Below are 72,089 nucleotides of genomic sequence, written 5' to 3'. Positions count from 1 at the left end.
CCCAGGCTAACCCACCACCCCAACAACAACAGGGACCTGGGGGCAGTGTAGTGGGCACACGGTCCAGGGGACGGAGGCCCAGGGAAACAGGGGAACTGGGAGGGCTGCTGTGCGACAGGGGGGGGACAGGCCAAGGGAACCCACTCTCCACGAGGCCCTCTCCTCCATCATGGGAGCATACCACCGCTCCCAGGAGACGATGGCGACGGTCCTGGCCAGGTTTCAGGAAATCCAGCTTCTGCAGGAGCAACAGTATATGGGGTTCAGGGAGGAACTAAGAAACATCAGTTCCGCCATGGGTACCATCGTAGTGGCCCTGAATGAGTTAATCACCGCATTGCGGACCACTGTGGCACCTCAAAGGGCCCCTGACACTAGCATGGACCAAGAACTGGCTACCACCTCCGCCGGCGCTAGTGGACAGGAGGCCCCAACACAAGACCAACAGGCCACCAGAACCCCACCCCCTGCAGAAGGAGAACCACCCGCAAGCGGGACCTGAGATCCAGGAAGAAGACAGAGTAACATGTCAAGACCCCCGCCAGCAAAGGATACCGCCCTGATTGTCATCCCACTGTCCCACATTGTCACCCTGTCCAACCTTAAACTGCCCCTGCTCCACTTCCCACAGGCATTTGGACAATGCACCTGTGAAACTGATAGTCTGGACTCTGCCATGGACAATCCTCCACCATCACCCCTCATCGATTTGCAACCACCCATCCAAATTAGAGCACTTGAATAAACACACTTATTGCACATAAACAATCTGGAGTCTGTCTGTGATTTTAACAAATGTATTAGACATGACAGTGCCAAAATTGTTATTCACATTGTGATGCCAACAAACCGCTGTCACACAGCTGTAGTCCATGGGGAAACAAAGCAGATGTCACGCAGTGGGGCCCACAGCTCTGAAAACGGAAGGGAAAGTCACAACACAGTTACCATACACTGGGGGAAAAAGTCAGACAGTAGAGAGGTAGGAATCTTTAAGTAAATGTAATATGCCGGTGTGTACTCTTACCTGTGTGTCACTGAAAATATTGCTCTATTACTGTGTTCCTGTTGTCTATGTCGTCCTCTCCGGCTTCCTCTTCTTCACTCTCCACAGGCTCCACAGCTGCTACAACACCACCATCTGGACCATCCTCCTGCAGAAAAGGCACCTGGCAGCGCAAAGCCAGGTTGTGAAGCATACAGCAGGCCACGATGATCTGGCACACCTTCTTTGGTGAGTACATTAGGGATCCACCTGTCATATGGAGGCATCTGAACCTGGCCTTCAGGAGGCCAAAGGTGTGTTCGATCACCCTCCTAGTCCGCCCATGGGCCTCATTGTAGCGTTCCTCTGCCCTGGTCCTGGGATTCCTCACTGGGGTCAGTAGCCAGGACAGGTTGGGGTAACCAGAGTCCCCTAATAGCCACATCCGGTGCCTCTGGAGTTGACCCATCACATACGGGATGCTGCTATTCCGCAGGATGTAGTCGTCATGCACTGAGCCAGGGAACTTGGCATTAACATGGGAGATGTACTAGTCTGCCAAACAGACCATCTGTACATTCATCGAATTATAACTTTTCCTGTTCCTGTACACCTGTTCACTCCTGATGGGGGGTACCAAAGTCACATGTGTCCCATCAATGGCACCTATGATGTTGGGGATATGTCCAGGGGCATAGAAATCACCCTTCACTGTAGGCAAATCCCCCACCTCAGGGAAAACGATGTAGCTCCGCATGTGTTTCAGCAGGCCAGACAACACTCTGGACAACACCTTGGAAAACATAGGTTGAGACATCCCTGATGATATGGCCACTGTTGTTTGAAATGACCCACTTGCTAAGAAATGGAGTACTGACAGCACCTGCACTAGAGGGGGAATCCCTGTGGGTTGGCGGATGGGTGACATCAGGTCTGCCTCCAGCTGGGCACACAGTTCATGAATAGTGGCTCGGTCAAGCCTGTATGTCAGTATGACATGTCTTTCCTCCATTGTCGACAGGTCCACCAGCGGTCTGTACACGGGAAGATTCCTCCATCTCCTCACATTGCCCAGCGGACGGTGCCTAGGAAGGACAACAGCGAGCACAGAGTCAATCAACCCACAGGTACGTTCCCACAGCTTGCACACAACACGATTCACTATGCATTGAATGGTTTGTATGAGTGTTGAGGAAAGGCCTAGGTATGTGTGACGCAGTAGAAATTAAGCCATGTAGGCCCTTGAAATGACGGCTGCCTGACCTGTGAAGTGTGACAATGGGATGTGAGGTCAATGCGCTGGCGTGGCACACCGTGGCGGTAGGCGGTCGAAGACCGCGGCGCAAAGCCGCATTGGTTAACTTAGAACCCTATGGGTTTCACGAGCCAATGACGATGTGCGCCGCGGTACGCACTGCCGCGGGCGTGACCGCCATTTTCTATCTACTTAATCACTCAATACCTGATCTTCCACAGGAGAGGACCTACACTGCAAGTGCTGCTGTGACCTCGGTCTGGAAGAGACAATGGCTGCTGCGACTGGGGAAAGGGCCCCTGCCTTCACTTCTGAAGAATTGGAGAAACTCGTGGATGGGGTCCTCCCCCAGTATGCGCTACTCTACGGTCCTCCAGACCAACAGGTAAGTACACTGGGACCATGCTTTGTGGGCAATGCCTGGGTTGAGTCGGGTGGATGAAAGATGGTGGGGAGGGGAGCGATTGAGGCATGCATCAGACGACAGAGGAGAGCATTGGCCACATGGCAAGGGTGGGGATGGGGTGCCACTCACATCAAGCATGCAGAAGGTGATGATTTTTTTTCTCCCCCTGTACATGTCACATAGGTCAGCGTCCACCAGAAAATCGCTATTTGGCGTGCCATTGCCAAGGACGTCCGGACCCTGGGGGTCCACAACAGACGGGGCACCCACTGCCGGAAGAGGTGGGAGGACATCCGACGTGGGAGCAGGAAGCCGGCGGAGGCTCTGCTGGGGATGGCCTCCCAACGTAGGAGGGGTGCCAGTCGTCAATTGACCCCCCCTGATGTCCCGGATCCTGGCGGTGGCCTACCCCGATTTGGATGGGCGCGTGAGGACATCACAGCAGACACAAGGGGGTGAGTACACTCTCATTCTGGTGACTTTGCGCGCAGTGGAGGTGTCTGGGTGGGGGAGGTGGGCTGTGGTATCTCTAGGCCAGGGCGATTTCTGTAGGCTAGGCCCCTCCGTAAGGCATGGCCCTGTGCCCCCGCCCCCCCACCTCTGTAGGGTGCCAAGTACAGCTATTCATGGCCCTGTGTCATCTATGTGTGCAGTTGTCATCCATAGGCTTGCAGGCCATGTCCCACTGATTGAGTAGTGGACCCCAAGTGTGCAGCGTAGTGCAGGGGGCTTCTGTGTCTGTCCTCTCCGCCAACGGTAGCGGTAATCCATGCACTCAACATGTTTTTCTTTCTCCCCCCCCTTTTTTGTGGTCTTCCTGTTCATGTGTGCATTAGCATCATCAGGCGGAGGAGAAGTGGCATCGGAGCACGAGGGAGCTGCATCCCACATGGCCCTGGAGGGCCAGGCAACGGACTCTGAGTACACCAGTGGGACGGAGGGCGAGGGGAGCTCCACAGCGGGGACTCGTGCTGATGTCAGTGGCAGCGACTCGTCCTCTGAAGGGAGCTCCCTTGTGGTGGCGGCAACATCCGTGCCCCCCGCAACAACAGGTACAGCCGCCACCCAGCGCACCAGCACTGCCCTCCCAGCAGCCCCTCAGCGTTTGCCCCGTGCCCGCTCACCCAGGAAGGGGGGCATCTCCTTCGCCCCAGGCACCTCAGGCCCTGCCCCTGTCACCCCTGCTGCCCTCAGTGAGGAGGTCATTGACCTCCTGAGGACCATCATTGTTGGGCAGTCTACCCTTTTGAATGCCATCCAGGGTGTAGAAAGGGAGGTGCACCGGAGTAATGCATACCTGGAGGGCATTCATTCGGGTCAGGCTGCCCATCAGCGATCGTTCAACGCTCTGGCCTCAGCACTGACGGCAGCAATTGTCCCTGTCTCTAGCCTCCCCCCTCCAACTTCCTCCATCCAGACCCAATCCCCTGTACCTCTGCCTATCCCAGACACACCTACAGACCAGCCTGCACACACCTCAACACCCAAGGGAAGCTCATCCAGACATAAGCACCACACATCACACAAGCATTCACACAAGCAACATCCACATGCAGACACACCAACACCCACTGCCTCCACTGTGTCCCCCTCCTCCTCGTCTCCCTCCTCCCTCCCTGTGACGTCTCCACTCACACTTGCATGCACAACATCTTCAGCCACTACGTCCATCACCAGCACACCCACCAGAACACTCCGCACACGTGCAGTCACCACCCCCACTACCATTTACACGTCCCCGGTGTCCTCTCCCAGTGTGTCTGTCACCCCCTCTTCCAAACCACACAAACGCAGGCAGCCACCCACCCAACAGCCATCCACCTCACGACAGCCTCCAGCCCAAGCACCTGCACCCAAAGACACCAGACTTCACACTCCTACAACCACATCCTCTTCCTCCACTCCCATACCCACTACACCTAGCCGTCCCTCTCTTTCCAAATTGATTTTCCTTTCCAAACTTGACCTCTTTCCAACAACTCCCCCACCCCATCCATCTCATAAGACTGCAATCAGCACCTCAGCCACCACCAAACCAGGACCTATCAAGACTGTTCTCCAAGGACTGTGTAGTCCCCCACCCTCAAGGGCAACTAGTTCTGCTAGGAGCCAAGGCACAGCCAGCCCACCCCCGGAAAAACACCCAAAGATTACCAGTGCCCGGCGCGAGAGGCCAAGGACACCAGGGACCAAAATCCCTACCCTGGCTGGAAGTGGGGTGCCACCTGGCACACCGCCAAAGGTGGGAAAGAGACACAGACGACCAGGGAAGGGTGGTAAGGGCAGCACGCCCGACAAGTCCGGCAGCAGGCCAGCTGCCCAGGAGGGCCCCACCAGCCCCATCCCAGGTGTGCAGGAGGACACCCATAAGCCCGGTATGGCAGCCCAGGAGGGCCCCGCCAGCCACAGCCCAGCTGCCCAGGAGAGCCCCGCCAGCCACAGCCCAGCTGGGCAATGAAGGAGCGCCGGCCACAGCCCAGCTGGGCAATGAAGGAGCGCCAACTCAAGCACCGCTGAACATGGCAAGGACCGCCAAGGCAAGCACCGCTGAGCAGGGCAAGCACCGCTGAACAGGGCAAGGACCACTGAACAGGGCAAGGACCGTCAAGGCAAGCACCGCTGAACAGGGCAAGCGCCGCTGAACAGGGCAAGGACCACCAAGGCAAGCACCGCTGAACAGGGCAAGGACCGCCAAGGCAAGCACCAATGAACATGGCAAGGACCGCCAAAGCAAGCACCGCTGAACAGGGCAAGCACCGCTGAACAGGGCAAGGACCGCCAAGGCAAGCACCGCTGAACAGGGCAAGGACTGCCAAGGCAAACACCGCTGAACAGGGCAAGGACCGCCAAGGCAAGCACCGCTGAACAGGGCAAGCACCGCTGAACTGGGCCCTTCATCTCAAGCACCGCTCCGCTGGGCACCGCCGTCTCATGCACCGCTGAACAGGGCACCGCCATCTCAAGCACCGCTGCACTGGGCCCTTCATCTCAAGCACCGCTGAACAGGGCCCTTCATCTCAAGCACCGCTCCACTGGACCCTTCATCTCAAGCACCGCTGAACAGGGCCCTTCATCTCATGCACCGCTGAACAGGGCACTGCCGTCTCAAGCACCGCTGAACTGGGCCCTTCATCTCAAGCACCGCTGAACTGGGCCCTTCATCTCAAGCACCGCTCCGCTGGGCACCGCCGTCTCATGCACCGCTGAACGGGGCACCGCCGTCTCAAGCACCGCTGAACAGGGCACCGCCGTCTCAAGCACCGCTGAACTGGGCCCTTCATCTCAAGCACCGCTGAACAGGGCCCTTCATCTCAAGCACCGCTCCGCTGGGCACCGCCGTCTCAAGCACCGCTGAACTGGGCCCTTCATTTCAAGCACCGCTGCACTGGGCCCTTCATCTCAAGCACCGCTGCACTGGGCCCTTCATCTCAAGCACCGCTCCGCTGGGCACCGCCGTCTCAAGCACCGTTGAACTGGGCCCTTCATCTCAAACACTGCTGCACTGGGCCCTTCATCTCAAGCACCGCTCCGCTGTGCACCACCGTCTCAAGCACTGCTGAACTGGGCCCTTCATCTCAAGCACCGCTCCACTGGGCACCGCCGTCTCAAGCACCGCTGAACAGGGCACCGCCGTCTCAAGCACCGCTGAACTGGGCCCTTCATCTCAAGCACCGCTGAACAGGGCCCTTCATCTCAAGCACCGCTACCCTGGGCACCGCCGTCTCAAGCACCGCTGAACTGGGCCCTTCATCTCAAGCACCGCTGCACTGAGCCCTTCATTTCAAGCACCGCTGCACTGGGCCCTTCATCTCAAGCACCGCTCCGCTGGGCACCGCCGTCTCAAGCACCGCTGAACTGGGCCCTTCATCTCAAGCACCGCTCCGCTGGGCACCGCCGTCTCAAGCACCACTGAACAGGGCACCGTCGTCTCAAGCACCGCTGAACTGGGCCCTTCATCTCAAGCACCGCTGAACAGGGCCCTTCATCTCAAGCACCGCTCCGCTGGGCACCGCCGTCTCAAGCACAGCTGAACTGGGCCCTTCATCTCAAGCACCGCTGCACTGGGCCCTTCATCTCAAGCACCGCTGCACTGGGCCCTTCATCTCAAGCACCGCTCCGCTGGGCACCGCCGTCTCAAGCAGCGCTGAACAGGGCACCGCCGTCTCAAGCACCGCTGAACTGGGCCCTTCATCTCAAGCACCGCTGAACAGGGCACCGACGTCTCAAGCACCGCTGAACTGGGCCCTTCATCTCAAGCACCGCTGGCCCATTGGCGGAAGGGGCAGTGCCGCATCTGTGACGGGCAGGGCTGCACGAAGCACTCTGGGCACCAGTCCCCCTCCAGAACCAGTGGACACTGTCATCCACTTGAGAGACTGTGGCTTTGCACTCCCCAGGATGTAACAGTGGGCAAACCACCCACTGTAGAGACTTGAGAGACTGTGGCTTTGCACTCCCCAGGATGGTACAGTGGGCAAGCCACCCACTGTATGGACTTGAGAGACTGTGGCTTTGCACTCCCCAGGATGGTACAGTGGGCAAGCCACCCACTGTATGCACTTGAGAGACTGTGGCTTTGCACTCCCCAGGATGGTACAGTGGGCAAGCCACCCACTGTATGGACTTGAGAGACTGTGGCTTTGCACTCCCCAGGATGGTACAGTGGGCAAACCACCCACTGTATGGACTTGAGAGACTGTGGCTTTGCACTCCCCAGGATGGTACAGTGGGCAAACCACCCACTGTATGGACTTGAGAGACTGTGGCTTTGCACTCCCCAGGATGGGACAGTGGGCAAACCACCCACTGTATGGACTTGAGAGACTGTGGCTTTGCACTCCCCAGGATGGGACAGTGGCCATGGAGGCCCCTCGTGGATCTGGCGTTGTGTACTCATGTGGCTGAGGTGCCCCCCCTTCCCTTCCCCCTGAGGTGCCTGTAGTTTTTCTATCTGATGCCCCTGCAGTGTTCTCTCTGTTGGTGTCAGGTATCCTGTGTGGGCCTTGCCCATGTGATTTGGGCCCAGTGGTCCACGGACAATGACTGCTAAGATTATCGGACTTTTAATATTTATGTATATATTAGTTTTAAATGTGTGATATTTTTATATGCCGATAATACAATATATTCGACTGTTTATGATCATTTCATTTTGTCTTTGCATTCTTCCGGGGGGTTTGGGGGTTGTAACAGTGATGTATTGCTATGCATTGATGTGTGTGTTGTAGTGGGTGAGGGTGGTGGTGGGTGTGTAGCGTATGTGTGCCCGTAATATTTTCTCCTCCCCCCTCCCCTGTGTCCTAGGTGCAGTACTCACCATAGTCTTCTGCGCCAGCGTTCGTGCTCCTGGTAGAGGAGCAGGAATACAATAGCTGGTAGGATGTGTAGTTCGGGTTCAATGCTGTCCAGATTCCTCGTGGGGTGTATGGAGGTGAGCGTTTTCCGTTTGAAATGTCTGTTTCCGCCGTGTTTTTATCGGCGGGGCTACCGCCCCGGAAAAGGTGGCGGATTGGTGGGTTGTGATAGGGTGGGCGGTACATTGACTCCCGCCTGTCTGTTGGCGGTGACCGCTGCGCTGTTTGTTTGTCCCGCCGTGGCGGTGGGAGTGTTAATGTGGCGGTCTCTGTTGGCGGTTTCCGCCAGGGTCAGAATTCAATTTTTTAAACCGCCAGCCTGTTGGCGGGTTAGCCGCCGCTTTAACACCGACCGCCAGGGTTGGAATGACCCCCTCTGATTCTTCTTGTGAATCACTGTTTTCTGCTACTTTTTGAAAAATGGTTTCCAGGCTTTTTACCATTGTATATGACTTGTAGCACCTGTTGTTACAATAATAAAATATTTGATTCTCTTCACCCATCATTTTCAATCTTTTATGAACTTCGTCTTGCTGTATTTCTGCAGCATCTCAAACTCTCTTATGTCCAGCCGCAGTTGATATCAGCTTTTCTTTCAGATTAGTTTGGCACATGACACATTTTTCTTTGTTGAAGAAGTCCTCAGATGTTGTAGTTAGCAAAACTGTCAGGAGGTAAAGATCCTCTGCTACCACCTGCTTCACTCAAGTTTACGAATTTGAATCAATGAAAAACCTGAAACAAACAGAATATTAAAATACATTTCTAATATGATGGCCAAAACATATCATTATAGAGCCTTCATTTTGGAAAATGGTGGAAGGGTTGCTCTGAGAAGTTATTTTCTGTCTCTACAAGACTACTTGACCCCCAAAACCTATGTTTTGACAGCAAAAAGGAAATATATAGGTCTAATTTGTTCCTAAAATATTACACCATCACTGCAACACATCTACCATTTTTAAAATGTTATCCAGAAAAAATCAGCCCGGATTAGCAATGTCTACCCAAGCTAAATTATTTCTCTAATGACACAAAACACAAATCAAAAATGAAAATCTCTGGACAACAATTTTTTTACTGAGGTTTATCAAGGGGCCAGGATTACCCATCCCGCTAAAGAATTAAAGGAGCAGTAAGAGAGAAGGAGAGCACCCAATAACGCTTTGGTTTAGGTAGATCGGGAGCAAAATGACCTCCCCATTTATAAATAAATTAAACATAAAAAAAATAAAAAATAATTTTGTCATGCGGTTTGCAATGTCTGGGAGTGGATTATACCTTGCAGTGTGGCCCCCAGCGTGGCTCAGCAATATGGTGTACTTTTGATGGTTCACATGTCTGGTGTGCGAGTTAGACTCTATGCTCCTTGTGGTGAGTTATATCATGTGGTATTTGAATTCAAAACCATAGCTGGCAACTGTAGTTTTACATGTTTGGGCCAGGGCCATAATTCAGTTTTCAATTGTATTTTTTCTATATAAAAGTCTGTGTGTGTGTGTGTGTGTGTGTAAATGTGTATGTCTGTGGATTTATAAAATCAGGAAAAACAAGAAGCATGCAAAATTTTCAATTGTATGAATGAGAACCATGGTTTTATACAGTTTTATATAGCATTTATTACCTATAAATAAGAAGAATCTAAAAAGTGAATGGGAGAATGAATAAACAATGGATTTGAATGAGCATTAACAAACTTTCTTTAAGAAAAAACATTTATTGACTCAGAAAATAAATTGTACTCCAGATTTCACTGATGTGTTTCTCTAAAAATCTTTAAATAACCAACATCATTTAAAGTGAGGTGTCGTAATTAGAGACTTTCACATTTCTTAGTGACATGTTCTACAAAGGTATGAACACTATATTGGTAGAAGAACTATTTCTGAGCTTTACATAACCCTTTTCTGATGACCTAGATGTGAAATGATCTGAAAAGTTGTCTTGGAAGAAAATGTTAAAATCAAAGTACAGACTCACATAGTCAAAACACTAGATGCTGGTTTACAGATTGTATTGGTGTCACTGCCATTTGTGTGCCAGCCTGTCTGTACAAATGGTGTTTGTACTTGAACTAGGCACTGCAAAAGGTGGTGCAAAGTTTCACAATTGCAATCTGTGTGATTTAGCCCCTTTCATACAAAGCTAGAGATCCATAAACCTAGGTTATGTGATGAAAAAGCTGGGGAAATCTGGAGTGTATGGGGTATCTTTTTCATTGTGTTGCATTTCCCTGGTGCACACACAAGTGCGTGCAATGGCAACACAACAACAAAGTCACTTTTATCAAGCCACGCTACCTTGCCTAGCCCTGAGTGGCTTGATAAATCTGGAGTAACAGAACGCAGCGCAAATCGCTGCCTTGCATTGCTCTGCCCCAAGGAGGAATTCATGGGTGGAGCGTGGGTGTTCCCGTGCATCCACCCATGGATTTTAATGCATTTCCCAGATTTACTAACACTGGTAAATCTGGAAATGTGTCAAAATGCTACACCTTCCCAGGTGAGGTGCAACAAGGACTGCCCCTGCCTGCACAAATACAACCCTACCTGCAATGCAAGTACTCTTGCACCATGTATGGAAAGGAAAGGACAGGAATGTCCTGTATCATGTTAAATACACCGCCTGCATGCCCTTTCCCTTTTATGCAGTGCAGCAAGGTGGGTTCCTGTGGCAAGCTGCATGAAATAATGTTACATCTTCCCCACACTGTCCAGTGCAAATGCAAAAAAAAGTACAATCTAGCACTTCAGACTGAGAATAGTAAGGGCAGAGACAAGTAGTGCATTCTGAAGAATATTGTCCAAAATATATGACTAAAGTATTGTGTTGGAGGATACTGCCATTTAGAAAAAACAAATTTTCCATTGAAATGGCCATTAAGTTTACATCAGACATGCAAATTTACTGCTAAACCAGGTTACTGCACATATTTATCATTTGTACATTAAGCATGAAAAGTGTTTTGGTTCAGTAGTGGGAGAAGGAGTGGCAGGTACACTCTAAGGATGTATGTCTGCTTGGCCAGCCATCTTAGGCCAGCCAAACTGACATGCGCACTTAGAACTGTCCACCGAGCTGTGTTTCATAGCCCGGTGGAAAACCAGTGCAGGCTCTCACCCCCTAACTGAGTGACATTTCAGCCCACTCAGGCCAATCCCGGCCCTTCTCTCATGCTGGGTAACAGCATGAGAGAAGTGTCTGGATTGGGTGGGAGGGGAGCAAGAAGAGAAGAAACTGAGTCAATGTGAACAGAGGAACACGGATGACTGGCAGCGGTAGGTAAGTCATTTTTATTTTTGTTAGTATTCCCTCCCTGCTCCACACCCTCCCCCTCCAAGCCTTACTGGAATAAGCTGCCACTGGGATTATTATGCCCTTTTGAGGAGGTGACTACTGGCACTGTGCAACGAAGGTGAGGAAGCAAACAATGTATTGTGATTCTGCTAGTCAAAACATCTGTCGTTCATTTGCACTGTGAAGGTTATGAACCTCAGTGATTCATTTCTGAGCAGAACAGCTATTGAAAAGGCCAATTACTAAGTCAGACATGAGAGTTGATTGTCATTATCATGTCTTTGACTTGTTGTGAGGTCTGTATCCTTGTGATGATCAGCTCAGAGAAGATGCATGCTCTAGGAGTATTGCTAGTGACAGGTTACTTTGTGACTGGTTAGTGATAGGGGGTTGGTTAGGTTGATCTTAATGCAACAGTAGCCTGTCTGAGTTAACTGGTGTTGGCAGTCCTGGTTGTGGGATGAGTATCTTTTTTAAGTAGTTCCTAGGCCAAAGGTATATTTGTTCAAGCAATTTTCAGGGTGATTCTATTTTGTGTTTTGAGGTTACATATGTTCAGGGGTGTTGTTGATCTTTTTCTTTAGCTTGATCTTTAGCAACTGTATTTCACATATCAGGCACCAGAACCCAGGAGCCAGGCACATCTGAACAAATTAACAAATTGCAGTTTTTTGTAATGCTGTCTGATTACACACTGTACTATGTGCCTGTCTGTGAGCCACCTATAGAGCAGCACCTTGTAGGTCCCCAGCTAGCCCTAAGTACTGGCACCTTGAAATATTGTACTTGTTTAGCTGGGAATCAGACCACTTGTCTGGCATCTCCTGCGCATATATGTCTGTCAACTCAAACCACTCATTTCAGCCAGCACAAAAGGACCTCTATACTGGAATATTGAAAGCAAAGATTACTTCCGACACAACTTACTTAACTTCAGAGATGACAGTGTTGACTCGTCATGCTTCACTTGTGACCTCTGCACAGAATCTTCTAAGGCCTGAATATCACCCTTCTCCTTACCGGCCTTTGCCTCTGTCCTTATCTATTGGACTTTCTGATACCAGATTCCCATCACTGCTTTGAGATTCATGGACCACTGCGACTGATATCTACTTGCATTTTAAAGGGTTGAGTTTGTGCCTTCTCCATCATTGGCTGTCCATTGGCACCAGGGTATGGCTGCCAGTGGTTCAATGTCAGGGGAAGCTACTGAAAAGCCGCTGCTATTTTTCGTCGTTATTCATAATTCATGGGATTGGGACACAGCAACTCACATGATGCAGTGTTCGTTCCACAATGAGAAATGGAACTGAAACCTTCCCATTAGTGCCTTTACGATACTCTATATTTCTGTGTACAATCCATAGAGAAAATATATATCTCACAATGTAATTTTCAGGTATGCTAGAAGACCTGGAACTGAGAACCTGTACATTCTGCCCTTGCTGACACTATGATAACGCGTACCATGCATGTGGAAACTACACCTCATGACTCCTGTCCCACAAGCTCCCCATGGATGAGGGGTACATATATTCACTGACATTCACAAATTCAGCCATATCCAAGTACACCCTGCAAGATTATTTTAATGATAATGGGCCAGATGTAGGTAGAAACCAATTTGCGAGTTGCAAATTGCGAGTCCTTCCAACTCGCAATTTGCAACTCGCAAATTGGTATGCAGAAAGGTGTCTCAGACACCTTCTGCGACTCGCTATGGGGTCGCAAAGACCCACCTCATAAATATTTATGAGGTGGGTCGCAGTTTGCGACCCCATAGCGAGTCTAGGCACTCACGGGGATGGTGGCCTGCTGGAGACAGCAGACCACCATATCCGTGACTGCTTTTAAATAAAGCAGGTTTTTTTTTCTCTGTGCAGCCCGTTTTCCTTAAAGGAAAACGAGCTGCAAATAGAAAATAAATACCGAAACCTTTTTGTTTCGTTTTTTTTCAGAGCAGGCAGTGGTCCATAGGACCACTGCCTGCTCTGAAAAAACATTATTGTGATCATTCACAAAGGGGAAGGGGTCCCATAGGGACCCCTTCCCATTTGCGAATGAGTTACCATCCACTTCAAGTGGATGGTAACTGCGGGTTGATTTGCGACCGCTTTCGCGGTCACAAATCAACCCTATATCGCGGTGCAACTCGCAAATAGGTAGGGTACGCCCCTTCCTATTTGCGAGTCTGAAACACATTTTGCGAGTCGGTACTGACTCGCAATATGTGTTTCAGCATCGCGTGAAGTCATTAGCACCTCGCAAACTGCGTTTTTCGCTGTTTGCGAGGCGCTAATGCCTTCCTACATCTGGCCCAATGTTCGTAAGAGTGAGATTTAGAGTCGTAATTCAGGAAATTCAGCAAGTCGCCATTTTAGTTTATATTCTTATAAAATATGCATCCACAACAGATGCATGCACCTAAATATTGGGTTGTACTATGGTGCTGTGTGTGGTGATTTAAATTAATTGTCACAACAAATGGACATTACACACACCCAGTGAGATACTGTTGTTCATGTGAGATCTATTTTAGATTAGGGCCCTGTTGTTTTAGAGATGTGACCAATGAAGGTGAAAAAGTCCCTTAAAATTGTTTAATTGGAGACCATCTTCAGAGAGACAATTTTTATTTATACAGAGGATATGCCATTTTGTGCAGCTGAGGCTATATTTTGGGAACCTGAAAAATCAAGATTCATACTTCGGCCAGTTTCTCATTTAATGAGAAGTTGAATTATCAACAGCTTCGTCTATCTTTTTAGAGCAAATAAGACCAGGTCACGTATGGTCCATAAAGTCATAAGAAACAGTGTTTCCTTAAAGTGTGTGGTCTACAGGTCAGCTCTGGGAGGGTCTCTGTGGATGATGGTTTTTCATTGAATTCATGTAAGATGATACTGAAGTTGTACTCACACTACTTAAGGTAATACACAACTGATATGATAAATAGGCAAAGATAATTGTTGTAAAATATTTAAGATTCATACACTTTTAGCACCACAGCAATTGAAAAAGATAGCTGTTTTGTTTAGAAAGTGCTGCTAATTGCCACACTAGGAACCGAGGGGCCTATTTACAAGAAATGATGCATCGCTGAATTGTGGCAAAGATGCGTCAAAATAACTTGCACTTTGGTGCAACCGTTTCTTACTCCATGGATGCATCGTATTTACAACACACACCATATCGTAAGGTCCCAGGCTGAGTCAAATAAATTATGCATCCGTGGGAGGGAGGTCGCAAGGAAAACTGATGCATGTGCTGCAAAAGTGATACAGGCTGATTTGTGGCACATAAAGCAAGGCAATTCAGCCATGCATCACTTTTGAGTGCGTAATGAGTCAGAAATCCTTCAAAAAGTGCCGTATCTCAAGAAGAAAGTATTCCCATTTTACAGAAAGGAAAATTTGGAGCAGGCAGCAGCAGCCAAGATAACAACCCCAACAATCCCAGCACCAGCCAGGATGTTCAGGTAGAGTCACAGAAGAAGATGAATTTTAGTGAGGAGGAGAATCAAATACTCAAAGCAGAAGTGACAAAGCATGAACATCAACTCTTTGTCACCTCAAAATTGCCATTAGGGAAGAAAGAGGCCATATGGTAGTCAATAATGGATAAAATCAACAGTGTAGGGTAAATCACAAGGACAGTGACACACTGCAAGAAGTGCTGGCATGAATACAAGCGCAGGAGAAACTAGCTAGCAACTTGAAGGTTGCCATGAGCACCAGAGGAGGAGGACCTGTGTTGCAGGAGGAGATGTAGTCCTTGGAGGAGCAGATGGTATCAGTCATTCCAGCTGAGGTGGTTGCAGGAGTGGAAAGACATGACTGTGCAGCCTATGAGGATCAACGAGACACACAGGTTAACTGGCAATGAGGGACAATATCAACAAATATGTCAGGTTCAGCAGTGCAGCATGCTACGTTTCTGCGCTGCACTGTGTGGAATGTAAGGGAAAGGGATGGAAATGGCAACATGTCCATTCACACTTCATAGAAATGCAACTTAAGAAAAAAAACACTCACATGTTGCACAGCCCAGTCCACATACATCATGTGTGTTCAGTCCATCTGTGATGTGCTACACCAATCCAGCTTCACAGTTGGATTTTGGGAATTTGTGGGCAATGTATAACATCAATGTCAGGACTACAAGTTCCACAATACCAAACAAAAGATCTGTATTGGAACCCCACAACATGGCAGGACACAGGAACCCTGACCACTCTAACTTGTATAATTCATGCCCCCTTGCACCATGAGGCAAGTGGGTTTCTCATGGGGCCATGAAGCCAAATCTGGACTGCAAAGCAATAGAATGGAAATTAGGTGTCAGAGGATCAATTTCTCACCCGAGAGGAGAGTCAGGTGTTGGGCATGTGAAGTTCCGCCAAATAGGACCATGTGCAGAGTCATGCCCAGAGGTGCTTAAGTACAAGAATAGTAGCCTAGGGCAGCACAGCACGTGACCATGCTGTGCTGCCCTGCACCACATGGAAAGGGCAGAAATGCTATGTATTTAAAAAAAATTATGCATTCTTGTTCCTTCCCAGAGTGCTGGCACCCTTATGGCTGCCTAGCGTCAATGAAGGCACACTTGCAACATGTTACAAAGCTGCCTGCATTGCATGCAGGAATGTCTTTGTGCAGGATAGCATACCTTCCCACAAAATAACAATTCATGGAGGCATTTACCTCTTCCCATCTCTGCAGCAGAATGCAGCACACATGGAAAGAGGCAAAAAGGAGGAGAAATAAAGTTAAGTCCGCTTGTTATTCCTGCCCAGGTAGGCATATGTTTTTTACGCATGTCCAGGTGTGCCTGTTTTGGAAAATTTGGGGGATGAGTCAAACACCATGGGGATTGCATTGAAAAACCTACCACAATGCCCATGAAATGACCCCCTGATGCAGACTAACGCAAAGCAGCCATTTTTCAATACCTTGCCTTACTCCATATCCAGGTGGCTATCCAAAGGCCTTTGCGTGCCCTCATACACATGGGTCGGCCATCGGCATGGCTGGTGGGTCAACCCAAGTGTTGCACTGGTGGAGCATGCATCTCGTAAATATGCCCCTTTTGTCCCTAGTATTAAACTACATTGCATACTGCTGCACTGATGTGTGGGGTGTAAGCACACAGGTGTAGCCTGCCATGATAGACAACACCCTAAATCCTGCTAGGTAAAAATATCAGAGGGGTGAAGCAAGTGATGCATAAAATAGTGAGCCTTGTGTTTTGTCAAAAAAAGATGGTGTGTGAGACAGGTTGGTAGTTCTGTTTATTGTCAGTGTGGCTGAGCAAATTGAACTGTCACTGTGTTTCAATGGGGGCCCATTACATAGCAAGGAGGTGAGAAGCGGTGTGTGTACTGCAAGGTAGCCTGAGCCATACACAAGCATTGCTGCATTTGATAGTGTCACACCTGTTGCAGCTGGAAAGGGATGACATAGAAGAGGGCATAGGTGTACTACATCCAACATGTGATGTTCACCAGAGGGGAGATGTAGCACAAGCCAGGAGTAAGATGGTAGAAGAAAAATTGTACCACAATACATATATCAAAGCAGGAGGCTGACAGTGAATTCAGAAGTGCAGGGATGAGCTAGGATGCCAAACTATGGGCATGAATACTTGATAGTTTCAGGCTGTGAAGTACTGATAAAGTTGTGCGTCAAATTAGGGTGGGTAATTGTCATACATTGTCAAAATCACTTGCATGTGTGTGTCCATCCTAATACATAGCTCACAAATACAGGGAGCCATGTTAGGCAATTGGAAGTGGTGAATGTAAATGAAGGTTTTGGTGTCACATGTGAGTCAATGTACAATCAGGCTCCCATCTGTGTGTGACAGTAAGTGGAGTCACTGAGCCTAAATAAGGATTGCCAGGGGAGTCATGTACACATTCAATTGAGGGGGGATGAGTCTAACAATATGCGATACTCAGCAGATAATCAACTCAGGCAATGATGAAATGGGGTGAGCATAAGTGCTAGCTATCTACCTGGTGCTACTATGTATATCCCCTCACGGTTCGCACACACTGACCGCAGATTAGAAAGATAGCACACCCATGGTAGGTACATGCACTTACACATTCCTGCAGTGTAGCAGGTTGCTTGCTGTGTAAGTAGTGTGGATTCATGACCAATATGAACCTTGGCCACATGAATGCACAATGTGCATGCCAGACAGCACAACAAGGCAGACTGCCATGCTGTAGCGTGTGTAAGGTTGACAGAAGGATCAAATTGAACACATCAATAAACACTGATCACTTTCACAGGGGTTGTGGCCTGGGTAGTGGCCACAGGGAATGCTAGGCACACTGGTGACTTGGGACAATGTTGGTGCAAGGTGCACGGTAGTGCTGTGAATACATGAAAAAATGATAGACTTAGACATCATGAAAAGAAGTCCCAATTACCAAGCTGGATGTGTACCTCAACCCCATGAGTGCTGAGGATGGACCATTCCATCCTCAGCTGCAGTGGACTTGTGCTGAGGGTGAAACCATTCCATCCTCATACTTGCCCATGGGGAAAGCACTGAAGTTCCCCCCGTAGGCCACTCATTTCAAACCCCCCACCACTGGGGATGCAGCGGAAGTGCTCTCGCTGCCATCTCCAACTCCCTGTTGGAGATCCGTTGACATTGGCATGCTCACGGCAAGCGAACATCTTCTAATGCAGCCAGGGACTTGCTGTAAGCCATTTTCTTCCAGCGTGTCCAGTGAAGAATGCATATTAGGTGAGTCCAGAAAGCCACCAGTCCCCAGGAATTTTATTTATATGTTGTGGAACGGCTCTTTTGGAAAGGATCGCTCCCCTTTTTTAAGGCATATATTTTGGCCATTTCTGCCCCCTTGTGGGCAGACCATATTTTTAGGCCCAAGGGTAGAAAACCACTAGACACCAGGGAAAGTTCCTGTGTGTGTGGGAACAGGAGTTCAGCTGATGGTCTGCGTGTACTTGGTGTGTGTAAACTAGCGATTGGCTGTCAGTGTGTGTAGACCAGTGCTTGGCTGGTGGTGTGTGTGGACTGCCTCTTGACTGGCTGTGTGCATGGACTGGCACTTGGCTGTCAGTGCGCATGGACTGATGCTTGGCTTGCAGTGTGTGTGGGCTGGTGGTGTGTGTGGGCTGGCACTTGGCTGGTGGTGTGCCTGAAGTGGTACTTGGCTGGTGGTGTGCATGGACCAGTGCTTGGCTGGTGGTGTACGTATATTGGCACATTGCCAGCAGTGTGTGTGGACTGGTGCTTGGCAAGCAGTGTGTATGAAGTGGTGCTTGGCTGACAGTGTGTGAGCAGTGGCACTTGGCTGGTGGTGTGCGTTGACTGGTACTTAGCTTGCAGTGTGCATGGCCGGCAGTTTGTGTGAAGTGGCGCTTGGTTAGCAGTGTGCATGAAGTGGCGCTTAGCTGGTGGTGTGCATGGACTGGTGCTTGGCTGGCGGGGAGCGTGGACTGGCTTTTGGCTGATGATGCATGTGGCTGGCATTTGAATGGTGATGGGCAGACTTCATAGTATTTTATAATGTTAACTGTTTTGTTTCTTGTTATCATTCGTGGTTGTAATGTTTTATTTTTTCTGTTTATTCTACTGAAAAGCTTTTGTCTTCCTTTTGCTGTGACTCCTTTTGTGGTTTTGGCACTGGTTGATCTGCAGTTTGTGTAGTTGCGTGTATTTGTTAAGAAAAACTATTTTGTACTGTTTACTACAAATTAGGATCATTGCCTTGCCTGAAATATGTTTTTCACAAATGCTCTAGTAATAGCAGCATATTTGCCTTTCGTTTGTGTGTGAAATTCTCCATGGATTTGTGCACAATGTGTAATGTGTTGTCTTGTGTGTAATTTTAATTTTTTTTTCCTTTATAGTGGGGTATTGTGGGTGCTAGCTGTGTCTCTACAGATTTGGAGCCGGTGAGTGTAGCTGTCCCTGGTAAGTGAGTGGTAAAGGTTTGCCATACATAGGTCTTAGTGTGCTTTGTATTGATTGACTTTACCTTGCAATTGTCAGTATTTTTACTTTTTGTTTGTGAAAGCTCCATTGTATTACTTTGTTTACACAGTGTTGGATAATGTTGACTTATTTGTCTTTACTTGTCTTAGTAAGGATTATGGCTAGTGGCAGGATTACCACTCAGCATGTTGTTGGCATGCTTTTTGAGTCTTCCTCTGATCATGATTATGAGGCTGACTCTACATCTGAGGCTGAGGAGGTAGTCCAGGATTCTGGCAGTGTATTTTCTGTCTGAGCAATCATCTGATGATGAAGCCACTCAGTGCAGGGGAAGAGCCTCTTTTAGAGGAGGACACTGATGTACCAATAGCGAAGCAAGAAACATCTGGATTGCAGCCTGGGGCTGAAAGGATTCCCATTGGAAGAGCTGAACTCCTGGTTCCCCAAACATTGTGCAGCTGGCATTGCCTGCCTTTAGTGGTATCCCAGGGTGTAGTGTAAATACTGAAAACTGTTTTTCTATACATTTCTTTCAGTTGTTTATGGACAATGTATTTTTGGATGAGATTATTGACTAGACTATTTTGTATGCAGAACAGTATTTGAGGGCCATCAGTCCCTTGATGGCAACGGCTATATTTCCTGCGTGATCAGTATTTGCTTCTTCTCGGATGCTGCCTTTTGTTGATAACACATCAGCATTGCCATGAGATCACCCTGATTCTGACTGTCTTTTTAAGATTTGGCCTGTCCTTGATCACTTTGTGGATCGATTTTCAGACATCTATGTCCCCAGGAAAGAAATAGCTGTGGATGTGTTTCTGTTCGGGGCCATTTAATTTTTAGGAAGTACATTCCTAGCAAGAGGGCACATTATGGAATTAAGATGCATATGATGCCAGAGAGAAGTGCTGGGTATATCTATCATTTTAGAGTATACACAGGTAGGGATTCAACTATTGACCTCCCTGGTTGTCTCTCCACTTTCAGAGTTAGTGAGAAAATTGTGTGGGAGCTTGGTAGAGGACTTTTTAACAAAGGTCACCATTTACACATAGATGACTTCTATATTGGTGTGTAATTGTTCAGGGAATAGTTCAAAGTGGACACTGTTGCTTGTGACACAATCCACTCTAACAGTAAAGGTTACCTCAAAGAGCTTGTTTATAAAAAAACGTCAGTGGGGACAGTGCAATGTCTTGCGTAGTGATGAACTGCTAGCTGTGAAAGTTTAAGACAGGAGAGATGTGTACCTGCTGACTACCATTCACAATGAAAGTACTTCATCTGTGACTGATTATGGTCAGGTTGCTGAAGTGCGCAAACCTGTGTGCATTTTAGACTACAATAAGCACATGGGTGGCGTAGATAGAATAGATCAAAGATTGAAACCTTACACTGCTGTTTGTAAGGCTTACATTTGATATAAGAAGTTATCTATCCATTTAGCAACCTTCAATGCTTTTGCTGTATTCAAAGATTGTTCTCCAGAGTCAAAGATGACATGTGTTCAGTTTCAGCAGTTTGTGATAGGAATCCTTGTTGTAGTGGAACACACAAGTGTTCCTAGAGTTGGAATGGTGGAGGATGGAGCTAGATTGAACATTCCTCACAAGACCAAAAAAGACTTCCCAAGTAGGAGATGTAGAGTCTGTATGTTAAACTGTGTGTGAAAGGAGAGTCATATGTACTGCCCGAGTGTCCTTCTAATCCTGGGCTGTGAGTTTCGACAGGTTTTAAATTGTACCACATGCAACAGAGTTATTGGGAGCAACCATGAGCGTAAAAGTAAACTGACTAGTCTGTATTGTTTCATATTTTTTGTTCAGATTTCATGGTTGGCACTAGTGTGATATATTTAGTTAGAGCTGTGTTTGTAGTTCGTTTTGCATTTACTTCCAATTGGTTTGTGTTTTCTTTCTTGTTAAAAAAACGTGATGGCGATGTGCTCGGATTGGCACTTGGATGGCAGTGTGCATGGATTGGCGCTTAGCTGGCGGTGTGCGTGGACAGGCATTTGACTGGCGGTGTATGTGGACTGGCGTTTGGCTGGCAGTACGGGAGGACTGGTGCTTGTCTGGTGGTGTGTGTGAGCTGGCATTTGGCTGGGGGATGTGAGTATTGACTTGCTTTTAATCACTACACACACTGCTAGCACACTGCCAGTTCATACACTGCGGCAGCTGCGAGCCAGTGTTATTGCTGTGTCAGTAAGGGGGCAAATGAAAGTAATGGGCCCTTGAACTGCAGTGACTGTTGATATGAGTGTTGTAATGTGCTGGACCCATGGCTGGTGGTGTGTGTGAATGGCCTTTAAAGCAGTTGGGGCCATATGTACGAAAGCTTTTTCCCATAGACACAGAATGGGTAAAATCCTTTCGTACATCTAGCCCTAGGTGCCTTGTCATGGCTTTACAGCTTACAAGCTGTGAGTCATTGGCTTTGTTTTTTGACCTTTCAGTTGTTTACAGTGCATTTCATTTTTGTGATTCTTTTGTTGATAAAACTTTACTTTCTGAACTCTCACTCACCCTCATGGCAAATCCAACCAGTATGTGTGTGTACTTGAGGTATAGCTGGTTGTGAAGTATTATTTGTCTTTTCTGTCATTCTCTCCCAGGGTGTACATGGTCTCTACATTGTCTGTTGATGTGAACGTTGTAATGTACTGGGCCCGCGGTTGGTGGTGTGAATGGTCTTGTGTGTAACATGTATGAAAGGTGTGTAAATGGCCTGTAAAGTGGTTGGTGCCTTGTCATGGCTTTACAGCTCATGAGCTGTGAGTCATTGGTTCAGTTTTTGGACCTTTCATTTATTAGCAGTGCATTTCATTTTTGTGAAATCTCTTGTTAATAAAAGTTCAGATTCTAAACCTTCACTTACCCCTGTGCCAAGTCCAACCAGTATGTGTGTGTACTTGAGAAATAGATGGTTGTGCAGTAATATTTGTCTTTTCTGTCTTTCTCTGCGAAGGTGTACATAGTCTCTAGGGAAAATCTGCCAACTCTAGATTTGTTCGTAAACTAGACACCCAAGGGAGTACAGAGTGTTGTGCCTCTTGTGCATCCTAACAGATTTTCCTAACCACAATGCATTGTAAACCTAAAAATGTGATTAAAATTACACATTTTCCTTGCATTTCTGCAAGAAATAAACCTGAAATATCCTACCACCCAGCTTTCTCCTCTGTCTCCTGATAAAAATGCTACCTCTCTTGTGTAGATGGGCTAAGCACCCACAACAAGGAAGGGCTCAAATTGTGTTGTAGAGATATAAAAATGATCACAAATTAACCTGGTTTCGAAAGGTCGGGGGCACCAGCATTTTCAGTCTTAGGCCCAGTGGCCATTTAAGGAAACCTAACAAAAACGCAGGTGTCCCCTTGTGAAAACAGGTGTTTTATGATAGATAACTTTGATGTATCCACAATACGTTTTAGGCCCTTTCCTTTCACGGGTACTTGGCCCACTCACACAAGTGAGGTAGCATTTTTATCGGGAGCCCTGGGGGAACACTGGATGGCAGGAAATTTGTAGCTGGCTGCAGATTCCAGGATTTTACCTGACAGAAATGCAAAAAAAAATTGTTTTTTAGCTAAGGTTTGAATTGAGCTTTGCAGGTGATTCCGAGTAAAAAAACAAACTATGAGAGCAAGGTAAGTCACCCCACTCTAGACTCCCCTAGGTGTCTAGTTTTCAAGAACGTGCTTGTCTGGAAGGTTTCCCTAGGTGCCGGCTGAGCTGGGGCCAAAAATCCACAGCTACCCTCATTCCCAAAATTATTTTTTTTGGGTCGGAAAATTAGATGCGTCCATGTTGTTTTTTAGGCTGTTTAATGTCACGGACACTAGGCTACCCACACAACTGAAGTACCATTTTTATCGGGAGACCTGAGAGAATGCGAGGTCGATGGAAGTTTGTTGCTCCTCATAGATTTCAGAAATTTCTGTCACAGAAATGTGAGGAAAATTTGTTGTTTTAGTCGAAGTAGAGGTTTGCAAGGGATTCTGGGTAAAAAATGTGGTGAGAGCCACATAAGTCAGCCCACCCAAAACATCCCCGAGTGTATAGTTTCCAAAAATGTACAGGTTCGCTTTGTTGCCATAGGTGCTGGCTGAGGTAGGGTCCAAAACCTAGAGCTACCCACATTGGAAAAAAAGGCACAGTTTTCTGTGAAAAAATGTGATGCGCCCATGTTGCATTTTGGAACAGTTCCTGTTGCGGGCACCATGCCTACGCACAGAAGTGAGGTACCATTTTTATCAGTAGACTTGGGGGAATGATGGGTAGATGAAAGTTTGTGGCTCCCTGCAGATTCCAGAACTTTCCATCACAGAAATGTTAGGAAAATTCATTTTTTTTGTCAAAGTTGAGGTTTGCTAGGGATTCTGGGTAAAAAACGTGGTTAGAGCCACACAAGTCAGCCCACCCTGGAAATCTCTAGTTGTCTAGTTTTCAAAATTCACAGGTTGGCTAGGTTTTCCGAGATGCCAGCTTAGCCCGGGACCAAATCTAGAGCGACCCACATTGATAAAAAGGTTCTGTTTTCGTTGGAAAAAATGTGACGTGTCCATGTTGCGTTTTGGGCTGTTTCCTGTGGCGGGCACTAGGCCTACCCACACAAGTGAGGTACCATGTTTATCGGGAGACTTGGGGGAATGCTGGGTGGCAGGAAGTTTGTGGCTCCTCTCAGATTCCAGAACTTTCCATCACATAAATGTTATGTTGAGTTGAAAGTGAATGATAGTAAATACTGTGGCCCATATTTATACTTTTTGACGCAAAACTGCGCCAACGCAGTTTTGCGTCAAAAAAATTAGCGCCGGCTAACGCCATTCTGAAGCGCCATGCGGGCGCCGTATTTATTGAATGACGTTAGCCGGCGTTAGCCGCCGGCGCCGTCTGGTGTGCGTTAAAAAAAATGACGTACACCAGGCAGCGCCGGCGTAGGGGGATATGGAGGTTGGGCGTCAAGAAATGGGGCAAGTCAGGTTGAGGCAATTTTTTCGCCTCAACCCGATTTGCGCCAATTTTTTTCACTCCCAACCCCCATAGAAATGACTCCTGCCTTAGCAAAGACAGGAGTCATGCCCCCTTGCCCAATGGCCATGCCCAGGGGACTTCTGTCCCCTGGGCATGGTCATTGGGCATAGTTGCATGTAGGGGGGCACAAATCAGGCCCCCCTATGCCACAATTTTTTTTTTAAAAAAACACTTACCTGAACTTACCTTAATGTCCCTGGGATGGGTCCCTCCAGCCTTGGGTGTCCTCCTGGGGTGGGCATGGGTGACAGGGGGTGTCCCTGGGGGCATGGGGGGGTACCTGTGGGCTCCTTCAGAGCCCACAGGTCCCTTAACGCCTGCCTTTTGCAGGCGCAAAAAAACGGCGCAAAAGCAGCCGTACGTCATTTTTTTTGACCCGCCCACTCCCGGGCGTGATTTTTGCCCGGGAGTATAAATCCCACGCACATGCCTCGGAGTCGATTTTTTAGACGGGAACGCCTACCTTGCATATAATTAACGCAAAGTAGGTGTCCACGCTAAAAAATGACGCTAACTCCATGGACTTTGGCGCTAGACGCGTCTAACGCCAAAGTATAAATATGGAGTTAGTTTTGCGTCGAAATTGCGTAAAAAAAACAACGCAATTTCGGCGCAAACGGAGTATAAATATGCCCCTGTATGTCAGCCAGGTAACTACTATCAACATCTAGTATTGATCAACATTGACATATATACATTTTATTGCAGATGGAGAAACAACTCCTCCTGACCAGCTGCGTGTCTAGGAAGACCAAGCTGCTGCCAATTACATCCTGCCCCCCATGGATGATGACACTTTCCAGCAAATCCTGGGTTACATTGTCTTGCCTTCTCCAGGAATGGGAGGGGCTGATAACATCATTGGGTCTCCAGAGGAACCACCTGTAACCCAGCCTAAACCATCAGTATGTTCTAGGCCAGTTCTATGCTCCGAGGACCTACAGGTTGTATTTCAACGCCAAATGGTAGGAGTCCAGCGGCAGATGTTGGATGAGGTGTGGGAAGAGATGGAGACCATTGCAACAACACCAGGGTCCGTAGGTGACTCAGTCCCAATAAGGACACCTCCTATACAATTTGAGGCACCTACACTTGCTTGTGTCATGAAGTAAAGGCAACAACAACAGCCCTGCCAATGTGACACAAGTGAGGTTGTCACCAATCTGGGGTTTAAATGTAACATCCTTCAATCCATGGAACGGAAGCAGGACTCCTATATTACAACAATCAGTACCTTCCGCCATGACACTGTTGCTGTGCTGACAATCTAGCAGGCCCTTCTCAGTGCTCTACTGCCTTCCTTGTTGGCACAGGCAAACAATGCTAGGGACAATGAAGCCATGTCTTCAGGCCCCGATGTGGGTGTGTCTCAAATGCCTCATGCACAAACAGCACCACCCTCAGGGGAGGCACAACATACGTAAGAGGAGGAAGAAGTGGATTTCATACTTTCAGGTGGAGAACTTCCCAGTAACCTTTTCTGTGGCACTTGGCCAGTTTTCCAGTTAACCTGTGTTGAGTACCATGCCATTGAACTTGTCATCTTGCACAATCTACTTTGTGTTTGCCCACCTGATGTTATTATTCATTTGTCAATGTGGCCTCCCTCTTCTAATGGCAATTTGGATCTCCTCCTCACTGGAATACTTCTCTCCTCCACATGTCTCATTACATTTATCCCTGTGGACTCTGTCTGGATATCCTTTTGGTCTAAATCAATGTTGCTGAAATAACTGCAACTGTGACCCTTCATATTTACACTGATGTAAATATATATACTATCATCAGCCTGTGGGCTGTATGTTTGTTGATGATTGGACAAAGTAGACAATGCTAGAAGTGCTCAGCATTAAGACATTACTTATTATTAAACAACACTCCTGTGACAATACAATCGAGCAAGGGTGAGTGTATAAGTGGCTGGCATCAGTGTGTGACCCAAACCCCCCTTTATTACTGACAATTATTTAACCCAATCATCCATAAAATACATGTAGCACAATTTACATCCAGTGCAACAGTATGGGAATACCTGTTTTGGGCTGTGTGTGCATTCACAGCAGGAGTGCCACTTACATTGCACAATAATGTTTGAAGATCCCTTAAATGACTTCATTGCCAATTTGACAGGGTCATCTCTGTAGGTGTTTCACTCAGTCACACATGGAAACATACAGTGCATGGAAACACCACAGCATGTGCCTAACACACTCTAACAATATATGTCAGCTCATACGCAGTAAATCATTAAGCAGTTGCAAAAGTAGAAAACATGGTTTATAAATATCTTGATAAAACCTATTAAATCTAAAACTAACTACACTACACTACCTTACCTATCCTATCTAAACTATTACTAAACTAACCTATGCTAACTAACCTACAGTAACTTAACTAAAATCTATCTTAACCTAGATTCACCTTAACTTTTACTACTCTACACATATACCACAACAGACAAGTTGAACATCAACTCCCCAACCCCCTTAATAAACATTTTTACACAATACCAACATAATCTACACATATATACAAAATACCTGAATATTGAAACCTAAACAAATGTTTACCTTTTTGTATTTTACAAGAAAATAGATTTTTTAGTTTAAAAAAAAAAAATTAAACATACCCTAAACATTAACGACCCCCACCCGCTTAACAACATACCCACCCATATCCCCACCTATCAACAAATCACTAATAAAATGTTAAAAATACCATTACTAAACTAACCTATCCCTATTCTACAACCTATCCTGGGCTATGATAAAATACTAATCTATAAAACAATATAAAACAAACAGGGGAAGGGCAGAAAATCAAAGGGAGGCCTAAATCTGGTCAGCAATCCGGTCCACTGGCTGCTGCTGTTCACCACCTTCATAAGAGCGGCTATCTGTAGTTCCATGTCAGCTACATGTAGTTTAGTTCAGAGAGATTTTTAAGGGCCTGGTGCTCAAATACAGAGGTCTGTCCTGGGGTTGTGGTCTGGGGATGTAGTGCATGTGTTGTCAGTGCTGGGGCACATTGACTTCCAGGCTGGTGCCTGCCTTTTCCCATCCTTGGTGCCCCTAAGGTCCATACTTCCATGCCTCTGCCACCTTCCCCTCACCCTACATATGTCCCATCCATCGGTTGGCCCATGCAGCATGCCTGAGGTGGCAGTGTCTTTTCAGGTGGATACCATATGCTTTTTCCTGGACAGGCATCATGTTGTCTGTTGGAGAGGAAGGACATGTGCATCAGACAAAGCTGAACATGTACATGTTGTAATTAATAATAGGTGTAAGTTACCAAATATATTCCATGTGGCATGTCCTGCCAACAAAAAAACATTTTTTAACCTAAAAATGACAAGCCCTCATTAGAAACATAATCTTTGCATAATGTAACAATGCAAAGGTGTTCATGTGTGGGATTGTAGGTACATGAAATGGCAGTGTTTGCCCAAATAAATGAATACCCATAACAATACTAAGACTGATTAGGAACTGTGATGTTGTGTACACATTGGATGATACACATGGTCTACCTAGCTACCGTATAATGTCTAGCAAGTACAGGTATTGTGCCTCAGCGTTGTGTAACTGACATGGCAAATACACAAGACCACACACATTGCAGCATAGACTGACTCTGTGTCAAGTAGTTGAAACATAGATGGATGGTGACTAGCTGGCCTCCAATTAAACTGGCTTGTTGGACACTTCTCCAAAATTAACTTCTGGAAATACCTGGAACCCTAATCCTATAGTTCAGTTAAGGAAATTCAAATAATACAATTTACATTTCCTAATGTCTGTCCATACATGTCAGTTTGGAATGTTACACTGAGGCACATAAACTCAAACCATATCCATGTGATGAGTGTGTGAATGAATGCTATAGGTCTCTTATGTATGAGTATCTTTTGTTTAGAACCTTGCAGGAATTTACCTAAAATGAATCAAGGGTGACAGTTTTTTGGGGGAGCCAGTATGTGTAATGCCACCAGTAAGTGGTCTGTGTAATGGTATGTATGCTGACAACACAGTGCAGACATGCATGTGGTACTTTACACATTGGCCTTTTACTTCACAAAATACTACAAAGGTATGATTATGTGTCAATTATAGGACATTGGGTATATGAGGGCATGAGTCAGGCCATTAACTGCACTACATGTGTGGACTTGTGATATGTGCCACATCTAGTCATACCTATTCTGTCTGCACTGAGGCAGGAATCCTCACATCCTGTGCGGAACTGCCACTCACAATGTCCATACATTGCCATGTATACAACTACACTAGCAATATGCATCAGAGAGCCAGATTGAAGTTGAACCATCCAAAGGCATGTTGACATAAACCTTTTCTCCAACATCCTTAAAACGAACATGGCATTTTGGAAACTGTTCCTTTGCCACCACATCTCACATGTCACTGATATGCAGCACTCTGAGGGCTGCTCAGGTACCCATGCTGCTGGATGACAGTTGCCACATAAGTGGTCAACCCAAGTAAATGGTTGCTATGGAAAATGTACTTACAGTCTCACAACAACACATGGGATATGTCATTTGTCCACAGAATTTACTATAATTACTGATACATATTACGTTTGCCACATGACCAATAAATATGCAGCACCTATACCAGGAAGGAATCTTGTTTCATGATGCCTAGCCTGCTCACATGGTCACTGTTGGACTTTTTTTCTTATGCAGGGTCATCCCCAATCTTTTTGCCTCCTGCCTCCTATTTTATCTGACCTGTTGCTGTTGGCTTTTGAACTCTGAGCACTTTACCACTGCTAACCAGTGCTAAAGTGCATATGCTCTCTGTGTAAAATTGTATGTAATTGGTTTATCCATGATTGGCATATTTGATTTACTAGTAAGTCTGTAGTAAATTGCACTAGAGGTGCCAGGGCCTGTAAATCAAATGCTACTAGTGGGCCTGCAGCACTGGTTGTGCCACCCATTTAAGTAGCTCTGTAATAATGTCTCAGACCTGCCGTTGCAGTGTCTGTGTGTACACTTTTAACTGTAATTTCGACTTGGCAAGTGTACCCACTTGCCAGGCCTAAACCTTCCCTTTTCTTACATGTAAGGCACCCCTAAGGTCGGCCCTAGGTATCCCCAAGGGCAGGGTGCAGTCTATGGTTAAGGTGGGACATATAGTAATGTGTTTTATATGTCCTGACAGTGAAATATTGCTAAATTCATTTTTCACTGTTGCAAGGCCTGTCCCTCTCATAGGTTAACATGGGGGCTACCTTTAAATCTGATTAAAGTGTAGATTCACTTTGGGAGCTGATGGACATGTGGAGTTTGGGGTCTCTGAGCTCACAATTTAAAAATACATCTTTTAGTAAAGTTGATTTTAAGATTGTGTGTTTGAAAATGCCACTTTTAGAAAGTGAGCATTTTCTTGCTTATACCATTTCTGTGACTCTGCCTGTTTGTGGATTCCCTGTCTGGGTCAGTTTGACAGTTGGGCTGGTTGCACCTCACACTAGACAGTGACACAAATGGAGCTGGGGTGTAGTCTGCATTTCCTGATGAGCCATCTGTGCTAGGAGGGAGGGGAGGAGTGGTCACTTACACCTGAAAGGGCTGTGCCTGTCCTCACACAATGCCGTCTCCAACCCCCTGGTGAGTGTCTGGGGCCTGGCCTGGGAAAGGCAGGATTTCCCATTCAAAAGAGACTTTACTTTGAAGTAGGCCTACTTCAAAGGAGAAATTGGGTATAAGAAGTGCACCCAAAACCACAGACTTTAGATCACTTCTGGACATCAAGAGGAACCTCTGCCTGGAGAAGAGCTGAAGAGCTGAGGAGAAGTGCTGCCCTGCCTGTGACTGTGCTTTGTGGAGCTATCCTGCAGTTGCTGCTTCTGCCAGAGTAAGAGGGCAAAGACTGGACTTTGTGTGCCTTCCATCTTGTGAAGAAATCTCCAAGGGCTTGATTTAGAACTTGCCTCCTGTTGTTTGAAGTCTCAGGGACAGCAAAGACTTCTCTCTGCCAGCACGTGGAGTCTCTAGAGAGACTCCTGCTCTGACAAGTGGTGGCCTATCCAGACCCTGGGCCCTTGAAAGGAAAGCTGGTGGAAATCCAAGGAAATCGACTTCGGACGACTTCGGACCGACGCCGCTGCTGAATCCGGTGACACCGCCTGCAACCGACTCTGTGATCTTTGCTGGAACGCGGTGACCTTCGCAGGCTCGACGCCACTGCAGCCCCACTGAAGTCCACGACTCCGTGGAAGTCGCTGCACCACGTTGTGACCGACGCTGCTCGAAGTGCGCGGATTCAATGTTTCGCACAGACACCGTGATCCCCGACTTCGCACATTGACTTGTTTTCACTCTTCACCAAATGTACTGTACTTGGGGGTCTACACGACTCCCTGTTCGGCACCGCTGGTGTCGGATTGTTGGGAATGACTCCGTCACGACACCGTGTTAACACCTCATCGAAGCATTTTGTGTTTCTAAGCGCTATTTTTGAGTTTAATCTTTAAAAATTCATAACTTGACTTGTGTATGTTGGATTTTTGTCGTTTTGTTCTTGTTTTGTTTAGATAAATATTTCCTATTTTTCTAAACTGGTGTTGTGTCATTTTGTAGTGTTTTCATTAAGTTACTGTGTGTGTTGGTACACATACTTTACACCTAGCACTATGAAGTTAAGCCTACTGCTCGGCCAAGCTACCAAGGGGTTAAGCAGGGGTTAGCTGAGGGTGATTCTCTTTTACCCTGACTCGAGTGATGGTCCTTGCTTGAACAGGGGGTAACCAAAGACCCCATTTCTAACAGTCACACAATTTTTTGGATTTCTAACTTTGGCAAGATGCCTAGTAACTGATACATCTATGGATCCAAAAATGTTTTGCTGTTTGAACGGCATGAATGTCTAAATATGCCTTCAGTCCTTCACACTGTACCAGTAGTAGTGATGCCAAATGTATTCTGTATGTACGAGCATAGTATGATATGCAAACACAGTAGGATGACTCTTAAATATTTAAATATAGTCACTGTGTATTGTTTCCTAAAACATGTATTGTTGAATATTGGTAGTATTGTCTGGGATATGTGTTACACCCCAACCTATGTCCTGCTCAAATTTGGACTTGGACAAACAAACTGTGTCTTGAAAATCTCAGCCTATCTTCTGGAATTTTTCTTTTACATGATTTGTGACAAATTGTTTTATTTTCTGCACATGGTATGAGTGAGAGACAATTGAAATTATGATCATCTGTTGGCCTTGGGGCTGGTGATGGCATATGTGCCATAAGCATCCACTCTTAGCTGGCCACAAATTATGACAGCAGGTTCTGATCCATTCATCATAATTGCCTGCATACATTGGCAATACATGCACATTATCGTTTGTCCCTATCCACTACACATGCAACTTTGTCCAACATCCTTAGTAATATAACATGTAATAAAAAAAAATTCTGGTGAATGATAAAACCCCTATACATTTCAATCCTACCAATATCAGAGATCACACACAATCCTTACAGAGCACAGTAAATATTCAGATGACACTCACTGGTAGCATTGGTATCCCTGAAGGTGTTCACCTCAGCAGATGTGTATGGTGCAGGTCCACCTACAAGACAAAAACTTGGTACATTGCTCTGTGAATTTAGAACATGTACACTGTATATTGACTTCACAAATGTCTATTACTGTCTGCACGTTGGACATGTGGCACATGGCAAAGCTCACATGGCCTAATGATGAATATATGTATGCCATGCTGCAGTGTTTACGGATAATATCAGAGGAATCACGTCACAGATGCACAGAGTGCAGACAATGTACCAAACGATCCTTTCTTGCTACATGGTGCAAGGGTGCCTGCCTTTGATGGCTATATGAACAGAATAAATTGACAGACTACACTGTGCAAGGTATTAATTTTCCTGCCACTTTCTCAAATCAATGTGTCTTCTGAACAATGTTACGCGCATCAGACTGTATCCATGCTTGTTTTTTTCTCTTCACTTGGCTCATTACATGTTACTACTGCACAGTAAATAAGCATTGTTCATTCATGCCCTGTAGAGGCTCATAAAGGAATTGTGATCATTTTTAAAACACCTAGGTGGTCATTATGACCCTGGCGGTATTACAACCGCAGGGCCAAAACGACTGGAGCACCGCCAACAGGCTGGCGGTGCCTCCCGGCGTATTTTGACCGCGGCGGTAGCGCTGCGGACGCACTGCCGGGGCCGGCGGTTTTCTGCCACAGTGGCCCCGGCGGATGTAATCCGCCAGGGCAGCGCTGCTTGCAGCGCTGCCCAGGGGATTACGAGTCCCCGACCACCAGCCTTTTTTTCTGGTGGTCTGAACCGCCAGGAAAAGGCTGGCGGTACGGGGAGTCATGGGGCCCCTGGGGGCCCCTGCATGCCCATGCCACTGGCATGGGCAGTGCAGGGGCCCCCTGACAGGGCCCCATGTGGCTTTTCACTGTCTGCCGTGCAGACAGTGAAAAGCGCAACAGGTGCAACTGCACCGGTCGCACGGGCAACTGCACCGGTCGCACGGGGCACAACACCGCCGGCTCCATTTGGAGCTGGCTCCTATGTTGCGGCCGTGATCCCCGCTGGGCCGGCGGGCGGAAACCAGGTTTCTGCCCGCCGGCCCAGCGGGGATCTCCAAATGGCCACGGCGGCAATGCGGCCGCATGACGGTCAGATCTTGGCAGGCGGGCGGCCGTAATGACCCCCCATGTATGTTAAATTGTTAGAGGTGCAACAAACAGATTTCCAACCTGTGGCGTGATGAAATGTGAGTGTGATCCTCTGCAACATACATGGTGGGTGTCCCCTCCACAGTTTTGAGTCAGTAATGACCTAGCAGGCCGAGTGACAACACTTCCTGCACAGTGACAGATGGGTCACCAAGCACCTCTGGGCCTCCCCTGCACTGCATGGTCTGTTTGGGCTAGTGCTAGGCCACTGTGAAAATGCCCTGTGGCATGATTCTTTTTCTTAACAGAGTTAGCCTGAACCATGTCATGCTACCCCCAAAATATATATGACCCTTCCACTTGAAAAATAAATAACTAATTTTTGGTAAAGACACACAGTTATCAGCTCCTGAAATATAGGTACTTACCAAAAGGCCCACCAACTTCCATTCTGAGATGATCGATAAGACCTGCCTTCAGGCTAAACACACCTGCCCATCTATGTTTCAGTTGCTGGACAGTCCATTGTACGCTGAAGACACAGCTCATGTGGAAACAAACATTCTCACACCACTCCTTCCTCTCTTGGATAGGGTAACCTAGTCTCCCCCTCCCCCTGTGGCAATCATGTTGGGGAGGTAGTGGACCAGGAGCCACAGGAGGTTCCCAAACACCTCCCCCAACAGATTTTTTGATCTACTCCTCACCGACATATACCCAAGCAAAACTAAACTCCCTTACCTACAACTAAACTAAACCTAACCCTTACCCCAACCCTAAAACTACAAACCCCTAAATAGACAAACATCCAACAATATAGTGGACAAAACAATACACAATAAAATAACAATACATAAATAACACTTTGGGAACACAATAGGGGCAACACAGACACCAACACGACCAAAAAGCGCAACCAATCAATCAAACACACACCAAACAACTCCACCAGCCAGCACAGACAAAAAGGCTGTAAGTGAAAGTGAAAATAACTTTGCACTTCCTGGTTTGCAGCATGGCAGAGCCATTGCATCATTTCCTGGGTGGATATAACACGTTTTCTACAAATGCATTGTATTTTCTGTTGAATCATTGGAGAATTAACATTGAACAATGCATTATTTTTTATGCATTGGCTTGGATGCCTGGCTTTTGAGCGACCCTCTGGGAGGAATGCAACATGCAAAAGGCTAATGAGTGTGTTTTGATTGATGCAACTATCCTATTGTATGTTGTGCAGTGTATTTAATTGTGCAATGCAGGTAAGCACTCCCAGGGATTAGTTGTCTTTGTCAAATTTTCTTAGCTGACATGCATGACAACTCAATATATCACTTTGAAATACACCTCATATTGTACATTTTTGAGAACTTGACATCATTTAAATGTCTTACAGTTTGTTTTATGCTTGGCTGGACCTAGATAGCTGCGTAGTAGTTTTTTAGTTACACAGATATTGCAGTCCTATGCAAATGTAATATACATTGCAATACATAATTATGCCAAAACTTGAGGAACATGCTAGCTGTCTGCATTCTTGGCATAGGATGTGTTACATATGCAATGCACACTTGGGAATGATATACACTGGCTGCTTCAGCCAGTTTACAGTGTATGTGGCATCCAGGTCACAGATTGACTTTCTAGATATGTAATGTATGAGGCTAGGCCTATATGACACCCGTTAATGTGTGCAAGACAACCTTTACCAGACAGGAATACCCAACGACCACCATATAATGTTGTGTCTGGGTTTGGTGTCTGGAACAATATGGGTGGCACATGTACATTACCCCTGCAGAAAAGTGTTTGCCTAAATTGTCAGCGAATATTTTGATCATCAAGAGGTCAGCTTGAGCAGCAAAAACAAGTGTGATGACTTCCAAGTAGGAATATGTTTATCATTACCCTGCATCACATTATTTGGCAACAGAGAGGGCTTATGTGAACTTAGAATGTGGATAGGTATTCACACCACATGGTCATATGTGTATTTACTAACACACTATGCCACTCTAACATGGAATGCGTCAGTGTATGCTACCCTGGTGAGTGATATTGCATGTAGTTATACCGTCACATCTATTTTGTTTTTGATTTGATTTTCTTTGTGTCTTTTTTTTATCAGCACATATAGATGGAGCAGTAGGAGGGACAGCCTTTTTTTTGTAACAGAGTAAGACACCAACACTGTCACATCCATTCCTGCAGGGAACAGTTGCATCCTTGGATAGTGGGGCAAGTGTGCCGGCATTGGGCCTCGGTACCCATTCCAGCACCAGCACAGTTTAGGACTCAACATTTATATGTCATGTGATATACCACACTGATTTTGCTATGTGCTTGCAAATGTTGATGTAGCATATAGTGACTATCTGGGTTGCACTTTGTGCCCATGCACATCATATGGGCCTCTGTTCACAGTCATGGCTAGATGTACAACACACATGCAGTCATTGCACACTGCTTACATTTACACTTATTTTGGATTGTGGTAGGATGTCTGATGGTCAGTACACTGCAGCAGTACATACACTCACAACATGTCCACACTGTTACACATTGCTGCCTTTGTTTGATGTATGTCTTCCCCAAGCACATGGGTTTGGCACATGTTGAAATGCATATACATTTTGTTCCACCTGATATTGTCCTGGGGTGAAAGTAGCACCTAGCTTCATACCTGTTAGAAATGGAGTCTTTGGTTGGCAGTCAGGTTAACCCCTGTCCAAGCAAGGACCCTCACTGTAGTCAGGGTAAGTCACACACAATTCAAATTATCCTGTGCCCACCCTCTGGTAGCTTGGCACTGAGCAGTCAGGCTTAACTTAGAAGGCAATGTGTAAAGTATGTGTGCAATAAATCACGCAATAACACAGTATAGCACCACAAAAATACACCAAACAGTGTTTAGAAAAATATAGAATATTTATCTGGATGAATACAGGTCAAAACAATCAAGATTCAATAAGTACACACTGAAATATCACTTCAGAGAATGATAAAAAGAGTCTTTAGTCTTTAAAAAGCATCAAGTGTCTCTTGCAAGCACAAAGTACCTGGTTTGCGTTTCAATTCTCCGCAAGGGACCACAGAGGAGGAGATTCTTGGAAAACAGGGAGGTGGGCGACGATTTTTTCAGCGCACACAGACGATGTGTCGATAAGTTTTCACGCAGGGCAGGCTTTGCGTTGATTTCCGGTGCGAAGACTGGGATCCTCTTCGGGTTTCGGATGCCCCAGGGACAATGCAGAGAACTCCTGGGCGTGCAGGACAAAGTCATAGGGGCTGCATCGATCCGGCGGACGATGTGTGGAAATTTCTGTTGCAGGGGCTGCATCGTTCCGGCACGGCTTTGCATCAATCCAGTGGGCCGTGTGTCGAAGTTCCAGTCGCAACGCTGGCACTGCATCGATTGCGTGTTGGGAGATGCACCGCAATGCAGGCTGTGCATAGTTTCTTATAGGCTGTGCGTCAAATTTCCACCAAACAAGGAGTTCAGTGCAGGATGAAGTCTTTTTGGTCCTGAGACTTCAAGGAACAGGATGCAAGCTCTATCCAAGCCCTGGGAGAGCACTTCTCAGCACAGCCAGAGAGCAGCAAGGCAACAGGGCAAAAGCAAGGCAGCAGCCCTTCTCAGAAAGCAGTCAGGTGAGCCCTTTGGGCAGCCAGGCAGTTCCTCTTGGCATGTTGCAGGTTCTGATTCGGGATTTCTTCTCCAGTAGTATCTTGTCCAGACGTGTCTGAGTTGGTGGAGCCAGGGACCCTGCTTAAATACCCAAATGTGCCTTTGAAGTGAGGGAGACTTCAAAGAGTGGCTTAGAATTGCACAATGTCCCCTTTCAGTTCCATCCTGTCTGCCAGGTCCCAGTAGTGGGGGGTGGCAGTCCATTCTGTGAGGGAAGGCTACTGTCCTTTGACATGTAAGTGTCAGGCCCTCCACCCTACCAGCCCAGGAAGACCCATTCAGTATGCAGATGTTGGCAGGTGTGACTGAGTATCCTGTGTTTGGTGTTTGTCTGAGTGGAATGTACAAGGGAGCTGTCAACTAACCCAGCCAAATGTGGATTGTAAGGCACAGAAGGAATTAAGGGCCAGATGTAGCAAGCATTTTGCATGGTGCAAACTGTGAAAATCACAGTTTGCACCATGCAAAATGCCGTTTGCGATGCTCATTCACAATTTGCGAGTCAGTACCGACTCGCAAATTGTGAATGCGACTCGCAAATAGGAAGGGGTGTACGTTTCCTATTTTGCGACTCGCATCGCTATGCTAAATTGCTTTGTGACCGCGAATGCAGTCGCAAAGCAATTTGCAGTTACCACCAGTGTCACACTCGTGGTAACCCATTTGCAAAAGGGAAGGGGTCCCCATGGGACCCCTTCCCCTTTGTGAATGTTGCCAAAAAGGGGTTTTCAGAACAGGCAGTGGTCCAATGGACCACTGCCTACTCTGAAAAAACTAAACCAAATGGTTTCGGATTTTTTTTATTTTGCAACTCGTTTTCCTTTAAGGAAAACAGGCTGCAAAATAAAATAAAAAAAACTGCTTTATTTAAAAAGCAGTCACAGACATGGAGATCTGCTGTCTTCAGCAGGCCACCATCCCTGTGAGTGCAGGGACTCGCTATGGGGTCGCAAAATGCGACCCACCTCATTAATATTAATAAGGTGGGTCTTTGCGACCCCATAGCGATTCGCAGACGGTGTGTGAGACAACGTACTCCATCTGATTTTGCGAATCGGAAAGTGCGAGTCGCACCGACTCGCAATTTCTGATTCGCAAAATCGGAAAATGCTACATCTGGCCCTAAGTGCAGAGAAAGGCTTCTACAAGTGGCATTTCTTAAACAGTATTATTAAATCCAACTTCACCAGTCAGCAGGATTTTGTATTACCATTCTGGACATACTAAATATGGCCTTGTTACTCCTTTCAGATCAGAAGCTACCACTCAAACAGTATATGAGGGTAGCCCTAATGTTAGCCTATGAAAGGAGCAGGCCTCACAGAAGTGTAAAATGAATGTAGGAGTTTTACACTACCAGTACAGTATATATAAACTACACAGGTATATGTCCTGCCTTTTACCTACATAGCACCCTGCCCTATGGGTTACCTAGAGCCAACCTTAGGGGTGACTTATATGTAGAAAAAGGGGAGTTTAAGGCTTGGCAAGTACTTCTAAATGCCAAGTCGAAGTGGCAGTGAAACTGCACACACAGGACTTCCAATGGCAGGCCTGAGTCATGGTTAAGGGGCTACTTAGGTGAGTGGCACAATCAGTGCTGCAGGCCCACAATTAGCATTTAATCTATAGGCCCGAGGCACATGTAGTGCACTTTAGTGGGGACTTACAAGAAGATTAAATAAGGCAATTGGTTATAAACCAATGTCACCATGTTTTCAGGGAGAGAGCACATGCACTTTAGCACTGGTTAGCAGTGGTAAAGTGCGCAGAGTCCTTAAACCAGCAAAAACAGTGTCCAAAAAGTGGAGGGAGGCAGGCAAAAAGTTAGGGGTGACCACCCTAAGGCTGTCAAGTCTAACAATACCTTTATGATAAACCAAAAACTGTAAGGTGAGATGTGAATGTCTTGATGTTTACAGTGACTGTGAAATGATATTGTGTACATAAAGGTAGTGTTTATTCATTTATTTTCATTTTTGAACACTCTTAAAAAAATATAAATACTTGTTACCATCAAGCTAATTCAGGAGTCATTGAAAAAGTTCTGGACAATGTTGTTTCTTTGCAGGGTACCTGCAATTATAGCTACATTTTGGCCTCGGTCCTCATCTTCATCCTCATTTTCGTTTGGTGCTTCCTGGTCCTCTTTAGCAGCGTCTCATGGAGCATTTGTCTGCACACATATGTTGTGCAATGTGCAGCACACAGTAAAAATGTTGCAGTCCATTAGGAGAGAATAGCAATCTCCCCCCAGACGTGTCCAAGCAGGGCAAGCAAGACTTCAATACTCCGAAAGTCCTCTCCACTATACCACTGGTCTTGCAAGGTGTGTTGTTCTATGCACGCTCAGCCTCAGTCTGGGGAAGTGCAGATGGGGGCATGACCCATTGCTGCACACCATATCCTTGGTCAACTGAAAAGACAAAGAAAGAAAAGTCACTCGATGATCATGGTGATTGATCAACCCACATTCACGTACATGTCAGTTATGTGTGCTGAAAGACTCATATACACTTCTACCAGTTTTTGACACTTTTGGTTACATTTAGATGAACACTTTCAAATTCACATATATATTCCTGTTCTCTGTGTCATAACAAAGCATATGCATGGCCTGCTACTTTTGACAGTGCCACAATCCGACAATCACAATTGGGCAGTAGTTTAGGGTGATAGAGGTTTTCTAGGTCAATTTCCACTGTAAGTGACAGTATGTTGGTCACAAAATGGTTTTTATTTCATCCCAAGGTAGGTTGTCCCAGTACTAGCCAGTTTCACACTCACACATACGTGTCCCTGTGGAACCACTGATGTTGTTTCTGCACATCCTGCCAATGATTGAGCCCTTCAATTGTTCACTTTCTTTAGTGACTGATATCTAGTCAGTACATGTAGTGAATTTTAAACAGGTTCCCTGGATAGTTGTATGATTTATTGTCAACTTTCAGCTGCTACTTTTCATAAGTCAAGATGTCATGGTGCTCTGGGATTGTCACATGGGCATGCAATGTGGGAGCATCTTTAAGTAGGACACACTGTTGTTGCAACTTATATTTGTGTACCACAGACCTGTACACAATACATTGGTCTTCACACATATGTGTTGCACTGTAACTTGATATGGATTTTGTGCCTATTTGCAGTGGTTCTACCACAATTGCTGTTTCAAAGTAATGTTGAGATTAGTATCCAGAATTTACTGTGGTACTTTGCCCAGGTTGCATCACAATCTTGGTTGGTGATTATTCAATGGCATATTTGGATATGTTGTTTTAGTGTTTGTGATTTGATTTTGCTGATTTACTATTGTTTTCCTTTGGTCAATTTACTACCAGAACAAGTGTACCAACACATTGTTTGCATCTGTGGTGGTGAACCTACACCTGACTGTATGTCTGCACATGTACTGTCAGTAGGGCTGAGATGTATGTTGTTTTTGGACTGCTGATGTCACTTTGTGAACCTGTAGAGACATGTACCCATGACAGGGGCCTACACTGACAGCGGATGGCACACATGGCCTTTCTAAATTATTATTCCTGACACTTTGAAAAATATACATGTATACTGGCATGTGTGATACACTAACCGATTTTCAAAAATACATTTTTCACACTCACCTGAAAATAATGAGTCTTGACTCACAGAGAGAGTAGGTACGCCAATGAGGAAACGCTTCTCTCACACTTCTCTATTGTGTTGGTGTAGAACTCATACTAGCTTTTCTGTCCTACAACACGTCTTATTTTACATATGTTATCCAGTGCAGATAATGTGGTCCCATACATTCACAGAAATTGATCTGTGACAACAGTAGCCACTAATGCTCATTAGCTACTCCTATTGATAGAGGAGTGAGTACATTTCAATTTGGAACTTCATTATCTACACGTTGCAGTGCTTTGGGGCAGCTATGTGAACAGTAGACAAGGGCCCAGAAATATTTAAAAATGTGACACTGTACAGTGTAGCAAGTAAATTATCAGCACTGTACTGCCTCACTGAGAAAGGGCAGTGTAGGACAAAATGAAGCCATACAACACAGTCCTGAGTTTTCAACACAATGACCTTCGTAGCACCAAGACAGGCAGAATTGCAACATGGGGGCTGCATTTCAGGTGAGATTTACTTTGTGCATGAGGGGCCACCTTCATGCATCTCATGAACCCTTGGAGGCCTGATTGTATATGCCTGTGTGCCATGGACTGCACCACACATGGGTGGCTAGTGTGTGTTGGATTACTCAAGTACTTTTTCTGTGGGACTCTTGACCTGGGAAGAGCAATTGTTTGGAAAGATTGCACAGTTTACCTGGTGTGGGATACATGGCATGCTTCATAATCCATGGGAGTTACATGTAGGCACATGGACAGCAGCCATGGAAGCCCTTCCTTGCATCAAGTAATGCAACACAGTATTCTACTAGGAATTGGCATAGGGCAGTGCCTGAAGCCTTTCTGCTGTGGCCGAAATGTACCGTATTTAAAATATATGCATGCATTTCTGTCCTTTACCCCTGCGCTGGGACGCAAAGTGCTCCCTAGCACAAATGCAAGCACCCTTGCACCATGGTGCAAAGGTGTCTGAGGTGTCGCAGGAATGTTTTTGCGCAGGAAGGGACAACATCCTGAAAAAAAATCAATCCAGAGAGGCCTTTTCTTCTTTCTATTTCAGATAGAAAGAGGAAAAAATGAGGAGAAATAGAGATGTTTCCCCTTTTTGCACTTGCCCTGGGGAGGCGTACAGTTTAGCCGCATTCCCAAGTTTACAGATTTTTTAATATCTGGGTATGGTCCAAAACCCAGGGATATTACGTGGAAACCCACACTGCAATGCCCATGGTACACCTCCCTGATGCAGTGTAAGGCAAAGCAGCAACTTGCACAGCGTTTCCTTACACCAGTTCTACAAGGCCATGAAAACCACAAAAAGTGGCTTTACGTGGCAATGTAGATATGGGTCTGCAGTATGTGCCGCTGGTGCATCACAAAAAGTAATGCATCTGTGACGCATGGGGCTTGTAATTATGTCACACAGTAACTTATCTTGTTTTAACATGTGTGACTTGCGGGTCTGAATTGCACATGTGCCATGATGTATGGTTCCAGTATGAGGCGCACCTCCAACATATGCACTGTCTCAAGTAGGATACACAGAGATGGCTATTTTTTCATACATTATTTACTGTTCTTAGGTACGTCACAGACTTCAGATGTACTGACAACCAGTAGGCCATTCCCATATCTCCCATTCTGGAAGTGCTCATGGATGGTGCGTGAAGATGTAGACATCATGAGTACAGCCAGGCTACTTTACCAGCACATTGATGAACATCCCAAGATGGTCCAATATTTCCTGTACATTTATAGAGTAGGTGTGCTTCCTATTGTGTTACAGGTGTAATGTTGTAGCAGGGGCACTTGTTGTACATGTATGCAATCCATTGCCCCCAAGACATGTAGGAAGCCAGCTATGGCATAAAAGCCTTGCTTGGTGCCCAGTTGTTTCTGCTGTCTCTTGGAGAACATGAGGTACTGGGGTGTCAAGCTGATGATGGTATCCAGTACGGCCTGTCAATACGTTAGTCTCACTGACTATTGTATGTCTGGTGTGGTGGCCCTCGGTACCAAAAGTATCCTCTGTGCTGTAGACCTTGAGAAGAGGCACAACAAACTGCTGAATTTGGGATGGATGAAGCATCAGACATGGTGTGTGTTTGTAGGAAGGTTACGGGGACATCATAGTGATACGTCTGTGCATGAGAAGCATTTAATGGGCATATCACATTCAGTCACTGGCCATGCAAGGGCCAATAACTTGAATTAATCATAAAGCAGCCACATCTTTGGTGTTAATCTCTAAAACAAAGCCTTACACCAATATAGCCATGGCACTAAATATAACAGATGAAGACATGATAAAACCTAAAAAACCTTCTGTAATGTTTTTGTTAGAGGCACCCTGGGGCTACCTTGAGGAGGAAATTAGAGATAAATTGAAGAGTCTCACAAGTCTTTACGGGGCACTTCTTCTGGAGCAATGCATATCAAATTATCATCCCTTTCCGTGCACTGAGATAGCTGCTACTTCCCCTGTTTGTTTTTCATGTTGCATGGCCTCATGCTGCTCTGCTTTTTCTTTGTCATTTGGGGGTGCCTCGTCCTATCCAGGCCCCCCTTGCCAGCTATTCCTCCAGACACTGGGGGAAGCACAGGGGTCCAACCCCTGGCTCCCCTAGCCAGCTTCCGGCATACGCAGCACTTCTCCCACTTCCTGCTGGAGCAGGCAGGGGTCTGGATTCTGTGGTGGTTGCCTGCTCCCCACAGACACAAGCACAAGGAGTGTGGCTGACCCACCGTGGATGGGGAGAGTGCAACAGCACTCCTCCTACTCTTCAGGGGTTCCCTTCATTGTGAGTACAACCCACAGGATGGGGTCCCTTGGCTAAGGGAGAGTCTAGGGAGGGGGCCCATGCCTTTCCCTTTCCCTAACAAATTAAAAGTGTCAGTTTCCTGGGAGATGGGGGTTTCTGGGGGCAAGAATGAACCTGGGAGGGGGCCCCATGCATGCCCCTCCCAGGTGTAAGTTAATTAATGATCCTTGTGCCAACCCTCTGTCCCAGGCTTACCTTGGGGGCCAACCCTGGGGGCGAGTTGAGCAGTAGCAGTGGAGAGAAAAAGGTCAAAGATCACCATTCTTAAATATGGTTAAATATGGCATAAATCCTGTTGGGAGCTGGTTCTCTCAGCTCCCTGTGCCAGCCTTCCTCCTGGTCTTGGTTTCTGATCACAGAAGTCCAGGGCTTTCCCCCTGTTGGTCCTCAGGGGGTGAAAGATTGCCCACATCACTGGCCCTTGGAGAGACCCACTGGTTCTGCGGTTCACTGGGCAGAAAACGTAGTACTTTCTGGCCATTAGGGGGTTCCTCCTTCAAGTCCTCCATAGGTCCAGCAGCAAAGCATAGAGACAGCAGGCAAGAGTGTCTCCCCCTTGTGCAAGAGTTTTTAAAGGGGAGAGTAAGGCTCCAGAAGCCAGGCACCCCTGCCTAATCCTGATTTGCCATGTCACCTCACCACCCCTGTGCCAACCCTTCTGCACAGTATGCTGGGACAGTTAAAATAACATCACCCAGGCGTCATTAGTTACATCCCCTCTGGGGACCTCAGCTCTGCCCCTCGCTGACAGCACTGCCAGGGCATTCCTCAATAGATTTTCTAAGTAAAGCCCCTACTGTGTTGGCTCCAGAGGTCTGGGCTCCCTCCTTCATTTAGTGGGCTTTGGCAGGCCTAACCCTGGTACAGTGTGACAGCTCATTGATTGATGCAGATCATTCTGCCTACCCCTATCCTCTTCAGGAGCTGAGTGAAGCACTGCTAATTGCTCTCTTTGTGTGCTGAGGTCATGCTGCTGGAGAGATATGTAATTAAATGGACACATCAGGGTAACAAAAGTCCTGGGCTCTGATCCTGAGCTAAGCCAGAGACAATGCTAGATGACCCATAAGTTGTACAGATGTCATTGTGGAACTTGCAGAATTTATTTTCCCACACATGCTACTCCCCAAATCGATATGCCGCTTGTCTCTGTAGGCCAAAAGGAAGCGGGAGGCAGTTTTCGACATATGTGTATAATAAAGTATCACTACAGACAAAACAGTAAACAACACTGACTTTCCCTATTAGGGTACACTAACGTTAAAAGGCTTACCCCAGGTCAAGATCTAATCCTGAAGAGTCCCCACTGTGACAGTCTGCCTGTGTGCCAATTCTGGGCTGTGCACAACAATAGTCTCCCACACACAGCTTGCACACAAGTGCACATATGTGTGTATATGTCCTCACATGTAACCAGACAAGTACACCATACGCTTGCTGCGTCATACGGCCTTATCTTAAAAGGCAGTCACGGGTGGTAAACACATGCAGTCCATTTGCCATGTGATTAACATGGATGGGATACACATAGTGAGATCCACCCTCAGTAAAAAAAAGTCCAAAACCATGTAATCCAAAACACACAAAAATCCAGGCTTAGTGATTGGGTAGATCCCAATTGTGACAGAGTGGCACTTGGTTCTGCTCTGTTTCAGACTGAGAAGGAACAAAGTGAAAGGAATGCAAAGAATGCAACACTCTTAGTTTGAGTAATGAATTTATTAAGGCACTTCCCAAGTTTCATAAACAAAAAGAATAACATGAGCTTGTATTTCAAAAGCAGCAACACACATGCAATTCTCAACATAATCATAGCAGCAGGATAATAATTATCAAAGAAACAAAGAAAATGCAATACTTCCACAATGAATGTAAAATATACATATATATATATTCATGCATGCACACCGCAAAGCTAAAAATAAGAATAAAAAATGCATCACCATGTTGCTTGACTCTGACATCATCCCTTGTCTGGCAACTTCAGGTGGTGAAATCCCAGACAACTGGGAGGGAGAACAACCCTGATGAGATTGCACCCATTCCTAGATGAGCTCCTTCTTCTTGCAGTTGTCAAGCTTCCCCATCTTATATACTTTAAAACCCCTCCCTTCGAGCAAGTTGTTGTTCAAAAGCTGGCCACACCAGGTTAGAGTTGAAAGAACATTCTAGAGACTGGCTATATCCCAAGGTGTACTTCCAAGACATACCTGTACCCTGCTCTACCATAAACATACTCAGCCTGGTACATTCTTATCTCTTTTACTCCCCCATCTTATGTTCCCGTCCTTGGTGAGGAAAGGAAAAAACACGTTAACAAGCTGTGCGCGGAAAAATACCTGCGCCACCAATGTAATAGTGTTGAAGCTAAGCTAAGCACAAAATGGAGTCAGTGATCAAGCCGTTTTTTCAGGCACTCCGATCTATGGGGGAGCATTTTTACCTGGACTCACCTGTTCAGCCTGTACTGTTTGTCACAAAGACGTGAGCATTCGGTGCAATGCCCTAGGGACCAGTAAGTAGTTGAACTTTGTTCAGATTAAGGGGGTCAGTACAACCCTGGTGGTCAAAGACCGCCAGGGCTGTTTTGGCGATTGCACCGCCAACAGGCTGGTGGTGCAATCTTGGCTATTTTGACCGCGGCGCTTCGCACTGCGGTTTCCCGCCACATTTGCCCCGCCGGTGAAAATCCGCCCAGGGGATTACGAGTCCCCGACCGCCAGCCTTTTCCTGGCGGTTTGAACTGCCAGGAAAAGGCTGGCAGTGCGGGGAGTTGCGGGGCTGGCATGGGCAGTGCAGGGGCCCCCTGAGAGGGCCCCATGCAGATGCTATGCAGACAGTGAAAAGCGCGACGGGTGCAACTGCACCCGTCGAACGGCCACAACACCGCAATTTGGAGCCGGCTCCTGTGTTGCGGTCGAGATCCCAGGTTTCCACCCGCCGGCCCAGCGGGGATCTCATAATGACTGCGGCGGGAGTGCGCTGCATTGGCGGCCGCCCGGCGGTGAAATCTTGGCGGGCGGTCATAATGAGGGCCTAAGTGTGTAAGGTCTCATTGGATATTCTTTTCTTATGTTTTTCAATTAAATGAGGATCTTATGGGTATTACTTCTAGCTCACTTATGTGATGTAGGAATTCAGTCACACCAACCAACAAAATAACCCCATGGCAGGGTAAGTTTAGTTTGTAATTCAAAAGGTTTTGATCATTTTGTAGCCCTAAACATAGAGTTTAAAAAAAAAAATTCTAAAAAATTCTTAAGGTTGAAAACACTGGTATGTGACACAAGGGTTTTCTATATAGACCTCAGGAGCACATTTATACAAACAATATGAGCACTGCATGAACAGCATGCTCTAATACAAAAACACGCTCATGGGTAGTTCTGACTATTCATTTGTTTTTTATTTTGTTGCACTTGTATATAAGATTCACACATGCGATGGTGTTTTGGTGGTAGTAGGCTAAGATTTTAGTGAGTTATAGTCATGTGTCTTACACTTATGTTTATATTTATTAGGTGTGGTTCTCTCCAGTAGTCCTGAGGAGGCCCAGAGTTGTAGGGGCCGAAACGCGTCAACTGCATATTCTTGGGAGGTTGTAACCAATGCTGAATTTTGTCTTTAAATAATTTTATACCACAGGCCTTCTCATCTTTCCCTCTGAAAATGAGGATGTTGTAGGTCTAGGATCTATTTTGCAACCATCTCTTACATGTGGATCGTCAACATAATTTCTATGGACACCACATGGCTCCTTGAATAAGGAGAGGACTTTTGGACTAACCATTGTTGTCTTTTGTTTATTGTTTAGTTGTTTAGATTTTAAGTGATCTCTGGATGTGAGACACTAACCAGAAGGCTTTGAAAGGTTTACTTTGGACGATGTATATAAAAATGACTGTTGTAATTTGAATAGTTGTCCTAGTTGGTGGGATGGGTAAGATGCTGCGATTAAAAAATTAAATTGCATGCTCAATGATTGATTTATTGCATCATTGTTGGAATTCATATGTGTATTTATTCCTACAGTTTGACCACTCTTTTTTAAGATGTTTTTGTTCATTACCCACGTCTTATGGGGTTAAGTGGGTAAACCCTTATTCTTACAATATGAAGTGCTTGCATGGCAAAGCCTGAGGAACTGTTTTACATATCAAAAATACACTGAATCATCATACATGAAATTATTTATCTCATAGATCCTTCCTACAGAAAAAAACATTTTCGTTTTTTCAAAGCAGCAGGTTATTTTCAATGTTTTAGCTGTGACTTAAAAAAACAATCCTGAATCAATTACTTGCCAATACTTGTTCATAAATGCACCTGAAGTCACAACTGTTTTTGATTCTCTAAAGGAGGATGACACGTTATTTTAAACAATATTTGAGATGACAGTGCCAGTCTTTTCTCCTCTGATCGCTCTTGGGCTATATTTTATGGTTCCTCTTTTTCAACTCTGTTTTGTACATTGGTTCTGTGGCTTGGTTTCTGAAACCTGGTCCCCAAGTATCATTCTTTACCAAGTCTGGGATAAAAGAATGTAGTAAATAACCAGAGCCACTAAATACCTGTTTTGGAGCCGCTGGTCACATTTAGGACCTCATTACAAGGCTGCGGTCTTCAGACCACCAGCCTCGTGATGGCGGTCAGACCGCCACAGAAAGGGCGGTCTGACCGACATCCATTATGACAGGGGCAGAGCTGCCACGGTCCAACTGCCGACACCTTCAGGCTGCAGCCTGCCTGCAGCCTGGCAATCCCAGCGATCACAGCTGTCCCAGCGGTCCCAGCAGTTGTATTCTGCCAGGGCAGCGCTGCAAGCAGTGCTGTCCTGAGGATTATGCATCCCCCGAATTATAGGCAATGAAATGAGCGACGGGTGCTGTTGCACCCGAGGCACCACAAAAGTGCCGCCGGCTCAATTACGAGTCGCAGCCAATGTGGTGGTGAGTGTTCTGCTTGGCCAGCGGGCAAAAACGCTGTTTTCACCTGCTGGCCCAGCGGAACACTCATAATATGGCAAGCTGGAACTTTCTATTTGAGCATATGATGTTTGTGAGATGTATAAGAATTAAAATGAAACTCAAATACCTGTTTCGGAAACAAAGATTTTTGTAATGCGCTTTTTTGCCATTAGTATGGTTATTATGCTGGTGTTTTTTTTCATACCACTTTACTAGAAGGCACTAGAAACACTTTAAAATTGTCAATAAATTGGGGCCACAATTAATCACCAAGTAGTTGTAAAAATATGCAGTATAAATGTTGCAATTTAGTCAATAAACTTAAAATCCTTTCAAGAACAAATCTGCCATCTTCAAAGATGGCCACCATCTTTAAATTAGTTCAAGGTGTCCAGTGCACTATGATGGACTGCATTGATACATGGATTTACTCATGTCTTTTGTTCATGCTTAAACTTGGGTGATCTCATGTCCTCTCTATATATCCTAATGCATATGTAATAAACCAAGTGGACAAGAGCCCCAAGGTGATTTCATGGAACCATCTGTGGTGAAAGCATGTGTGGTAAAGGTATACATTGTAATGTCATATAGTTTAAATAATTGTATTGTTTGTTTGTTTTATGCCTCAGGTTTTCTTGTACCTTTTGTGATCTAACCTATTACCAAACAAGTTTTTTTGAGTAAGGGGAAAATAAAACAAAGAACACAACAACCAATAAAAATATGTTAAATGAACATTGTTAATGAGCATTTATTTTAAACTTGTATTGTATTAACTACTGTTTTAAAAATATTCTACAACTGTGTGACGCAACACAATGCAACTCAACATAAAAACAACATTATCATCAACAAAGTGACACAAGACTCATTTTGCATAGAGGCATTGCAGAGAACAAATTAGTACGCATGTCCTATTGTCCCCAGTGAAGATGGCGAACATGCGTAGTAAAGAAAGTCAAAAAGCAAAATAAAAATCGCTTTGAATAAAAACAGCTCCTTAGTCATTTAGGCCCGTATTTATACTTTTTTAGCGCCGCATTTGCGTCATGTTTTAACGCAAAAGCGGCGCAAACCCACAAAATACAATTGTAGTTTGTGGGTTTGCGCCGCTTTTGCATCAAAAAGCGGCGCAAATGCGGCGCTAAAAAAGTATAAATACGGGCCTTAGTTTTTCTCATTAAAATGAGGACTACAATGTAGTAAACCCATAAAAAAGTTATAAAAGTTACAAAAACGGGTGACGACCATTTTGAGTTCAATGGTGCATTGATCTCTGATGTGACCTCATGCACTTCTGGGAGTTGTCTAGTGTGAGACAGCTAAATTTGAAAACACTGACTCCTAAAATCCAAAATAAGAAATGCTTCATTACAAAAGATATGTATGATGATATCTCATATTATTAATAAATATTGAGATAAAAATATTTTTATGCAGACTAAAGGCCTCATTATGACTCTGGCAGGCTTAAGACCGCCAGACTCACTGTGGTGGTAGCACCGCCATGCTGATCATGAGTCCCCTTTCCGCCAGCCTTTTCACAGGGATGTCCTGCTATGAAAAGGGTGGTGGAACGGCAGTGCCGGGGACCACAATGGGCAGTGCAGGGCCCCCGCCCAGCACCCTCGGAATGTGCACAGTCTGCTACAGTAGATAGTGTGCATTCTAATGGTGCTAGGGGACCCTCTGTGCGAGGGCATTGGCCTCGGCTAATTGAAGAGCCGAGGTAAATGCTGTCACACTGTTTCCACTGGGCTGTCTGGCGGAAACCTCATAATATGGAGGTTTCTACCGGTCTGCTCAGGTGGCAGGCAGGCAGGCCCACCAACCTAATAATGAGGCCCTACGTTTTCACCTGTGAAGAATAAATTAATTTGCATTCAGAGTTCACCTTTCATGGTTCTGCTTAAAATATCTACAAAAAGCACATACAACAATGTATTTTTAATTGTATTTTTTTTACATAAAATCACCTGGTAATACTTATGTTTTAAAACAAATAAGCAGTAAGATGTTATAGTTTTAAACAAATTACATGTGATAAATATAAATGGAGAATGTCAGTGGAGGAAGCTAATTTTTTACTTGCCATTTTAACTCACACTGAAACTTGGATAAGATACTGGACAGTAAAGGGGGCAGATGTACTATTCCTAACTCCAGTCATAGTCAATTTAGGGAAGGTGCTATTCACTACAGGGTGCAGAAATAATATTTCTAACTTCAGTCAGAACTGACAAAGGGAAGGAGTGGGGCAATAGTAGAGTATTTGGTTTATCTAAAAGTAAAAAAAAGTGTAACATTTTTAACTAATTTTATAAGCAAATACAGTGATCATGAAAATAAAAAATGTAGATTGTTTTGTTTTAAACACCAGGTTTTTATTTATCTACTGCATAGAACTTTTTTTATCATCAATCTAACCAAAAAAAGCAAGATTACAAACTGCAAAAGTCTCATCTACAAGGTAACAATCCCATGACAAAAATGGTTATCCCTTTAAGCACCATCAAATAATTAGCATACAGTGATTTATTTTCAGCAACATCAGATTTTTTTTTTTAAAAGACAGGTGCATCAAAAAGCCAACATTATCAAAATCTCAGCAGAATAGAATCAAAAAAGCATTAAATATGTAAAAATATTTATAAGACTATCTGAATTTTATTTTTTAATTCAAAGGTAGACATATCAACTATCTGAAAAGAAGAACCAACAAAGAAGAGACAAACCGTACAGCTTTCTCATCAAAAGAACCATAGTACAGGTACATATTGCAACAAGAACAACATAGCAGTCAAATCCCATAAAAACATGTTTTCTCCCTTGTCCAAATAAAGCTACTGAACAAAATATTTGGTATCCAATGCTATCCCCTATTTTTGCATTTCTTCAAACAGAACTATTAACCTAATAAGATTTTTTTTATGTCAACAGATCTATGAAATAACACTATTTTTCCTGAGGATTTAAGATGGGCATTCAAAACTGAATTAAAATAAAACCACAAAAAATAATTCAATTTTTTTCCTATTGTTTTTCATATATTTAAAACATGGAAAATTGGCACCAAGTACCTTACATCTGGTCAAAAGGGGTAATAGATTTATGAATTATAATGGGTACTCCTATTGTATGGAGAGACTTACTGAGCCCAGGAGTCATTGGAGGTGCATGGACTACTTCTCAACCCATTGCAGAGGCAGAACTGTTACATGTAGTGATATTGTTGAGAAGACTACAGAGCATAATCACTGTGCCTCTACTATGGAGGTGGAAGTGATGGAAAATGTCCTGCACAATAAATCACTTGGTGCCACTTTCAATGAGCTCTGTGGCTTAATATTGAGGGGTGTTGCCCAGAACATCCATATGCATGCTGCTATCAGTATGATCACAATCCCAAATGTAAGAAAATGTGTGCAATGACAGAAAAACAGTAATCCCCAACAACCCTTCATACTTATTTTTATATTAACATTCCACCAGAACTAACTGAATCTTTTAACAGTGAACCTTTCCTTCTCTATAATAGCAAACACCCTCAAAAGCATACACTAATCTTTGCTAACCTACATAATGTTGCAACTCTTGAAAATAGTGAATTTTGAATGATGGATAGCACCTTTAAATCCTCATCGATAAACCCAAATTTACACTATACATACTGTTAGACCTGTCAGCGCTAGGGTGGTGTTCCCCCACCCAAACCTTTTGCCTGTTTGCCTCACATTTCTGCTAATTTCTCTTTGTTGGCCTTAGGACTCTGAGCACTGTCCAACTGTTGAACAGTGCTAAACTGCATGTGCTCTCTCCCCTAAACATGGTTTGACTGGTACATCCACAATTGGCATATTTAATTTACTTATAGGTCCTTAGTAAAGTACACCTTATGTGCTCAGGGTCTGTAAATCAAATGCTACTAGTGGGACTGCAGCCCTGCTCATGCCACCTACTCAAGTAACCCTAAAACATGGCTCCGACCTGCCATTGCAGAGCCTGTATGTGCAGTTACACTGCCTTGTTGACTTGGCATTTAAAACATCTTGCCAAGCCTTAAACTCACCTTTTATTACATATACGTCACCCCTAAGGTAGGCCCTAGGTAGCCCAGAGAGCAGGGGAAAATGCAGAACACATGCTTTTACGTTTTACATTTCCTGGTAGGGAAAACCCCACAAACTTGTTTTTCAATACTGTGAGCCCTACCCCGCTCATAGGTTAACATTTTGGATTCCTTATTACATTTAATAAGAGGTGAGTCCTAATTGAGAAGGAGTAGATACATCATGTTTAGTACCTATTGAATCATAATAATAAATCCTCTTTAATGGTAAAGTCGCATTTATTGTTACAATTTTGAAAATATCACTTTTAGAAAGTTAGCATTTTACTTCTTTTAGCCCTATGTGCCTGCAGGCTGCTTCTAATACACGTCTGGGCTGGGTGACAGCTGGACATTGTGCATTCCCTCCCGACAGCCACACACAAAGGGAGCTTAGATGTGACTGATGAGCCCTCAACATCTTGATGGCCCATCCTTGGCAGAATGGGAAGGAGGAGCTGACACTTACACCTGAATAGGCAGCGTCCTGCTTCAACACAAAGGGCTGCATAACCCCTTGAGTCTGGAGCCAGGGCAGGAAGAAAAGACATCTGTGAACTTCAAAGACCCTTCTCTGAAGTCACCCCTACTTCAAAGGCATAACTGGGTATAAGTACTGGACCGCTGACCCTACCAACTCAGTACACTGCCGGACCCGTGAAGAACTCTGCCAGGAAGAAGGACTGCTGTAATGCTACAAAACCCGCCTCTCTGGACTGCTGCTCTGGAAAAGCTGCTTTTCTGCAGTGCTGCTCTGTGGCCTGCTGCCCTCTGAAGAAGTGCTGGACCCATTGCACTTGAACCCAGAGTGACTCCAAGGGCTTGCTGGCTTTCCTCCTGTTCTGAAGGCTTCTTTTCAATCTACAGCAGCACCTGGTCTTTGCTTGTTGCAAGTTTTGCTCTGCCAAGTGGTGTCAACCCAACTATCAGAACCCATGCATCTTAATCGGAACTGGTGCATCACCGTTGGATGGAAAAACACAGCTCATTGTACTCAGAACTGCTGCATCAACTCTGGAACCAACGCATTTGAACCAACGCATCGCTGCCACTGTATGGAGAAGAATGATGCATCACCACCTTCTGGTTGATTTAACCCTGCCTATCGCATTCACAACTGACACACAGAGAACCTGTGGTTTGTTCAATGGAACCAACGCATAGCCACAGTTGAGTGGAAAAATCCGGCGCAACACCCCAAGTGCTTGGGGTCCATTAATGCCTAAAGTGCAGCAACAACTATTAAAGTACTTTTGCTCAGTGGGCCCTGCGCTCCATCGCAGATGGCCTGAATTTCTGACTTTGTCATGGTTCAACGTCACCAGATAACCTAATAGGTGCTTACTGCATCTAAGCACTATTTTTATATATATTCTTTAAAAATTATTATCTCAACTTCTACTTATTGAATCTTTGTGGTTTTGGTCTTCATTTATCTATAAAGCTAAAATCTATTTTTCTAACTTGGTGTGGAGTCTTTCTGTGGAGTTTCACTGTGTTACTGTAAGAAGTAATGCACACATTCTTTCCACATTGCCTCTTAACTTAAGCCTACCTGCTCTGTCCCAAACTGCCAGAGGGTGAGCACAGGTTAATTTATGATGACTTACCCTGACTAGGATTGTGGTTCCTGCTTGGACTAGGTGCATAAAAAATGTAAACAAAAGTACTAGGAAAATATTTGACTCTCAATTACAAATGTAAACACTATTATCAAACTGTATAAAAACACCAAATTTCAAGGATTTGTTTTCATTTTTCCCAGGCGTATTGGAAAAAAATCAAAAAACATTCTCAGTTTAGGATTACATGCCAAGCAGTAAACCTCAATTAGAAAAGTCACAGCTGTATTTTGTACCACCTTAATCTGCAGTCTGACTCCTTGAGTTTCCAGAAAATTACAGAATTGTTTCAAAAGACTATTAGCCAAAATCCAACAGTCTTAATGTTGGGAGGTTCGGACTACCTTTAAGATCTCACACTGTTAATCCCTTAAACATTAACTTGCATTACTCTCCTCTTTTGGCAAAACTGTTGATTCAAATTTGTATTCATTAAATTATTTTTATAAATTAATAAAAATTTTATCTACCACCTGAAGTTGTCTTCTTTCTTCAGCTTTTGGTGATTTCTCAACAAACACCCCCACCAAGAGTCTCAATTAATCCAGTAGTCAAACAATGAAATTACTATCCCAAACTGCCCAAAAAAGCCAAATAAAAAAATGCAAGGCCTTCTTTAATGTCCCAAATCTCTCTCCAAGCAAGTCGCAAACATCTAAAAAATGTATATTTTAAGAAAAAAACATCATCCATAACCCAGAAATAAAAAGGAAACCCAATCTAAACATACTGCCCTCTCTGCTCTTGATTGCTGCCTCCTTCATTGAAAGTTGAACACTGCTTCAAACACAATGATTCTCTTTTACAAGTGTATTTTTTCTCCAGGTGTAAAAAGAAGTATTTTAAATTTGATAATTTTTCTTTCTAAACATAAATAAAAAAAATACCCAGCCTGATGTGCGCATATAAACACAAACTGTATGGGGACGTGAATTGGTTAAAAGTAAGAATACATAAATATATGTATATTTAAATCTGTTTTTATTGTTTACATAAACCGCAGAACAATAACACTGGCAAAGACATATGCAGGCAGGGAAGGGGTGGGGAGAAACCCCACAATATTGAAAGACTATAAGCAGTTTACATACAATAGAAAATTTAATGTACAGTGGGTAACATCAATCCAGATAAAACAGACATCATAATATTTACATACATCTATCAGATTGACATATAAAAAGTGTGAAGGCAAGATCAGGGGAGCCTTGATGTTTATACAATGACTGAGTGAGGGGGCAGGGAAGTTCCCCATCCTGCCATGGGGTGCACCCGAAAATAAAAGTATAAGAGCAAATGTTAGTAATGTTCCTGATGCGGTTCTTGAGTATTCCGATTCGTGGGCCTGCAGTTGTTCAAGGCTTAGTAAAAACTATATGTCAACCATAATTCATGAAGGTTATCTGCGATAAATGAGAAGTGCATGTGTTTTCCCATTCAAGGTGGGCAGTCATCATTTTTGGCCTCAAGGGTTATGACAAACCCATCCTATTGTTGACTTCCCATGCAAGCTAATCCTCTATCTCTCAGGGAACATTACAATAATGTCTAGAGCCATTGAGATCTGACTGGCGTTGTGGGCTCCTTCAACTGCATGACTATTTGTTGTTTGAACAATATAAATGTTAAGTCAATAAATCAATGTAAGTGTTTGTCTCCCTTGGCCTTAGTGCGCAACCCAGACAGGCAGAATTCAGGAGTGGGGGACAATGGATGTCCAGACAATTCTGATTTTAAAGCAGTTATCTCATGCCAGATACATTGTAAGAGTGCACACTTCTACACCATGTGGTAAAAGCATGCTTCAGGCTGTCCACATCATGGGCACTCTGGCACTGTTGCAGGGAACATACACTTGATGCGCTGTTGGGACAGGTAAGCCTGGTGAAGATAACTGAATTGAGTGAATGGAAACCTAGGATTGTGAGATATATCTTTTACTTGTTGAAGGGCAATGTTCCACTTCTCTGGATTCAGTGGGTGTGGCTGTACTGCATTCCGTCAGTCAATTGCTTTCAGCATACCCATAGAGGAGGCTGTACGTAATGTTTTATTAAGCAGAGACATGGCACATTCTGATTAACCCCAAAGAATAGTGCATGCAGAATGTTGGATGTTGGTGGTTCTGCGTCGTCAATTCCCCAAGTGTCACGCACCATCTGCCGTATGGTGCAGTGCATTAGAAAGTACCCTGGCCCCATTGAGTGATTATCCGCAATATCCTCATATGTCATAAAGGACCCGTCTTGGTAAAAGTCTCCCACCTTTACCAGTGCAGCAGCAGTCCATAGATTCATGTTGTGATGCACAATCAGGAAAGAACCTGCTGGCATCTGGGCCACCAGTATCAAGGGAGAATACAGGAGGGATGTGGATCTACCAAGGACGAAGCAATGGCAGCACACTCAGGCTGTGTTCATCATGTTGGACCCTTTAAGCGGAGGTCGTGTTTGACCCTCCTGAGTTTGATCCATCAGCCAAGTGTATATTGCTGTTGAAACCAAGCTTGCGCATATGGACATTTTTTCCACAATGGGGAGTCATCCAATCCATCTTAGGGGCCAATGTAATTGAGTAGCGGCTAAGAAGAGTTCGAAATGGGGCAGGCTCAATCCCCCTTCCATAAGCGGTTGTTGTGCCACTGTTAGGGCTACTCTTGATTGATCTGTACCCCAAAGCAACTCTAGAAGCGGTCCTTTCAGCTCGAGAAAGAAGAGCTTAGGCAGTGCAATCTGTGAGGCTGCAAAGTAATATAATAATCAGGGGAGAATTATCATCTTGGCCATCCCCGCTCTTCCCAGCGGTGATAAGAGTAAAGATGTCCAGAAAGGGACTGACCCCTGTATGGACGTATAGCACAGCCTAAGTTGCCTTCCTTAAGGGCGGCAGTGGTATGATATAAATGTATACCCAGATATTTAAAGGAGCTATGATATCAATGCAAGCAATAGATCGGCAACCTGGACCTGAGATGGTTGGGTATCTGGGACAAAGCCTGATTAATCTTCATGAACTAATGTGTCTATCAGGGGGTCAGAGCCTATTATCTTGCCCAGCACCTTGCAGCCTAAGTTAAGGAGATACAGTGGCCTATAAGAGGGCACATCTAGTTGGTCTGGCCCCGGTTTGGGCAGAACCACTATCAGAGTCTCTTGCTGGGAGTCTGGGAGCTATACCCTGGAAAGGGCTACGTTATATACATCCAGTAGAGGTTAAGTTAGGTGGGCGATGAAGTAGACAAAATACCCTACTGGTAGGCCCTCTGTTCTCTGGGTTTTATTCCTAGTTATTTGGGTAATTGAGGCTCTAACCTCTTTGAGCCGGAGGGGCTCGTCCAGTTCTGCTCGCTGAGGCAGAAAAAGTAGTGGCAAAGGAAGACCTTCCAGAAAAGCCTCCATCTGGCCTGCAGTGGGTGTTTGGGCTGCTATGTATAACTAGCTGTAATAGGTGCGAAAGGCATCCTTGATAGCCGCTTGGGAGGTAGCTGAGCCACCATCAATTGGCCTTAGAGCTCCAACTGGGGTGTTACTTTGCTCATCCCTGACGAGCCTGGCCAGCAGTCTGCCCCATCGGTTGCCTTCCACATGTAACCTGGTCAAATAATGTTTATAGTCGTGCCTGCTTATGCGTGTCTCTGCCTCTCAGTGTTTACCTCTGAGTTCTCTGAGGCAGAAGAGAGAGGTGGTTCCAGCTGCCACCTCCTTTTCTAGAGGACGGAATTCCAACTCCAGTGTTGCCAATTTCCTATGCAGTATGTGTTGCACTCCCCAGGTGGTGGGCAGACAATGGCCTCTTACCATCACCTTATGGGTATCCCATTCCATTGACTGGAGAGAAGTGGTGCCTTGGTTTTGGTGAAAGTATTGCCCAATGCATGTTGAGATGTCCTCCTGAAATGGGGGATCATTTAATGCTTCTGTCTGCAATCGCCAAGTGGGAATGCACTGTAGTGGTCTACCCTCCCGCAGTTCCATTGGAGGGGGCAGTGATCCGACAAGGTGTGGGCCAGATACTTCGCTTGTACCACCATTTGCCCCAGGTATGCTGTGCCCAGAATCAGGTCGATCCTAGTGTGGAGGTCGTGTACCGCAGAGTAAAATGAGTATTCATGCTCCAATGGGTGACTGGTGCACCTCATACAATGGAGTCCCCTGTTCATGAGCCATATTCAAAAACCCTGAGACACCCTCACATTTGCTTCCCCTGACAATGGTGGACAAGACCAGTCATGGCCAACATCTACAACACAATTGAAATCCCCTCCCCCCACACATGGGCCCATTGGATCGCAAAAAAGAGCAGGCCAGTGTATAGGAATCCACAGAGGTTGCTGTTAGGGGCATAGATTCCCACTAAGGACAGGGGTGCGCCATCCAATTGACCATCCAGCACTACATATCTACCCCCAGGTCTGTACTATAGTGCTCCACATTGTATGGAATCCCCAGCGCAACCCATAGGAAAACACTGAGGTAATTGTGTCATAGACCTGTCCACAACATTTCGATTTGAGCCTCCATAGAGTTCCATCTCCATTTTATTGGGTTTCTTGCAGTATATCAAAGTGTACATAATGGTGCCAGAGGTAGACATTGATTCTATGACGTTTGGTGGGGGTTTCCATACCTCACACGTTCCATGTGAGCACATTATACAATGTGGTTGTTGTGTCTGAGTGTGCACTGATTACATTTGATGTAATCAAAACATTCTACCTTTCACATAGTACCATTTTGTGGATATTCCAGCATCCCCCAATCCCCTCCCCATGGCGCTAAATAACACGCCTCCCAGGCAGGCAGTTTGGAAGGCTTTGCGCAATGCATGGTACCGAAGTTGTATCTTACCATTCAGTATCGGCCCGGAATAAGTGGCAGCCCATCCAACCCTTGTGCCAGCAAGCTGCATTATTCTGATCAAGATCTGACCCCCCAATACCTTGTTACTTGTACATCTGGACATGACACCAGATAACTTAGTGTGGCACTGTGAGGCTCTTAACTGAGGTGCACAGCATCCGACAACAGTGTTTTTCAGATTATGTTATGTCAAGGCTTAGGCCAGTCCATGGTCCCGCAATCATATTGTATATAAACCTTCTGCTGGCTGTCTGAAGCAACATGCAGATCTAGAGTGAGGCACTTCTTTGTCTTTTCCCGTTCTCTCTACAGGTACAAGCAGCACCACAGCCATTCAACCACCCCCCTCGGTTGGGACAGAAGACAAGTCCACCTCCCTCAGCACGAGGGGGCCAAAGCAGTAGTGCAGTGCCGAACAGCGGCCTTGTGGCTGCAGGAGGAGACACCAGCATTGGGAGCTGCTGGCTCTACCTGCTCCCGTGGTGAGTAGGTCTATGACATCACCCATCCTCTTCCAGGTGTGGCCACAGGATGAGTCCTCCTTCCTGAAAGGTCTGTGACGGGAGCCTAACGCACTCACTCAGGAGCCAGCGAAGGCACCTCCCCACCTGCTCTTGACAGCACAGTAGGGGTGGCAGCCACTCCCACTCACCTCGGTGATCTGCCGTCGTCCCCAGGAAGCCAACTGCATTGCTGGTAGTTGTGCACTAGTCCGCTGTGGGAAGAGTCATGCTTTAGGGCTTCTCCGTCGGCACATTCCGCACCACCATTATTATTACGTCACTGTCCCAGGTGAGTCACTGCCTGCAAACCAGCTGTCCCATCATAAGGGGATAGTAGTAATCAGTTTCAGTGATCATAGTGGCTTGATGGGCATATTAAAGGCAGGATATAATGTGGGCCAGACACAGAGCACTTAACTATGCGTCCTGTGCCGCCACCATCTTGGTCACCCCCAAGTAACAATACATATATTTAAACCTAATTTTACATCTAACTACCTCCCTCCTTACACTAAAGCACCTAGCTGAACCTGAATGTTGTTTTAAGAAAATTTAATTGATCTTACCTGACGCAGCTCCTCCATGCCTCTAATCTTGAATGAATGGGAAAGCATGGGAAAATGTTTTTAAAATGCTCTTTAATTGTAAATGTGTATGTTTATAAATGCTTCATAAAATAAGTATAATAAATCATATCTTTTTATCAATAGAAAAATACATAGTTTTTTATATTTGTTAAGCTACACTTAATAAAATGATGTTTTACATACCAATGTTGTTATGTGTTTTTAACTGTTGTTTAACATTAGATATTTATGCTTGTATTCCTTCATATGTTATTAATATTTTATTTACAATATGTGGAAATATATGTCAAAATTTAGTAATATTTATTTTAATTTTGTAATATTCCATTACATGCAATGCTTAATGTGCAGGTGATTTAATTAATACCTGAGTATTAATACACTTCCCCCTTCATTACCACTATACCCTTTACATCTCAACCACAAAATGTATATCTTAGTATTTTTTTAAAACACTAAACACAATTATAAATAAATATCACTTCCAATTGATGTTAGTTTATTTTAAACATTTAACACAGGTATTTTAATTAATGCCTGAGTATTAATATACTTACCCGCCCAATAGGCCTATATCTCTTACATCCCACTCTACTCCTAAAGCATGTTACTGCATATATTTTAAATTAATATGCTTAGCTTTTTAATCAAGAAGTATTCATGATTGTACATTTAAGACACACAGGCATTATAATTAGTACCCGAGTATTAATAAACTTCTCCATCCACTAACCTTATATATCCCTTACATACCGCCCCTATAAAATCTATTTTTAAAAACAATATACACAATTATTAATTTCACTTTAAATATTGATCAGTTTAATTTAACTATTTATTACAAGGTGTCTTAATTAATAGCTGAAAATCAATACACTTCAGGCCTATTACCCCATATCACTTACTGCATATTTTATTAAAATATGCATAACAATACAATTTAAAAATAATTGAAACTATTTATTTAATGCACAGATATTTTAATCAATACCTGAGCATTATTACACTTCTTCACCCAATACCCCATTAGCCCTATAACCCATACATCCTGCTCCAAAACTATTTTTGTATATTTTAAATTAATATACACAATTGCTAATATGTATTGACATTAATATTAATTACATTTAAATATTTAATTAATAGAAAATGTAATACCTGAATATGTATACACTTCCAAACTCACCCTACATCCTGCCCCTAATGCATAGTACTCCATGTTTAAAAAAATATGCATTACCTTTTATGTTAAAATTCATTACAAATAAATATTCAATATGAAGGAGTTTTAAATAATAACTGAGTATTAAAGCACTACCCCACCCTTTTCCCTTATTCCTTTTATCTCATTCTTATACATGATTTATAAATTCATAAAAATAATAGTATATTTATCAATTGTTTAAGAAAAGCACTTTTTTAAACAATATACTGAAAAAAATCATACTTACCATAATGCGTGGGAAAGGCATGCATAGTATAGGCATGCATGGTAAAGACAGTGCTTAATTTGTGCTTGTTGTTTCCGGTTTTTGAGGGCTGCCACTTATTTTTCTGCCTCAAGCATTTACAGCAAGCAAAAGACACATATGGGAAAGCCGGAGGAAGAGAAAAACGAAAAAGCATCGCAATGGGAGAAAGCAGAAAGCTGCAAGAGTGAGCTGAAGGGGCAGGGAGTGGCTGTAAATATATTGAAGAGGCCCAAGATGGATTCAGTATTACCCTGCCTCAGTATTCTGAGTTTGCACATTTAATTGCAGCAGCAGTGTGTCTAAGAGGAGGGCTTTGGGCACCGGCTCGTTTTTATTTACAAATTAAGCACTGGGTAAAGACCGATGCATTGTAGAAGCATGCGTGGTAAAGATATGCTTGGTAAAGACTTAATGATAAAGGCATCTCCTGGTAAAGACTGCGTGGTAAAGATTTTTTCCCTATTTAAATCCTTACCCTTACAAAACGTTCAACAGGGAACTATTGAGTGCAACATATATTTCAATATTTTTTTTTTAATCCTTGTGAGCTGTTATTAACAACCCTTTGTGGTTTTGTTGTCAATTTTAAAAAGTTCGCAACCTACCATCCCCAGGTCAAGTCAGTGTTAGCATACCCAGTTCAAAGACTAAACGCCGCAGATGTCCAGTGTCCATGAGTTCTATCATTCAGTGACATAATCGAGTGCAACATTGTGAGACAACCGCATCTGGGGTTGAGTCATATTCTGCATAGATATTTCAATACATTGAAACCAGGACGGAAGTAGTGGTTTACTGGCACGTTTAATTTTGATTACAGCCCCAACAGCGCAGGATCTTGCGGAAACATTGTTAAAATTATTTCGTGAACCTCACACACCGGAGTCATCAAAGTCATAAAACATTCAGGAATGTATTTCTTAATGCACATTAAATTTGTCATGCATGTACATTAATGCGTACATGAAGATTTCCCTTGTATATTTTCAAGCTGGAAAAACCCAGTGCTGCTTATATCCGTAACAATTGTTTCTCTCTTTAAAAAAAAGGACAGCTGGAAATGAGCTATTAAATTGTGAACCAATTTGTTTTAGTTAAGGATCATTAAGGAACAGTGAACTAGCCTGGTCCAAAAGACTGCCTGTAATTGGTGACTAAAACTATTGGACCAGCTGGATTTTTTCACATCACTGTCTGAGCAACAAAGCTGATTTTCTGTCCTTGGCAATAGAGCGAGTATAATTACAAAAATGAATGCTTTTTTAAAAACAACGTGAGTGCCTATGTTCATATTAAAGCTGCTTTTTTGAATATTTCAGTTTACTTTCTTGGTGGATGGGACCTGCTTACTTGTCACTGGAGAGCTTCATTTGGAAGTTGGCAGTCATCGAGCATCTTTTAAACGATGGGAGTCCTGTCTCCCGATCTCTCAGTTCCCCCTCCCCATTTAGAGGCATGGCCATTGGCCAGGGCTGACAGAAGTGCAACTGCAACTCTGCCATTTGAAACAACTGTGCTGGAAACACCAGCGCAGGACCACCAGCTGACATGACATTGGGAGGCCTGCCATTTTTGGTGCACCGCTTCAGACACCACACCCAATATTTTTCCTGTCTGGAAACGGCATGCACAGTCTGGTGGTCCTGGAAGGGAAAAAAACAACCAATGCCTTCCACATGCTCCAAGAAAATTCTCAGTGCATCAGGGATATTATTTTTCAAATTTTCTGGAAACACCACCTACTGCCCAGCTTTGGGATTTATCTCTGAAATTGAAGAAAATGCAGGCTGGTCGTCATACTTCAACTTCACAATGAGCTGGCCAGCATTATGTCTTTTTTCTGAAAATGCTTCCACCTTGTGAGTGAAAGTAAGGGTCTCACCTCAGTATCAGTCTATTGACTTAGAGGCAACCTGCGGCTACGGCTGCAGATACGTTACACAATACCCCAGTAGTTTGTCGCCTTGTCTGCCAAACCCTTATTAAGGCTCTAAACTTACTCTTACCGTTTATGGCCTTGGATTAAAATGACGTTTGGTAGTTTCTCCATTGCTGACTGGAAAATGAAAAGGAATCGTATTATTTCTATTGTGCTTAATAAAAAAAGATAACGAACCCCTATGGTGAGATATGAGAATACTGCAAGACAACCAGACTTCCATTTCCATATCGGGTAGTAAGTTCCTTCATGAGGCCATAGAACTTCGAGGAGACTGGTAATATACTTTTCGCGTAAGGTAGTGGGTACTTTACTCATTATAATTTTCGGTCACATTATCACTCAGCTTCGCAATCATTTGTCTCTAACAAGAGACCTTTTGATTTCTGTTTTTTGATTGCGGAATATGTACTGTGGAAATGTGCACTCCAAATTGGAGCCTGTTATTTGCTGCAAACTTCTTTATGCCTGTTTCACCCGAGTTAATTTAGAAGCACGTCTGGTGGTTTAAAACGTGTGACCACATGCAAATAGATTTATTCTCTGAATTCGAGCAATTCAATAAATAGACATTCTACCATAAATATCTCTCTCGTAGCTGAAGACTGTAAATTTCCAGGGCGCGAAGTTCAGGCAAAGTCATGTACATCTTGAATTGTTTAAATGTCAAGCAGCCTTCTGCTCAAGAAACTCTTTCACTCTGTTTGCTGGCAACAAGAACTGTGAAGTCAGAACCCAAAGGTAGAATAGTGAGGTAATGTTCCTATTAAAGGTGAATAATAATATCATAGAATGTAATGTCGAAAATATATGATGTTTTGTACAGGTATTGCAAACTTTCATGTATTATAATGCAATAAAAGACCCCCATAGCAGCACATTCACAATTTCCACCTGACAATGGGATAGTGAGAGCAGAAATAGAAACAAGTGTGTGGGCAGATACGAGATGAAGACTGAATCATGACCTAAAGGCATTGAGCATGAAAGACTGGTTTAAAATGTGATGTAGATTCCACAAGCACAACACTACACTACAGGGCTTTTTGCTAAAACTTGCATTGTGATGTTTAGCTCAAACTATTTGTTTATTCTCTTTGCTGGAGGGCGTAAAGAGCAGATTTTCTTTTAATTGCCCAAATATTTATGGCCATCAAAGTAAAATATATGATGTATTACACTTTTGGAAGTCAAACTATTATTTGGAGTTGGCATCTGCCCACCTCAAGGAACAATCACAACTATTGTCAAGGTGAATCCCCAAAGTCACTAAACTAACTTGAGCTCCACTCCCTGGTGATTATGGCACAGATGGCACACTCAAATTAGGGCAATATATGAAGGATATATGCAGTACTAAAATAATAATAACATAAAAATGTCAAACATAAACAATTCCAAACTGAATTAGAAAAATAGGGTAAAAATATTAATAAATAAAATGACACTGAAACAACAAAAATCCAATACCGATAACTGGTGATGTGACTTTTTTAAAGAGTTAACTGAAAATAGGGCTAAAAAGCACAAAGCACCAATTGTGGGCAAGGGTCAATGTAGACTGGAGCCTAGGCACTGTTTGAGATTGAGCAAGATGGAGCCCTGGTTTGATGTACCAAAGCATTGGTTTCGGAAGTCAAAAAGAATGGAAACATTTCCAATTCCTAGTCTGTTAGACCTGTCAGCCTTCGGGTAGTATTCCACCAAATCTTTGCATTTCTCCTCCACTTTTTCTGACCTTGTTTTTGCTGGGATAAGGATTCTGTGCACTTTACTACTGCTAACCAGTGCTAAAGTGCTTGTGCTTTCCTCTAATCACGATAATATTGGCTTATCCCCAGTAGGCATATTCAATTTACTTATAAGTCCCCAGTAAATTGCCAAAACCTGTGCCCAGAACTAGGTAGCTATTTAACCATGTCTCAAGCATGCCATTGCAGAGCCTTTACATGCAGTTTTAAACTGCCACTTTGATTTAGCAAAATAAACCCTTTGCCATGCCTATACTTTCCTTTGAAATACAGATGTCACCCCTGTGAAAGGCCACGAATAGCCCATAGGGCAGAGCACTTTGTATATAAAAAGTAGGAAATGTACTTTGGGTTTTACATGTTCTGGTAGTGAAAAACTGTTATATTAATTTTTCACTGCTGCAAGGTCTATCTTCCCCACAGGATGACATTGGAGTTGCCTTATTATATTTTAGAAGTGTCATTTCCCAGTGGGAATATATAACTGGTTCATGGTTAGTGTCTCTGGAAACCTAATTTCAATTCCTAACTTTTGATGAAGTTGGATTTAAAATTTCAATTCTGAAAATGCCTGTTTTAAAAAGTTGACATTTTCTTGTCGTACCAATGTGGTGCCTATGGTCTATCACTGGTCACATGGCTTTGTAAATTGCTCCTGGACAGCCACACACAATGGGAGCTTAGATGTGACAAGATGGGTCATCATTGTCAGGATGGGAGGGAGGAGCAGAACACAGCCACACTTACACCTAGGTAGTCTGTGTCCTGTCTCCACACAAAGGGCCTAACAATCCTGCATTGTCACTTCAGCCAGCTTGTAGCCAGGGCAGGGGAGGTAGGGAATTCTTTGCACTTCAAAGCCACAGCGTTCAAAGCCACTGGCTAGGAGCTTATTCTACCTTCCAGAACCAGGGCATAAAATATGGCCCTCAGACACCACCACTTCAGTACACATCTGGACCTGTGGGTACTCTGCCAGGAAGAAGGACTGTTGTGATGCTGAAGGCTTGCCACTCTGCTGACCTGCTGCCCTCTTGCCTGGGTGAGAATGACTGGACCTGCATCTCTTGAACCCAGAACCTAGAGTGACTCTAAGGGCTAATTGGCTGGCAGACTGATCTGAAGCCTCAGGGACATAACAGGCTTCCAACAACTTTGCACCTGCACCTGGACTCCGCCATCTGTGAGTCTACCTGCCAAGTGTCACCCCAGCCCTGGATCCTTGGAACTGGGCTTAAGGTGCTTTGCCAGCCTCTATGGAACCAGCCAAACCAACACATATTCTTTGCTACGCAGCACAAACCTGAGCAAACCAATGCATCACCCCTGTTGTGTGGATTGAACCTGTTGCAAACACTTGCACTGCTGCTGCAGCCTGCAACCCCTTCAGAGCCACCACAGCATGACACATCCATCTCTCATCAACAGTAGCCTCGACCATGATGCTGGGTGCTGCATGGCAGCTTCACAACTCTTCGGAGCCAACACATCGGCCCAACTGTGTGCTGCATCTCTGAGGCTGGACTTTGCATCACAAGCCTTGTCGATGGGATGCTCAACGTAGGCACAACAGGACCTTACACTGCAGCCTCGCCGCATCTCGTAACCAACGCAATGCTTCAGCTGCACAGCACATCTTCACCAAGGATCCATGCAATGTTCCACAACCCAGGATTTAAGGTACTCTGTTCAGTGTACCTAACTGGGTTCCAACAGCTGGCCCACACTCCATCAAAGTTGTCTTGAACTTGTAACTTGGTCAGAGTCAGGCAATACCAGATATCCACAGTTGGTGTTTTATACTTTTTGGCACAATCTTCTCTGAAACTGTTAAAAATCAATATCTCCAGTTCTACTAATTGGATTTTTGGTGTTTTGGTCTTGTGTTATTTATTACATCCCACTCTATTGTTATAATGTTGTTGTGGGCTTCATTTGTGGTGTGTATTTTATTGTTTGAAGTGTTGTACAAATACTTTACACATTGCCTCTAAGTTGAGCCAGGTACTTCTCTGTGTCAATCCACTAGGGGGTTGAGCACAGGTTAATTTGGGGTTTGACTATGCCTTAACCTGACAAGGATTATGATTGCTGCTAGACCAGGGCTCACACCCCAATCAACCAACAACCCAATTTCTGACACTGGTGTTCAGTGGTGAAGATTGGACTTGTGTTTGTGCAGTGACATACAGTAATTTTGTGTTACAGTATCACTCACATAAATAATTTAGGGTCAAACTGAGTAAATTCTCCCTAATTGGCCTTTTTGACTTTTCATAATGCTCTCTTAGTTTTTCTTGAACTCATCTCTTCAAGCATGGAGTTTGAGCTGGCAAACATAGAGTCCTACATTGTGGCCCAGCTCAAACAGTTGTGGAAAGAGAGGGGATTTCCAACCAACAGCACTACCAGGAAGGTGGAATTGCAAAAAGTGTTGAGGGCCTGGGTGGGAGTCCACCATCACTTGCCACAGCAACCTAAATAGAGGATGAGAAGGACAGCCTAGGAAAGTATTTGGACCCCAGACCTGAAGGCCACAGCCTGCTGAAGAAGATGACTTCACTCCTAATTTAGAGCTCCAGGGCAGGGAGCAGTGTATCTTCCCATGGCCTGTTCCCAGAGGAGCTGGTGACGAGGACGGAGGAGAGAGAGTTCAAGTTGGAAATGGCAAGGCTCAAGATAGAAGAAAATAAACTGGCCATTGAGGTGGAACAAAAGAAGGCTGAGAGGGACTGGGAGGAGAAAAAGTTACTATTGGTTTATGAACTGACTTTGAAAGAGCTGGATCTCAAGGCCAGTCAGGCAGATCCCAGCAGTGATGGTGGCAGCACCCTGAAAGAGACAGAAAGGACAGCACCCCAAGAATTTGGAGCCCAATTATGGTGGGAGATTACACTAACAAATGGTTTTCTGCCTATGAGGTACCATTGATGGTTCACAAGATCCCAGGAGAGCACTCGGGGGGGGGAGAGGTGGGTTGTGGAAATAATGCCTACAGTGGGGCGGGACACACTTCTTAATTTAGAGCTTGGGACCAAGCCTGGTACTCTCCCATGAAAACCATCTTTCATGGGAGTTCCAATTAGCTGTGGGGAGCAGACCGAAGTGACCCTAGATTTCCTGGGAGATAACAAGATGTGCCATATGCCTGCAACTACTTCTAAGTATAGGCAGTGGTTCCCCATCAATCGACGTTGGGTGGAGGCTCTGAGGGACACAGGAGCCAACATGAGTACTGTGAAGTGTCAGTTGGTGTCTGTAGAGCGGGTCCTACCAAACACATTCCACCAAGTCATAGTCGCTGGCAATCGTGAAAGCCATCTACCCGTGGTTGTGGTTCCCTTTGAGTGGGGCGCTCTCAGGGGCTCCAAGAGAAGCTGCGAGCTTTGCCATGCATTTAGATTGTTTGCTGGGCAACAACCTGGAGCATATTATCTGGAGGGAGGTGGAGCTCAGGTCACGCTTTTGGGATGTTGGTATTGTCTAAATGGGTTTGTATGACCACAAGATCTATGGCTGCCTGGGAAGGCAGCCAAGGGTGCATGGACCCTTGAGTGATGGCCCAGAAAGCTGCTAAGAAGAAGGGGGAAAGGGCTATGCAAAGGGCTTTGGAAAACCAGCCCCTGAAGTTCCCACGGTCAAGGCTGACCAGGCACCTCAAGAGGATGCTCCCATATCAAATGGGAAGGACATTGCTGTCCTGGGTGACCTGACTGGGTTTGCAGGTTGACAAGTTGAGGGTGGACCTACCATGGAGGAACTCTGAAAGGCACAGAAAGAATGATCCATCCTAAGGGAGTTTGAGGTGGAAAGCTGAGGCGCTGGCAGCAGGTGACACCTCTGGAGATCACCTGATCTATTGGGGAAATGATCACCTATATGGTGACCCAAAGGCTCCTGTATCTGTGGCAGTCTGTGTGCTGGTCCCCCAGTGTTACAGGACATTACTACTGGGTTTGGCTTAGGACATACCTCTGGCAGGATATCTGGGGCAAGAAAATACCTTTACCAGGCTTGTTGCCCACTTCTATTGGCCTCAAACTGGATTTTAGTGTTAGATGTGAGATACAGTATTAGTCTGTTAATCTGTACAGTAATTTTCTGCATAGGAGGCCTTCCATAGTGAAAACTGCTTTTAGGGACGTGCCAAGGTAGGGAGATGGTATTATTCATTTTCTACTTGTCCCACTTTCAAACACCATATCTTGTGGGCTACAAGACCTACACAGCAGTGACTTACTTATATTCAAAAGGGTGGTATTTAATTGTCAAAAAGGTAATTTTACAGACTATGGCGGTCATTACAACATTGGCGATAAAAGCCGCAGAAGACCGCCAACACACCACCGCGGCCGCGGAATTCCGCCACAGTTATTATGACCCACATCTCGGAATTCGCCAAAATTCAGACACCCACACAAGTCCGCCACACCAAAGGTCAGTGATAAACTGGCGAAAACAAAACCGACACCGTCACGCCAACAGAAATACGTCCACGCTATCACGACACACAAATCTATGCAGCGGTCTTTCAACCCCGGTATTCCATTGGCGGTACACACCGCTGCGCTCAAAATACACACACATATAGAAAACACAGCCACATTGGACAATTCCTAATACACACACCTGATACACATACACACACCACTCCCACACACCCAATACAATATAAAACACACACCCACATCACCCACAAACCCCTACGACAAAAATTTAGAACGAAGCACAGAGAGAGACACCACCAGCAAGTACAACAGCATCCACAGGCACATAACACCATCACCACACAACTTCCACGCACCTCACACAACACACCACTACATATCACCACACTTATCACCACACAATCCACCCCACACATCACCTACACTACCCCATGGCACCGCAAAGACACCCCAGGTTCTCGGAGGAGGAGCTCAGGGTCATGGTGGAGGAAATCGTCCGGGTAGAGCCACAGCTATTTGGATCACAGGTGCAGCACACCTCAATTGCAAGTAAGATGGAGCAATGGCGAAGAATAGTGGACAGGGTCAACGCAGTGGGACAGCACCCAAGAAATCGGGAGGACATCAGGAAAAGGTGGAACGACCTACGGGGGAAGGTGCGTTCCGTTCCGTGGTCTCAAGACACCACCAGGCGGTTGAGCGGACTGGCGTCGGACCCCTTCCTCCTCCCCCACCACTAACAACATGGGAGGAGCAGGTCTTGGCGATTCTGCATCCTGAGGCCTCGCAGGAGTTAGTGGAGGAATGGACTCTGGTAAGTCAAATCTTAACTATTACATCCCCCACCTTACCTGCATGCTATCACATACCCTCGCCCTTACCCCTATCACTCCAACTCCTCACAAATGTACCAATATCACAAACCATACATCCCAACACCAAGCCCTGCATGCAACAATAAAGCATGGACACCCATCACTAAAACATGTCCACTGCACATACCCATACACCCCCCATGCTCCCACACAGTAATGCCAGCACTGGGGTATACAGTCACCCACCCATTGCACACCATGACACACACAGATGCAATAATCATGCCTTTCCACCCCTGCAGGACCCCTATCCAAAGTCACCAGACAGGAGGGTCCAGACATGTCCACTCCACCCACAGAAGAGGCCCACAGTGATGACAGTACCTCTGTCCAACTGGATCTAGATGACCAGCCCGGACCATCGGGGATCTCGGGACAGTCGGTTCCCCTCACCCAGTCACAGGCCACCACAGACCTTCCCCCCTCTGGAAACACCAGCACAGCACCCACCCAGCGGGCCCATACCTCCGTCCCCAGGACACGTCAATCAGCTGTGTGTCCACCACTACAGGGAACCCAGGATGACCCACCATGCCAACAACAACAGGGACCTGGGGTCAGTGGCAGTGGGCACACAGTCCAGGGGACGGAGGCCCAGGAACACAGGGGAACTGGGAGGGATGCTGTGCGACAGGGGGCGTACAGGCCAAGGGAACCCACTCTCCACGAGGCCCTCTCCTCCATCATGGGAGCATACCACCACTCCCAGGAGGCGATGGCAACGGTACTGGCCAAGTTTCAGGAGACCCAGTGCATGCAGGAGGAACAGTATATGGGCTTCAGGGAGGAACTCAGAACCATCAGCTCCACCCTGGGCACCATCGTAGGGGTGCTGAAGGAAGTACTCAACACCAGGAGGGACACTGTGGCACTACAAGGGGCCCCTGACACTAGCATGGACGATGAACTGCCCACCACCACCGCCGGCACTAGGGGACAGGACGCCCCACCACAGGACCACCACACCAGCACCCCACCCCCTGCAGACGGAGAACCACCCCGCAAACGGTCCCTGAGATCCAGGAACAAGACAGAGCACGATGCCAAGACCCCTACCAAGAAATGAGACAACCCTGATTGTCATCCCACTGTCCCACTTTGTCACCCTGTCCATAATTAAACTGCCCCAGCTCCACTTCCTATGCCGATATGGGCAATGCACCTGTGAGACTAATAGACTGGACTCTGCCATGTACACTCCTCCGCCATCACCCCTCACCATTTAACTTCCCCCTCCAATATTTTGCATTTAAATAAACACACCTAAAGCACAAAACGATCTGGAGTCTGTCTGTGATTTTGAAATAGTGTATTTGCAATTACAGTGACAAAATGTTCTTGAATTAGTAATGTCAACATACCTATGTCACACAGCTCTAGTCCATGAGGAATCTAAGCAGATGACACACGTTGGGACCCACATCTGTGAAACCGTAAGGGAAAGTGACAACTCAGTGACCATACACTGGGTGAAAACGACAGACAGTAGAGAGGCAGTAGTGTAAAAGTACATGTAGTAGGCAGGAATGTATTCCCACCTGTGTGTCACTGGAAATATTGCTGGATCACTGAGTCCCCGTTCTGCATGTCTTCTTCCTCTGCTTCATCCTCATCACTGTCCACAGGCTCCACAGCTGCCACAACCCTGCCATCTGGACCATCCTCCTGCAGAAAAGGCACCTGTCATCACAAAGCCAAGTTGTGAAGCATACAGCAGGCCACGATTATCTGGCACACCTTCTTTGGTGAGTAGAATAGGGATCCACCTGTCATGTGGAGGCACCTGAACCTGGCTTTCAGGAGACCGAAGGTCCGCTCGATC

Source organism: Pleurodeles waltl, chromosome 9 (genome assembly GCF_031143425.1).
Source record: "Pleurodeles waltl isolate 20211129_DDA chromosome 9, aPleWal1.hap1.20221129, whole genome shotgun sequence".
Taxonomy (NCBI): domain Eukaryota; kingdom Metazoa; phylum Chordata; class Amphibia; order Caudata; family Salamandridae; genus Pleurodeles; species Pleurodeles waltl.
This window is presented reverse-complemented; position numbering follows the sequence as displayed.